Here is a 72089-nt window from a genome sequence, read left to right on the forward strand (position 1 = left end):
AAGAAATGTGTGCAGCAATATCAAATGTGTCATTATCATCATCTTTCGGTGACTACGAATTCACTGGGAAGCTTGCTCGTACATGGTTTAGGACGTTAGGGATTCACATTATGATCCACTTTTTCCATTTGGATTGTAGGACGTTAGGGATTCACATTATGATCCACTTTTTCCGTTTGGATTGGTTTGACAACAAAACCAAACAAGTACTAGAGAAGTTAACATTTTAGGATATTTTTCATCTTACATATGAGATGAGGCTGTTTACAAAGCCCTCTTAGTCTTGTTTTAGAAGCATTTTTAATACCATCTTCTTTTAATCCTCGTATTGAAAAATAATTTTAATCCAGGATGAACAGGAGTGTTAAATATCTCAATTAATAATAAAAAATGGAAAAAAAATATACGATCTCCACAATTTTTATCAAGTATAGTTGTGTGCAAGTCATCAATTATCATCCCAAAAGTCGATGTTTTGGTATTTATTTTATTTAAGATAAATGGTTACAAAATTGGAAGTAAAGAGTTAGAAAAGTACACATTTGTCATTGTTTCAAACTTTGTTACACAAAAGTAGGGAGTTTTTGGATCATAAATACTAGAGTGATTCATAAATGTACTTTGTCCATGGACAAGGAAGAAGGGAATAAGAGAGAGAAAAAAAAAACACAACAGGTAAGTTCAGAATGAACATAAATAGCTAACTAATACTCTAAAACTACCAAAGAAATAAAACTAAAAAGGCCTATTCCTATTCACCAAACTTAATGCAAATCATAAACTGCAAGAAAAGACATTAAAACACTTCCAATCCACAATTTTCCATCTTTTTCCTCAACTTCACTTGCTACTCTCACAACCTTCCCTTGGTTGTCTTCTAATATCTGTAAAAGCTTTCCCTCTGGGCTGTACTTCACAACCACTGCATGAGGCCTCCCCCCAAGCAAGATGGTCTGGAATTTTACTGATATTGGAAGCTTGAGAAGAAATTTCCTCAGTTTTGGATATTTAGCTTCCAAACTGGCTAATGTCGAACGTCGACTGTGGATTGCCACCCAGAATTCGCCCTTGTCGTTCGTTCGGATGTTGTCGGGAAATCCGGGAAGTATGGCGAAGACCTCTGTTGTTCCTGCTTTCTCACCCTTTAACCAATACTTGCATAATCTAGATCATGAAAATGTTGCTAAAGTAGTGAATGAGTTGAAATAAATAAACAGATCATTGGTGTTCTTTCCATTTTGTGAACATAAATGCATGGACTAAGAGGTGTTAATAATGAGAGTGGGACTGAAGTAATAAATGTTGATGAAAAACTTAAAAGAGGCATTTCGAGTTGTAAAGAGTTTCACCTTCCTTTGCCCCCTTCGGAGAAGACGAAGAACGAGCCGTCCTTGCTTAGAGACACGCCATTTGGAAAATAAACATCTCTCACAAGAACAGTGGTTTCTCCTGTAGCAGCATTATACTTCAAAACTCTCCCAGAGTTCTCAGCAGAAAAAACTACATGCAAGAAGTTCCTGCACAAGAAATATAGGTATAAGAACTCTCAGAAGGTTTCTACGCTTTGGCCTTAGAAATCAGACTTAAGAGACAAGCAGCAAGAAAACTGAAAAAAATCCCAAAGGCCAAAGAGTCCTTTGAATATTCTTGGAATTAGTCTAGTTAATCTAGATTTTAAACCAAATTACTGAATGTCATAACAACTTGATATTTTGGTTTATAAGAATAGAATACAATGTTGTCTTGAACAAGAACAACATCAACAAGTTTTACAGATGAACATAAAGGAGATCTTCCATTCCCTTGCTCCTTGTTGATCAACAAGTTTTACTTACGATTTTCACATAACCCTCATCTATAAAGTGGTGAGCAACAAGAAAATCACCATAATATTATTAGGAAGCATCTATTGTCTTTTGATAATTAGCAAGAGAAAATCACAATAGCTTACCTTCGGTGGTATTTTGTGCTGCTATCTGTGAAGTACACATTCCCTTCTTCATCAAGGTCTAGATCATTGGTGAACTTGAATGACACTCCTTCTGCTTCAGTTGAAAGAGATGTTGCCAGACCTCCTTCCGGTCCGACTTTCATCAGCCCGAAGTATGCATCTGCAATATATAAATCGCCTGTCTTCTTGTCAAATCGGAGACCCAAAGGGCGGCCACATATATGTTCATTCTTCAAATAACTTAAAATTGATGGCTTAGGATTACATATCTCCGACCTGAAACCATATGGAAACAAATTAGAATGTATCGGCAACATTTAAAAACAAATGCCTAGAACAAGAAAATGATAGATAAGTAATTATAAAACATCAAAATTAGACATGTTGCAAACAAATTTTGGCATATAACATAACAGATCTATTTATCACATTTCGATGATACTATTAAAGGGAAAATTGTTTGTGAAAGATGAAAATATTTGAGGGATATTTCTAACCATTTTCCCCCCTACTAAAAGTCTCCAAAAAGGATGCAGATTAACTTTTGTGTTTTGTCTCTTCTTGCACCAAATCCTCCTACAAGAGTTTGAACAAAGCAATATAAACATATGTGTGCGTGTGTACATACAATGTTCACACAAAGTTGTCCCAATTAAATATTATTAACTGAAAGATTGTTTCTATATATAATAAAGTTAATACTATCGAACTTTACAGCATGACTCCACTTGTAGGCTATATAAAATAATCAGTACATATGAAGCAACCAACTATAGTTTAATCATTTGAATTCTTACTCTAAAAAAAGAAAAAAAGAATTGGATGACAATTTAAATAATTAGAAAGAGAGGAAGATTTTCACTGAAACAGTCAGATTTTTGCCAAATTTCATAGGATTTAAAGATGAATTACACTTTTTTTATCATCCAAACACAAGATTTTAAAAATATTCATATATTTCTTGTTCTATAGATGAAAACTTCAAAATCAATTTTTGAATTTGAAGGCACAGGTTTTAATATTATTTTTTTGAACTTGGTCGGTCCCAAATTTGGAGGAGGTTAAGATATCGTCAGGCTCTTGAATTAGAATTAAAAAAAGATAAACATCCGCTTCTACACTATCAAACTTCCTCCATCCTACATCGACACGAAACCCTAGGAGAATCCACATACAAGAACGTCTAAGCAATTAACACAGACAGATTCAGCAAAAAGAAGAAGAGAAGAACATTACCTATTCGGCGAAGTATAAGCAAAATCAGTCCAGGATTCGCCATTCCAGAACAATACTCTACCATCAGCGACACCAGTGTAAGGTCCACGCCCTAGAGGATCGAAAGCCACACTCTCAGGTCCCTGAACTTGATCCTTAAACATAATCGTCGACTTCTGCAACAAGTTATCGCTATCTCTGTCCGTCGGAATTTGAGACCACGAAGGCAATTCGACATGGTAGGTCTCAAAGTCAGGGAAGTCAGCGATCACACTGTGCTTGAAGGGATCGGTTGCGCAATACAGAGCCAGTAAGAAGAAAAGGCCGGCGACGACAGCACCGAACGAGACGGAAGAGCCAGTGTTCTCATTTGGGTGCCCCATTGCCGGGGAGAGTGGCTGAAGAATGTCGTTGGAGGAGATAATGGAGATTGGAGAAGGATTGTGAAGTTGAAAAGTCGTTGGTGGATTCTGATCTGGTTGATAGTGGATTGAAGGTTTGATTATGGCAATGGAGAATCCTCCATGGAAAAGCTTGTATTTATTGCTTCAATCCCACATGAAACCAAAACAGAACAGGAATGGGACTTTTCATTTTCATTGGGATTTCAACCTCCATATTTATGTTGTATACCTATCTTTGGCATTCCTCCAATCATAATTTATCAATTTATTTTTTAAATATATTTTAATATTTTTTAGATGTGAGTGATAAAAAGAAAGGTCCAAACATGAATGATACACCAAATGCACGAAATATTATCCTTTATCTAATATCTTAATCTTAAATTTAAATCCTTTACCCTAATTTTATAGGGAAATATTATTTTAATCCTTTTGTTTAATTTCTTAATAAAACTTTTTCTTTAAAGGGTTATCCTATGGCATTTAAATTATAAATTTCTAAAATTATTATTATTATTAAATCAATTTTGATAAAAATTGAGTTTAATGGTAAGTTTAAAGGTATTATTAAATCAATCTTTTAAAACTGATTGCAAATTATTATTATTATTGAAGGATTGTCCTATAGCATTTAATAATAATAATTATTATTATTAAATCAATTTTAAATTATTATTATTATTTTATACCAAAACTGATTGCAAAAAACAAAAACAAAAAAACAAAGAAACAAGTTTAAAGGTATATATATATAAAAAAGACAATATATATATATATATATACCTATTTTTGGCCTTCATACATTTAATTTAAAAAAATGACATTTATCTAATTCACTTTTTTCAAATCTAAGTTTCCTATAAAATAGATGAATTAAGCCTTTAGTTTTTCATCCAATATCTCCTTTTTCTAATCCGCTCTTCTTAATTTTTTTATAGAATTTCTTTAGCATTCAATTATTTTTTCTAATATTTCATTCAATAAAATTGCCACATTTTTGTGTTATTTTCCTTATTATTTAAGGTTCTAAACTTTTTTCAGTATTAGAAATAAACAAAAACTTGAATACAGAATCTCCTCAGAACACATATTTAGATATGATCTTAAATCACCAATTGATTCAAAAGTTTATATTGATGAGGGAAACAAATTTAATTATATATCATTTAACAGATTTTGATGTAGCCAAGTTTATGACCTAAAAAGAAAAGTTCATTATAATTGACAAAGAACTTTTTTTTTAAAAAAAAAAATAATAATAAAACAACACCTATTTTAGGATTAATAAACTTTCAAATGCTATCAATAATTAAACTAAATTAATAATAACTAAAGTCTTGTGGAGTAATAATATGATTTTTAGTTTTTAATTTTTGAAAATTAAGTTTATTTTTTTTCTATGGGTTACAATGACATTCATTTTTCTTTAAATAAAATAGTTGAATTCTTAACTAAATTCTAAATAAAAAAACAAGTTTTTAAAAAATTATAACTCCGTTTAATAATCATTTGGTTTTTAAATTTTAGTAATATTTAAAAACGTGGCTTAAATGTGCCTAAATTATTTAGTTTGCTTCCTAAGATTATTGCAGTTAGCTCATTATGAAACCCAATCAGATGGAACCTTTTAAGGTTTTTTTTAAAAAAAAATCTTTATTGCTTATAAATGTTAAATGATATAATATTATTAAATTTATTTTCACTCATCAACCTAAATATTTAGATAAGTTAGTAATTTAAAATTGTATCGGACCGAGTGGTTTAAGATCTCGTATTCAAATTCCAACGCTATTTAAATTAAATAAAAAAAAGTAAAAAACAAATACTTTTCAAACCATTCACAAAAAACATGTTTTTTTTTGGAATGCGTCCAACTAACTGCACTCCAAAAAATTCTCAAATTCCTATTAGTATGGGCAAGGAAAAGTGAGTGAGTACTTGAAAATTTAAAAAATGTTTTATATTTATATTTGGTAAAGAAAAGTTAAAAAGAATTTATTAATATAAAATTTAAATGTAATTTGTCAATAAAAAATTAGAAGATAGAAAATTTAAATAAGTAATTTATCTCTAAATTCTAAAACCTCCAATGAATTTCTTTTACTAAAGACAACATATTTCAAATTGTATTCTACAACGAGATTATTTAAAATCGGTTAAGATTTGAAATCCTTAGAAAAAATCATAAAATTCCAAATAGAGTTTTAATAGTTTCTTTTTTCCAAATTATTGTCTCTAATTTTTTTTTCTTTTTTTTTTTGTTAATTTCTTCCAACGGTCCCCTCAACGGAATTATTTTTTTTTATATTTAATGTGTTAGGTGAAATTGAATGATCCTCTAGAATAGTGGTCTATTATTTAATTTTTTTTCCTTTCAATTTTATTCTTGTTTTAAGCTTGAAATTTAAATAAATGTTGTTTTCAAGTATAAAAAAATAATCAATTTATTTACAAATATATTAAAATATCAATTATCAGGATAGACACTAATCAATATCTATCAATCGGTGTCTTATCACTGTCTATCAATAATGACGTTTTACTTAATTATTTGAAAATATTTCGTCATAGGAGACAATTACCTAGGAACTAAAAGTTAATCTAAAACATATATTTAACACTCTATTTGTAAAATCTTCTTAAAAAACTTAATTTGTAAAATAAATAAGTTATAAGTAATACATGTTAGCCCTTTATTTCCATTACTTACTAGTTATCCTTTTTTTTTTTTTTATCTAAAATAAACATTTTAATTGATTTATTATTTCACTTAATAGATAGTTTGTAATACTTTCCATATGTTTTTTTTCCCAAAATGAATATTGTGATTTATACTAATCATAAAATATTTAAATAAAGTGAACATAACTCAATAATAATTGACATATACTTTTTTTCTTGAATTCAAAGGTTCAAATCTCACATTACACTTTATATTAAAAATTAAAAAAGGACTTAAACATAGAAAACTTATTATCTAAAATATATTAATTAGTCCTTATTCTGTTAGTTAATACTTTACTTAGTCTTTAATATTAAAAACTTCATATTGTATAGGGCATTGAGAAAAGGTTGAGGTTTGATTTATTTGGATGGCTCTACATGGTCCCTTCGAGGCTATTCATCTGTTAAATATCTAGGAGAGTAGAAAACTTGACTAGTGTAAAATTGTTAGAGATAAATACTATATTTTAAAGATCAATTATCACGTCTTGTATGAACATAATAAAAATTAATCAACTAGAAACAACAATAATAAAGTAAGGGCCCGATCAATTTGAACATGAAAAAATATTTTCAAGATAAAAAAAAAAAAAACTATCGAATGAAGTCAAAATCTCTACGATAATCATAATAGGTTATGACAAACTCTTCCTAATCACAATTAGACATACACAATAGATATCTTAAGATTAATAAATCCTGATAACAAACGACAACCATAGAAAATAATAAATTAGAAAGATCTTCATTACTCGATTGGACTATGAATAGACTTTCAATTATACGAAATAGACAATTTTGTTGCTCTCCTTTTAAATGTTCTTTGCTTCTTATATATATATAATTACACTTGAAAAAAAATCCATTATTGTATTTGAAAATCGAGATGTTGAGCCCAGTCTAGCCAGGCACATACATAAGAGGTTCAAGGCCCAACCTTAATCATGGAATCCCTTCACAGAGAAAGAAAGGAGATTATTTTGACAATAAATGTTAAAAAATAACACAATAATAAAAAATAAATTTAACAAAGAACAAATGAAAAAAATATTTTTTTTATCCTTTAAGTGTTGGGTATGGTTTCAATTTAGTCCCTGGTTTCAAAATGTTGTTACATATTTAGTCCTTAATTTTTTATCAAGTTTCAAAATGCTATAATTTTACTTTTGATATTTGAGTTTTGCTTCAGTTTGGTCCCTATGTTTCAAGATTTACACTTATAACCTTGATTTTTTTTACTAAATACTCATTTTTTGTCTTTAAAGTTAATTTATGTTAATAAATTAAAAAGTTAAAGAATTATAATTAATTAAGTTTTACTATTTTTATCACTTTTCAAAATAAATTTAAAATTTTACTTCATAATTATTTGAATTAATTAATAGAAATTGACGTGAATTATTGAAAGTGAGTATTTAATAACAAATTGAGATTAAAAATGTAAAATATTGAAACTTAGAGACCAAATTAAAACAAAATTATAATCTAAAGAATAAAATTGTAACATTTTGAAATTTATGGTCTAAATTGAAACAAAACTCAAAATTTGAGGACTAAATGTATAATATTTTAAAATTTATGGATCAAAAAGATGTTATTTCAAGAACAAATATTGATTGTTATTTAATCCATTATTAAAATCTAATATTATAATTATTAAATTTGATTGAGTAAATTATTAAATCACAATGCTGTTCAAATAAATAAATTTTAATAAACCAAATACGATGATGATGAGTATTGCGAAGTATCTTATTATTTAATTAGCGAAAATTAAATATCTTTATAGTAGTTAATTTCTTTTGTGAGTTGGTTTGAAATACTTTAAAGAAGATATTCTTTTAAAAGTAAGTTATATTCATGAGACACCTCAACCAACATAGACCAAATATTAAGAAAATTCTCAAACTTTTCAAGGAAAGTTCTCTCAATAATTACATGCATAATTCTATAAACATTTTGAAAGAATTACCAATTTTGTACTACTACTAAAAATATATAACATTTATTAGCATGAGGAAGATGGAGCTAAATACTCCGAAATGGTATTTTCAACAATTTACAACAATTCTTTTACCCTATATACTACTAAGAATACTTTTTTTTTTCTTTCTAAATGATATTGTTGCAATATAAAAATTACAGCATGAAGGTTTGAAGTTTTGACCTAAAAAATCATTTTTATGAGTTATGATCACTTTGATGCAAAAGGATCATTCTTTTACTTGCAAACATATCAATTAAAACCAATCATCATATATAAGATAATAGTAGATGTTAATATTATCTAATATTATTTGTGTAAACTTGTATTCGTGTATTCCTTATTTGGTGTATTTGGTTAGGATTTAGTGTCTGTTTTTAGGTACTGACATGTGCATAATTACTCCTATATTTTCCCATTATGAGTGTGAAATATACAAATGTAGTAAAAATTCCAAATGACATTGTGGTTCATGTGCTGTCAATAGCTTTCGAGAATCATGTCGCACTAGTTAAGAATGGAAATCGAAGTGATAGCAGCCTGTTAGTGAGGAAGACGATGAGACAGCAAAAGATGAGAGGTTTTCGACCAAAAATTGCCCTTATGATTTTTTTTAATATATTCACTAGGTGTATCCTTTATACAATTAGAATCTCTAATTTTGGGATTTTAGTGATAAATGAATGAAATAATAAATATACATGTGTTGTAACCTGATTGGTCCTTCTATAACTAAAAATATTCTTTCTGTTAATTGGTAAGGCTGTAATTATGAGGACTTTTCTTGCTGACTGGGTTGCTGAGTGGCCTTCCCTTTGGTGATGTGGCTGGTTGTGTTGGCATCCTTAACATTCCCCTTCAAACGAGAGGGTAGTTCTACTACACCGAGTTTGGATCGAAGGTTGAAAAACTGTGAGTGTGTTAGTGTCTTGGTGAGGCAGTCAACTATTTGGTCGGAAGATGGTACATATCGAACATCAAGCTGATCACGGAGAACTTGATCACAAACGAAGTGAATGTCAATTTCAATGTACTTGGTCCGTGCATGAAACATCGGATTTAGGGCTAGAGCACCCACGCTTAAATTGTCACACCATAGGATTGAAGCCAACTATTGTTTTACACCAATTTCACACAGTAATTGTACCCATATGATTTCTGCAGAGGTATAAGGTAGTGCTCTATATTCAAATTCCATGTTTGACCGGGCTACAACGGATTGTTTCTTTGGAGACCAAGAGATGATTTCCACCAAGGAAGATACAATATGCAACAATTAATTTACGATCGTTTATAGTAGCTGCCCAATCTGCATTTGAGAAGGCTGAAATGGACAGATCTGAACCCTGTTGAAGGTAGATGCCAAAGTGTCTAGTGCCACTTACATACCTTAGTATTCTCTTCACTACTTGCCAGTGGACTGTTGGTTGTTTTAAGTATTGACTTAGATAATTAACTGCATACGTAATGTCTGATCTCGTCGTGGTTAGGTACTGTAAGGCACCAATCGTGCTCCGATAGATATAGGGATTTTCAATGGGTGTGCCATCTGAGATGGAGAGTTGCTTATTCAGTACACTCGGAGAAGGTGCTAGTTTTAAAGCTCCAAGGTCAAGTCAGGTTAGCAGGTCCTCGACATACTTTTCCTGACTCAGTATAACTCCATTGGCTAGATTGTGAAGTTGGGCTCCAAGGAAGTAGCTAAGTTGGCCGAGATCCTTTAAGGCAAACTTAGAGTCCAAGGCAGTTACAATCTTGTTGATTACCTGCTGATCGGTGCATGTAATAATAATATCGTCAACATATACCAGTAATAGTATCAAGGTAGAAGTGCTTCGATATATGAATAGAGATGTATCGGATTTAGCATTCTGAAATCCCAGTTGTATAGTGCTGTCTTCAATGTGTTGTTCCAGGCCCTTGGTGCTTGTTTTAGGCCATATATGGCCTTGTGTAAGCGACATACATGATTTGGTAGTTGGGGATTGACAAATCCTTGCGGTTGGCACATGTAAACTTTTTCATCGAGGACCCTATTGAGGAATGCATTATTGAAATCTAACTGTCTCAATTGCCACCCTTTGGATACAACAAGACTAATGATGATCTGGATGGTTGATGCCTTTACCATTGGACTAAATGTCTCGAAGAAATCAATGCCTAAATTTTGATGGAAGCCTTTTGCTACGATTCATGCCTTGTAGCGTAGGAGGGAGCCGTTTGGACTTCTTTTGATTCTGAATATCCATTTATTTCCAACAATGATCATCGACGGTGATGGAGGAACTAATGTCCAGGTTTGGTTTTTCATCAGTGTTGTGAATTCTTCACTCATTGCTTTGTTCCATTGAGTAGTTTTTAGCGTATCAGTGACTCTTATAGGTTCGGTTAGGGACCAATCTTTTTGGGTGTGAGAGGACAGGATTTTGGGTTTGAATATTCCTGCTTTTCCTCGGGTAACCATGGGATGAATTGGTAATGGTAAAGGTTTTGGGATTGTATCAGGTGTAGCAGTGATGATGGGTATGATTGGTTGATGGCTAGGTGAGGTTGTTCGCGTTAGGATAGTGGATATGGATTGGGAAGTAGACGATGGTGAAGATGATGGTAGACGATCAGTGGATTGGGCAGTAGACGATGGTAAGTATGAAGGTAAACGATCAGAGGATTGGGCTGTAGACGATGGTGAGTATGAAGATAAATGATCAATGGGTTGGGCAGTAGACGATGGTGAGTATGAAGGTAAATGATCAGAGGATTGAAGTGGTAAGGCCGGGCTGTTTGTAGTGTTATCAGTTGATGATTGGGTGTAGGATGGTCTGATTATTGGTGAGTGTGAGGTTGTGGATGTGGAGGGCATAGAGTCACTATGCGGTGTGTCTTGACTGAGGGTAGCTAGTGAATCGGGTGGATTACAGCTTCTTGCTTGTCTGTCCTACAAGCTGAAAGAGACACTTGACAAGGAAAATCAGTTTCATAAAAAACAACATGTCGAGAGATGGACAACCTACCATTGGAGTTGAGGCATTTATATCCTTTTTGATTCACAGCAGTTCCTAGATAAATGCACTTTTCTATGCGATAATTCAATTTATGTGAATTGTATGGTCTTAAGCAGGGGAAGCAGGCACACCTAAATATTCGAAGGTTCTCAAACTTGAGCTTCTTTTTAAACATTACTTCCATTGAGGATTGTTCTTTTAGGACAGGGGTAGGAAGATCATTAATCAGTAGTGTTGAGTATAGGAATGCATCCCACCAGTGATGTAAGGGAAGATGTGCTTGGGCGAGTAGTAATCCTGTTTCCACTACGTGTCTATGCTTTCGCTTAGCCCTTCCATTCTGTGCTGATGTATATGGACAGGTATACCTAGAGGTAATGCCAAGTTGATGATAGACCTTGTGTATTTTGAAAAATTCTCCACCATTATCCGACTGCAGGGACTTGATTAGGGTATTGAACTGAGTTTGTATCATGGTGAGAAAATGTTGAAATGTTGCAAGTGTGTCACTTTTTAATCTTAGAGGGTAGATCCATGTGTACCTACTGTGATCATCAACAAAGATAGCATAATATTTGTAGACAAATTTGAGGTCGATAGTATGAACACTATGCCAGTTGAGCTACGCTCTTATTGGCAATAAGATCCAAATATTATAATCATATGAATTGGACTCATAAAGAGATGCATACATATAAATATGTGATATTTATATGTTAATTAACTTCATATTAAATATGATTTAATATGATTATTTAATTGATTAATTAATGGTTAATTAATTGATTAAGAAATAATGGAGATTGGAGGTTAACATAAATATATGATATTTATGATAATTAATTAAATACATATTAAATAGGTTTTAATATATGATTATTTAATTACAGTGCTAATTAATTAAATAACCATTAAATAAGGATTATTTAATTAATTAGCATTAAGGGTATAAAGGGAAATTTTTGGAGAAGGGTTAACCCTTCTTCATATAAATATATCCTTATAGCTCATTTTGGAAAAGATGTGTTTTTACACAAAATCTAGCCTCCAAGCCTCCACCTTCTCTTTAATTTCGCTCTAGAAATTCTCTACTATTTTCCTCTTCAAAGTTCTTGGAGACCACTCTTCCAAGTTCTGTGAATCCTAGAGAATAACAAGGTAACTTTATTGGCGATGTCCTTTTTCATTGGAAAAATTTGAAATCGTTGATAACGGTGGAAGAGAAAAGCTAGAAGAATGAGTTTTGATTTCTTCTCTTCTTCCTCTTTCTAGCATGCTTATAGTTATGTTTGAATGTTTATTCTACAAATGCATGTTTTATTTTATTGTTTTTGTTTCCATAAAAATCGGATTTCTAAATACAAGGCATTCACACGCTTCTGCGGGAATCTGATTCCTTCAATTAATTGATGTAGAATTAATTTCAACATAGATTCTAATTGCTCCATTATCTTAATTGTTGTTGTGGAACAATTTAAACATTTACGGCATATCTTGCATATGAAATATATTTGGCTTCTGGCCATAAGCTCATTAGTCATTGGTACATAATAATATGATCTCATATGATCTCATACAGTTATAGAAGTTTTACTATATGAACACAACACTTATCCCAATCAATTATCAAATATTTGGGATGCAAACTCACTAACATTATCAAAACAAAATAATAAGTATATATGTGACCATCAACTGGATGCTCAACAAAAATCATAAAACCGTAAATCTGTTTCAAAAGTAAAAAAATGTTCAATTTCAGTTTTAGCTAGTGAGAGTTTGATAATTAATCTCTTGAGAATACGACACCATGGAAATTTATTTAGATGGAATAATTCAAGTTCAATGGATGTCAATGTATATTTTCAATAATTATTTTCACCCAAAATGACTCATCATGTAAAAGGAAAATATATTGGATCAATGAACTTCAGGTTCATTGTTGCATATATTTCAACTACACAAATATGTGTGAATACAATTTAGAAGGAAAAAAATGACCTTTCTATATGCATTTCTCATAGAAGACAATAAATATATAGTATATAAATACCATATATTATTCTTATTATCAATCTTTCTAAATGATATCTATTACAACGAATACCTTCCAAATTTACTAAACTTCTCTTTGATTTACAAGAGAATAAAATATATCAATTATCAATTTTACTCTTCTAACAAAATATTGTTTTTTTTTTCAAAATCTTAATCAGGTCTACAAGACTTAATATCATATTTGATTTTTCACTTCAAGCATTTGAATTTTTTAAAACATATTGTCTACTTTTATGTATAATATGCATAGATGTATATTATGCAAAACATAAATATTATTTATTCTTATTTTCTTCATGAGATTTAAAAGAAATTCAAATATCTCATATACAAGTTTTCAAAAACAATAATAATTTCTTCAAGATATTCTAAGAAACTTGTAACATAATATCATATTTATGGATTAAAAAAAATAAGTTATGATCTCTTCAAGAGATTCAAATATATTCTCAAATTTTGTTTCCACACATTATTTCTTTTTTACTAAAAAGGATTTTAATTCTTTGTACGATAGATACAAGATTATTGTCTCTTTTGGATCACATTTGAAAAATGAAATTTTCCTTCAAAACATTATATATGTGTTGTTTTAATAGAATAATTATTTCTTTCTTTATTAGCATGACTCCTACTTTAATAATAAATATTGGAACATTCACTTTAGAGAATGATATTATATTATATTATTTGGTCAAATTTTATTATTTTTCATAGAAACATCTGCTAGTATGTTTTATTCAACTTTAAAAGATATTAGATAAACATTCATCGTTCCAAACTTTCTTTCTCAAACTACTAATACAAGAGCATAACACATGTTGATATATGCTTATTAGTTTATAAACATTTATTAATTTAAAATATGTGCAACTACAGGTGCAAGACAAAAACAATGAGCACTAAATTGATTTAAGCAACTTCAGGTTTATTAAACCAAAATTAACTTTAGAAAGAGTAATTAGCTATTATGCATAACTTACAAAAAAAATGAGCACTAATTGATTTAAACAACTTCAGGTGTGTTAAATCTAAATTAGCTTTAGAAAAAGTAATTAGCTATTTTGCATAACTTTCATACTTTGCCATAAAGGAATTCAGTCAAAAAAAAAAATATATATATATATATATAATCACTACATATAAATTTCAAAAGTTCACAAATTTATCCATATGAGAATAATTTAAATAATCAACAATCAAGTAAATTTCAATTCTACCATAGCAAACAAAAATTGACCAATTCAACTCCTAGGTTAGTTCTCATATTAAGGTATTCCCTTCAGCTTAAATACCTTAGCTTAGGCAGAACAATCTTTGGACAAGGTTCTCTTAGTCAATTTTTATTTCTAATTCATTGATCTTTTAATTAAGAGCTAATTAATAGATTAATGAATATAAATGCATTGTTAATCTTATTAAAACAAATTCACTTTAAGAAATAATCTTTAATATCTTGAACCTTTGCAAATAAAATTAAAGATAATTTTGAATATTATGTTCATATTTGAAAGATAAAATAATATTATTAGAAGAGAATCTTAACGAATAAAAGATAATATTATTATGAGAGAATTTTACATTTATTTAAAAGAAACTCAAATCTTATTAAGAAATATGCAATCCAATTAAGGAAAAAAAATCCTAATTTAATTTTTCATAAATAACAATTATATTCTAAGATATAGAAAATATAAACTAATTAGAAAAATATCAACTAAATCTTTCAAATATAAGAAAATTAAGATATATGAGTTGCAATCTATTATAGAATTTACATACATTACACACAAAAAATTATGCATGCATGATTTATAACATCGGTTGCAACATCTATGATATCATAAACAGGATAAGAACAAATAGAAGAGTATACTTTCTAGAAAAGGAATAAAGCTACAACAAATTACACACGTTGAATGTTACCCTAACAAAAGCATTGATAAAATATTGATATGCACGTCATCGACAAAACTATGATATCAAATGCGTAACAAAAGCGCTACAAATGCCTCTTTGAGTATTTAGTAAAAATCAAATTGAATTTGAAAGGACGGAGATTGAAAATACAATGAGAATGTCTACAATTATATGTATACAAATAATTGACAAAATAACAAATTGAATTGAGGATAGAATTCAACGTACTTCGAAAGCATTGGGTGCATGTGATATAGATTAGAGAGAGGTTTGCTCAATAACTCATAAGTTTTATTTAAATCTCTTACCCGCAGAATCACATCTCTTTTAATTTACTAACTCAATTGCATAACAAGCAACTAAAGATTACTTATAATCTAAAAGTGGGAAAAAAGGCTGAAAAACTCACAAGTACTTTAAGGCATAAGTTTAGACTCATGCCTAAGGATTTTAATTTCAATACTCACATAATACTTATATCGAGTTTACAATTTGATCTAATCAAATGTAAAATCTAATATCAAATATATCTTAACAATCAATTCACAAACACATAAATCACATATATGATTTAAATAGAGTGTTCATCTTCTTTGAACTTTAGTTTTAAATACCTCAATAATATATAGGGTCTTTATCATTCTTGGTATACCAATGAATCAACTCTAATCTCAACAAAATCTTCCAAGTGGTAGGGACTCTTGTTGATAGCGAGTGATGAAATAAGAAGAATATAAACAACAAAATAACAACGAATACAAAATAAGAGAGACAAGTAGAAGAGAAGAGGTAGAGAGCTAATATTGAACTCAATTGTACTGTCCTCTATTTATAGGGCATGGTAGAGTGTATGTTACAAGGTAAAAGTTAATGGAGGAGGTTATGGGATTGGATAACCTATGAAGGTTATGGGTTTGTTGTAACATAAATAAGTTATGGATGTCTACAATATTACATTTACAATAATATTTAATATACCTAGATTTTGACACTCTTAAATGTTTCTCTTTATTCATAGCTGTTTTGGAAATTTTTGTTTTTATGAGGTTTGTATCTAATGATATTATGGTATGAAATTCATATATACATTTAAAGACGTATCAAATGGTGAAAAATAAAGGAGACAGTACAAGAAAAAAAAACATAAATAAAGGAGACAGTACAAGAAAAAAAAAACATATCTCCCAATGCTTAAAATAGGCATAGTAAGAACAACCGTCGAGAGAAATTTCCTTTACTGGCACCTTGATGATGGCATAGGAACTTATAACTCTCTACCGACGTCGTATAACAACCATTGGAGATATAATATTTCTTCTGACGTCGTAGTGTAGATGTCAAGAGATATTGTGTCTAAAAACTTCATGGGTGATTATATCCAGATCGTTGGAGAAACATATATCTATCAACGTTATTTATTAATTTTCAAAAATTAAAAATCATATAATTATCGAACGAGAATTAAAAGTATAAATTATTTAAAACATAAAAGCACTTTAATTTATGCTATTCTATGTCATGTGTAAAGTAACTATTACATGTACAAATTTTGATTTATTTCTATATACACATAATAAAACACGTCCACTTATATAACGTAGAAAATATAACTATCATTTTTCTCGAAGTTGTAAAACCCTAACGCGATACTCCCCAAGGGCCCATATTGGAAATATGTTTCTATATGCTGAGTAACTGATCATACAACTCTTGTTGAAAACTCCCATAATTTCCTACAAAAATTGATCCAATTAATTAAACAATATGAGAAAAAATAATAATTGATGACAAAAATGGTCGCTACATTTAAATAATTACTCACACAAGAAAAGCAATCTAAATATACTATTTTTCTATTATTAAGAAACTAATTGTATCACTAATATACCACAATATTTTTACCGTTCATCAAGACTTGTGTACTATATTTAATATACTTCAATACAATGAATTTAGTTTAATTGTATCAATTTAATATACTTCAATACTTTAATATTGCACCGATTTAAATTCAAAACTTTTGTAATTGTATCAATTTACACCATCTATTATGTTCCCTATCGAAAAAATCTCATGTGAAACTTATACTTGTACTAACTAAACCCCTAAACTTTAAATGAATCAATTTAAGTTGTTAGTCAAAATTTCCTTTGAAAATCGTTCATGTATTTAGTCTAATTATCCATTTTGTAAAACCAACATTTGAGAACTAATGCATTGAGGATATTCAAAGTTAATTGTAATGAATGGTCTAAATTGATTAGTTTTAAAATTTTATCAATTTCAGTACCTCACACGATAATAGTCCAACGAAATTTGAAAAACGGTGTAAATTGATATACTTAGAAAGTTCATAGTTTAAATCAATACAAATCTAAATTTTAGTTCAAAATTTTATTCGATATAATTCTTAAAGTTTAGTGATATAAATTGATATTTAGTAATGGAAGGAAAGAGATAAGACCTGTTGTGGGAAATCTCCATCATCAAGTTGCGAATTAATCAGGACTGTTGCTGCTCGATGCAGAGGAGACGGGTCTCTTTGTGCCTAATCTCCACATAAATTTCACTTTATATTATGATTTCAAATTCATCAAATATAACTCAAACTTCATTTCATTTATTTCAATTGTTGCCATTTCAAAAGTCGATGAAATTAAGGAAACAACTAATATACCTGACCAGTTTGAATGAGAGATAATAAGGCCCAAGACGTATTGACAATATGTGATTTGCGGTCTTTGAGATCGGTGTATACCTTTTTTTTCCGTTTATGTAAGAGAAAAAAATTATACACGTTAATGTTCTAATTAAACTTGAACATAGCTTAATTAGTATCATAAAAAAAATGAAATTTTAATTAAGTACCTTGTGATGAGCTGAGAGGTAGCTCTCTCCCCAACCACCTGATTTGAGTTGTTTTGAAAGAAGGAATTCGGTTGCCTTCCTTATGCATTTACTATTATCATAAGTCCTTCCACAGGCAACCAATCCCTTGATTCCAAACCATGTCCCATATGTGTAGCAAATCCCCCATGATCCATACCTAAATATCATAAGTCAAATATAAATTTTTTAGGTTTGATTTGGTAATGATATTTCATTTTCTAAGTCTTTTGTTTTTGTAATTTATGCTTCTTTCACTTTCAATTTTTGTATTAGTTTGTTATTTGAAAACATTAATCGGTAGAAAGTGAATGATCGAACAAATAAATTTATGGGTAAAGGTAGGGTTTATTAGCTTAATTTTTCAAAAAGCGAAAACCAAAGATGTCCATGATGATCATAACTATTTGGTTTTTGAAAATCATGTTTGTTTTTCTCATATGTTCTTAATTACATTTTTCATCTTTCGTAATTAAACATTTGAATAATTTGTTTTTAAAAACTACTTTTTTTTTTTTTTCAAAACTCAACTTATAATTTAAAAACAATCCTAACATACAACAAAAAGAATAATACTTGGATGAGTTTGATCCTTTTCAAACATAAAGGGAAAAATATATATAAAAAAATCTTTTTTAAAAAAGAAAAGATTGTCACATGAAAAATTATAATTAAACATTTGAGTGGGTTTTACAAAAATGGGTATAATTCATGATATATACACCCAAGTATTTTTCCCAAAAAAAAAATACACTAAATGAATAAAAGTGGCATTTGTAGGATTAATTTCAAAAATCAAATGATTATTAAACAAGGACACTGCAACAAAAAGGTAATCTCCCAATGCCTAGCATCGTTGAAAAATAGCCAAAAACCGGCCAGGAGATGATCCCCCATGCCGTTGTCATATGTACAGCGTCAGGAGTTAGTTTAAACTCCCGATAGGGTGGCTACCGTTGTTGGAAGTTCATTATATCCAAATTGCTCATTAATCTCCCAACGAGGTGTTTAACCATCAGGAGATTCTTAATTTTTTTTTAGAATATTCATTATTTAGCATCTCCCGACGAGTTAATTTATTCGTCGAGAGTTATCAAGCATCTCCCAACGCCCTGATGTTAAGCGTCGGAAGATGGAGACTAACTCCCAACGGTCATATAAGGTGTCAGGAGTTAGTCTAACTCTCGACTATTAACTGTCGATGGTTGTTGAGTGTCTTTTTTTTTCTTGCTGTGGGACTTAGTATTTGGGATATTAGATTTTGTATTACTTGGTCAGTAAAAAACTGAAGTTATAGGGTTTGTATGAGAGAACTGTTAATAAAAATAGGTTAAAAAGATAGAAATACAAACCAAGAACCATCAGACTGCTGAATGGTTTCAATGAAATTTGCAGCTTTGGCAATGCATGTTTGAATGTCTTTCTTGCGGTAGCCGGGATGTAATTTCATGAATGCTTTAAGCCCTTGAATCGCTGCTGAACTACACTCTACATATCTTTAAACCCACAACAAAATAATAATAATAAAAAAAACCTTAAAAACATGAAATAAATATTAAAATATATATGGACAAAAATATAAATATATATAATGTCTTACTGATAGTCAATCATGACATCTCCAAATATTTCAGCAGGATTGAACATCTAAACGCCCAAAAAAAAAAAACACTTTGTATTAAATCTCCAAAGGATTAAGGTTAATTTATTCATCAATCCATAAAAGTTTAAGAGTTGATAAGTTACAGACTTACCTTAAATATATAAGGTTAAACTATCATTTTCATCTTATACTTCTAATTTTTCTTTCATTTTAATTCATATATTTTCAATAAATTTTAAATCTAATTTTAGATAGCTAGTTTTTTATATCGAAATTGGTTAAATAATAATACTATATAATAATTTTTATGCAAAAAGAAGATAATATGCGAATATATTTCTAGAATTTAAAATAGAAATACTAATAGAGACTATTTTTTATATTTACTAAATCAATAATATATTAAAATGATAAAAGGATTTTTAAGATTAATTGAAAGTGAACTAAAATTGTATAAAAACTAAAATATAATAAAATTCGATGATACCAGGAGTTTGAATACAAAACTATCTTGATTTGGCATTATGTTAACTGTATAAATCCAAAAGCTTAAGTTTGGGGTTACATTAATTATAGCTATAGGTTATCATTTTGTATTTTTTATTACTTTAATATTTACCTCCAACCATGGATAGGATCTTGTGAGTTCATATGAAGCAAATCCTCCATTGGAATTCTGCAAGTTAATGATTAATATTATAATTAGGTCTTGAAATTTAATATTATACCAAAGTGTTTATAATTCAACTGACATATTATATTTGCTATTAATTTTATTTTTGCCAAAAAAAAATTACAATATTTAATTTTATTGTCTACCTGAAGTGAAAGAATCAGATCAACGGTGTCGTATAGTTTATGAACATCTATTGGCTCACCCACCATTGTTGGTGGCATTTGTGATAGCAAAATTGCTACCTGCAACAAATTTTCTCTTATCATTATTCATCAAATTTGAAAATTGATCCTAAATAGATCTGTTTTGGAATAGTTTTGTCAATTCAAACATAATTTAATAAATAAAAATGGAAGTTTTATCATAATCAGAAGATTTAATTATCATGTACTAAAAAATGTTTTAAGACTACTGCTCTATTTCCCTTTAATAGTTAAAGTTTAGAGCTAAATGACTATGTTTGGAATGCAACTCAAAATTTAATGATTTAGGCCAAATTCAATAACCATTTGAAATTTTTGTTTTAATTTTTTAAAATTAAATCTATAAACCTTTCTATTTTCTACCAATATTTTGAAAAATCAAACAAAATTTGAAAACTAAAAAAAAACAATTTTTAAAAATTTGTTTTCATTTTTTAGAATTTGACAAAGAATTCTATCTCTTTTACTTAGAAAAATAAAAACCACGATATGAAATTGAGGGAAAAATGACTTAATTTTCAAAAACTAAATGGTCGTTACCAAATGGGGATTTGTTTAAATATATTACTAAATTACACTTTGAACTAACTTTCAAAATTGAGATTAATTTTTAAGCTATTCCGTTTGGTAAGCATTTGGTTTTTTAAAAATTAAGCTCATTTCCCTCTCAATTTTTTAGAGTGGTTTCCAACTTTTTTAAGTAAAAAAAAAAAAAGTTGAATTCTTATTTAAAGTCAAAAAAAAATTTAAAAACTACATTCTTTTAGTTTTCAAAACTTTAACTTGATTTTTAAAAATATTGATAAAAAATAGATGACAAAACAAGAAATTAAAATTAATTTTTTTTTAAAAAAACCCAAATAGTTACTGAAAAGAGCTTAAATTCTTACTGTAATACCAAACATATGGTATTACATATTTAATAACACTGAACACATAAACATAGAATACAACGCTATTTTTCATTTAATCTCTCTTGTTTTCGAATTTAAATTTTTAGATGACTAACCAAACAACTTATTCCCCTCCTGTGTTTCACAAATAACGTATTCAAATTTTCACTACAAAACTACAAATTTTGGGTAAATAGTAACCTTAAATTACAAGTCAATCAATTATCATTTGGAGATAACTATTTTTAAGAGAAAAAAAAAAAAAATCAGCCCGTCCAATAAGTTTAATAAATGTCTTTTGTTTGAAACCACTTTCTAAATATTTAAAAAGAAATTATCATTCCTTTTGGGATGAATTGCACAGATGGCCCAAAATAAGAGACGATGTAAATGAAATTTGGCCTCATTTTTTAAAACAAATGAACATCATTCATTCGTGAAATTACCATTTTAATTCCTAAAGCCTTCTTCCTTCTCCTCTTTCGTTTTTCAGATTTTTTCTTATTTCTTATTTTTTTTTTCATGTTTCTTCCACTGACTTCTTCTTCCTCTTCCTCCCCTCGTTTCTTCTTCTTTGTTCTGCCTTTCTTTTTCTTCTTCTTTATATATTTTTTTCTTAGAGGAAGAGAAAAGCGAGATCGAGAGGGAAGTGAGAATTGAGATTAAGAAGTTTAACAGAATTTGAATTTAGAAGAGAAGTGAGATCTAGAGAGAGGAGAGAGAAACGAGATCGAGATAGAAGAGAAACTATGTATTGAGGAGAGAGAAGTGAGATTTAGAATGAGAAGAGAGAAGCGAGATCGAGATGGAGAGAGAAACAAGAATGCAGGGTAATCGTAAATCAAGGAGAGAGAAGCTAGATTGAGATGAGTTCAGGTCTCTTCAGGTGTGACTTCAGGGTCAAAATAGTAAATTCACGCATTGTTGACGTAAGTAAAAGTCTATTATTTTTTAAACCTTGGATCTTTTTTCATTTGTAGGATATACGTATGAAAACCTCATTCTTTTGCCCTTTAAAATATTTTTTATAACATTATAAAGCCATTTCAATGGTAAAAGATCATTACCTTCAAAGCTTCGGAAGTACAATCAGAAACAGGCCATGCATTGTCTGGAGTTGAGAAGGGCCACCCACCCATTGACACGTGGCGGTACCATTTACTTGGATTATCATCTCTAACTCCATTGTTTCTTATCTTAAATTATTAATTAATACCAAATCCAAGGTTACTTAATCATATTTTAATTTTGAAACTGATTAAAAAGAAAAAAGAAAAAGGTAAATGAAATTAATACTATACTTGTGAGTTTTTGATAAAATTATGAGCTTTCTTAAGCACTGAACCATATTCTTCGACTAGATCAGTTGCAACTATTGCTTGAACTGCAAAAACTACGTCCCATAATTGAGACCCATTATATCCCTGTCCAAAATAACACATGTCAACGTATAATTAAAAATAGATTTAAATATTATTTTGGTCTCCATATTTTTTGTTTTGATTCATTTTGGTCTTTCAAAATATTAATTTTGGTCTTTATATTTTTAACTTTCATTCATTTTGGTCTTGTACTTTTAACATGTTCATTTTGGTCCTTGTATTTTAAAAAAGATACCATTTTGGTCCTTTCATTTTTATTTTCACTTCATGTTTAAGGGAGCAAAATGGTCACTTTTTTTAAAATTCAAAAACCAAACTGGTCACTATTTGAAAGTACATGAACCAAAAAGAACATTTTGAAAGTATAGAGACCAAAATGAGCAAAAGTCGAAAGTATAAAGACTAAAATGAACCAAAGCCAAAAGTACGTAATAGTATTTAAACCTTTAAAATATAGTAAAGACGTATTCGGGGTGATTTAGAAATAGTTAAAAAGAAAAAGCAAAAACTCATTTTTTAACTACTTAAGACCAATTTTAATAATGGTATGAAAATCACATTTTAAGATATAAAATCAAAATTTAGCCAAATTAATTTTAATTATCAAAATCACTTTTATCATTTTTTTTTTAAAATTATTTTGAAACAAGCTTTTAATAATTTAAAATCAATTTTGATGATATAAAAATATTGCATGTAAAAGTATAAAATTAAAATATTAAATTAATAATTTGGAGTCAGTAACATGAACAATTTCTTAAATCGCCCACGAACCGGAAGATATAGTGTGACTTTCCTACCATTTGAAAATCATTATTAATTTCAAACATATGCATACAAAATTTTAGGGCTCACTATCCTAACAAAAGCAAAGCATATGGTAAGCAATTAGAACCTGCATTTTCATTCCATCCTCAGCTAGCCAGAGATAATCTTTGATTTTTGAAATGTGTCTTCTAAATGCTTCTGAGTTTGAATCCTCAGCCCAACAACACACCATGTTTAGCACCTTAATAAAAAAGATATACAATTGGACCTTTTCCACACAAAAACAAAAATTCAACAACCGAAGATTCATACATGGTTCACTAACAGTACGTCAACAACATTCACGGATAAAAGGAGAGATCAATTTATTATTAAACAGAAATATCATAAAATAAAGATTATAGATTCACCAATAGAATTAAAGGGTTTATATATGATACCTCTATCAACCCTAGACGTATAATCGTAAATGACACATAAATGAATACAAATGAGTAAATTAATGAGATACGATGATGTTTGATTATTCAGAATATTACATTGTAAATATGTTATAAGTGACTTAGATGGAAGAAGAAGCTTACCTTGCTAACAGGTCCAAGGCAAAGGTAGTGAGTGTTTTCATCCTCATAGTGGATGTGTTTAATCACATGGTCAAGAGCTTTTTGTCTAAGCTTTGAGAGAGGCCATTTCTTCAACAATGGTTCACCAAACTTGTGAATTGAATTCCATAACATATCTTGTATCTTGGAATTTGGACTGTACAAATCTTCCTACGAAAATCAACCCCATGTAACTCATGAGATCATTAAGAACTCGACTTAGAAATATAACTTCTAAATTCTTTCTTCAACATTTAATTTTTATCCAATACATCGCTTAAATGTTTAGCTTTGTGTCAAACAAATCTTTGACCAATTCGTTCTTCTAATGGATGGATTAACTAAATATAAAAAAATTGGAATTTATATCTCGAGTCAACTTTTACGAATTTTGACTATATCAGTTATCTATTAATTAATACATTATTTAAGATATTTAAAGACTAAACAGATACATATCTGAAAGTTCAGAGACTAAACTTGTAATTTAACCGAATTAGAAGAAAAGGAAAGTGAGAATTGTGTATGATGTACCTTAGCACATAGGTTTCGAGAACGATTCCAATCAATTGTAGAATAAGGGCACGTGTAAAGCTCTTGCCTGAGGCTCATTATGATGGGGCTAATTTGTCCCACAAATCTCTCTCCATACAAGTATGACATTGGTAAATATATCATTCGACTATGACACCACATTCTTCCTGTATTATTCATTTATTTATTTTAATTTCTCAACAGGATTACATTGATATAATAAAATTTTCTCTCTTTTTTTATCATGCGAGAAAATTGAATTTCCAACTTTGAGATGATTAATATATTTTTTTTATATTAGTTGAACTATGCTCGTTTTAAGAGTAATAAATATTGAACTATTTTAAAAAAGTTGTTCTTTTACTCGTAAGAATATCAAAGACATACGTACGAAGTTACCCACCTAACTTTGTAAATTCCTTTTTTTCATTTTATTTTCAACATTTTTTAGAAAGTAACGTTGAATAATTTTTAATAAAAATTCAAAAAAAAATTGTAAAAGGTATATTTTTGTGTTTAGCAAAATTTTAAAATATGTATTTTAAAAAAAATCTTAGACTTATCATATAGTTTTTACTTTTGAAAATTAACTTTATGACATCCTTTGTATTATTATTTATTTTTAAGAGCGTTTTTATTTTTTATTTTTAGAATTATTATAAATTCAAATGTTTTCTTAGATTGAAAATCATAAATAAGAAATTAAGAGAAAATTATCACACTAGAACAAAAAAAAAACACTTTATATTCTTTTAAGAGAAGGGAAAAATAGAGGGGAGAAATAGAACCCGGATGAAATGGAAGAAAGTAGGGCAAGAGCCATATTTCGGGTGGAAGTGGATTGTTTCCTTCCCACTCATACACTCCAAGGACCTACATGCAAAATTAATTTAGTTCATTAAATTAATCTTTTAAATTATTGGTCAAATATGTCATATTCTCATAATATTGTCTCTATGGTTTAGCTAGTTCTCACTTAAAATTACGTGATATTAAATTATTGTTTTAGTGTTTTATTTAAATATGTGAACATATTATTCTAACAAAAAAAAAAAAATTAAAGAAGAAATTGAAAATTAGCTAAAATAATAGACTTAATTTAAGTTTCGTTTGATAATTGTTTTTAGTCTTTTATTTTTGAAAATTAATCTTCCAAACATTCTTTTCACTAAGTTTTTCTTTTTTATATTGTTTCCATTAATGTTTTTTAAAGCCAAGAGTAGTTTTCAAAAGGGAGATTTTCAAAAATAGAAAAATAAGAAAAATTTTAATTTTCTTTAATAGAAACTGATAGAAGTCTATCCATGATAGAAATTAATAGAAGTCTATCACGGATAGACACTGATAGTGATAGAAGTCTACCAATGTCTATCAATGTTTTCTTTTCTTTCTTTTTTTTTTTTGTTATTTATGTAAATAGTTTGACATTTTTTTTATCTGTGAAATTTTTTGCGTGTATCTATATTTAAAATTTAACTAAAATTTTAAATATTTCTTCAAAAAAAAAAAAAGGGAAATTGATGAGAAAAGATACATAAATTTTAAAAATACTGAAAACAAATTTGTTACTAATTCCGAGCTTAGTACTTTTAAAAGAGATTATTAAAATGGGAGAAGAGTTATAATATGCGGACGATCTTACGGAGAGCCATGTTTTTCCCCAAGAGGGGATTGAGGTGGCCCCACCTCGATCAAGAATCCATCTTCTTGCTTCGAGTAAGGCTCCATCACGACCGTCAATTTTCTCACCCAATAATCTCAAGCTCACGTAGGATAGAACTGTACAAAGCATTGTGCTGTTCCCCTCTATATGCAATCCCCACCCTCCATCTTCATTCTGAAAAGTCGAAGCTTATATTAATTTCATCAAAAGAGACAAATATAATAGTGAGGTTATTATAAATAATCTTTTCTCTAAATGTGATTTACTTAATTCAACTATATTTATGTTACATAAATAGATAATTTACAATTAAAAGTTATTGTTAGTCAAATCAACTCCTAGTACTATCAATTAAAAAAATATCTGTAAGAAAACAAAAAAAATATATATTTTTAATATATCAAATGGTCCCTAATTTTTTCAGATTATTCTCGATTTAATCTTTAATCATATAAAATTCTTAATTATACATATAGTGTATTAAAAAGTCTCTTTATATTCTTCTATTATAAAACTGTGTCATTAAGGTCCCGTATGGTATCTATGTTCCTTATTTTTGTTTTTGAAAATTAAGTCCATAGACACTACTTCCACCTCCAAAAATTTCCCTTTGTTATTTACTTTTCACCAATTGTTTAAAAATCTAAGTCAAATTTTAAGAAAAAAAAATAGTTTTCAAAAAGTTGTTTTTGTTTTTAGTTTTTGACTAAAAATTCAACCATTGTACTTGAAAGATACAAATCATGATAAGAAATAAGGAAGAAATAGGTTTATTAAAAAAAAAAAAAAGAAATGGTAACCAACAACCTATTTGAACTTATAAGCATGCCACTTAGACATGTCTCACTTGAAAAAAAAAATGTATTTTTTTATGTTTATTTCCAATTTTGTTAATAAGGAAATTAGTTTTATATGTTAATTAAACATGTCAGCGTAATCAAATATGTTGGTGTAACACTTTGTTTGTTTGACAAATTTAAAATATATATGTGTGTGTCTGTGGGTGTGGAAGGACCTAATTAAAATTTTAAAATATATTTAGATTAAAATTAATAATTTTAAAATAGCATGGACCATCTTAATTAAGAAAAATTTAAATGATTAGATGCCATTAAATCTATTTAGCCAAAATGCAACCATATGGGTAGTTTAAGGGATTTTTTTTTTTTTTTTTAATACAGGAAGTTTAAGTTATTATTATAGAAACTGAACCAAAAATAGGTTTTGTTGATTAATGTATAGAAAAAAAAATGAGGAATTAGACATAAATTTGTTTTAACAAGGAAATGGAGGAGTAAACTTTAATTTGATTGTAAATTCCAATTAGCTTAATTAGTTGATAATGCATAAATTACCATTTTAAAAATGATGGTTCGATCTCTTGCTTTAATTATTAAACTCAAAAGAGAAAATAAATATTTAAAAATGAAACAAATACTTGGTGATTGTAAAGGTAGCGGCACATCTCATGTTGATGGTGAAGCGATAGAACTACATCAAGAGCCTTTGTTACACTTAGCCCAATCACCTAACCAAGAAAACAAAAGGGTGATTATATTTCGGTTAAAATTCATTTTTAGTCCCTAAATTTTTATAAAAATAATAATTTAATCCTTAAACTTTCATTCGTAACGATTTAGTCCCTGTAATTTAATTTCAATCTTATAGCACTTTAGTATGTAATAATTTAATTCTTATACTTTAAAATTTGTAATGATTTAGTCCTTATAGTAGAAATAATTAAGTGTTAAGATTTAATCAAATAAACAAACCAATAAAGCAATTAGAGACTAAATATTCATATAATTTTGATGATTTTTTTTTATATATATTTAGGGACTAAAAAGTTACAAAATTGAATATACAAAAACTAAATTATTACATACTAAAATTTAGTGACTAAACTTTACAAAATTAAATGTATAAAAACTAAATTGTTATATATTAAAGTTTATGAACTAAATTGTTACAAAACTGAAAGTACATAGGACTAAATTATTACCACTCAAAGTTTTGGAACTAAATTGTTAATTTCATAAAAGTTTACCGACCAAAATATTTTTTAACCTTAATATTTCTCATTTTCATTATTAGCTCAATTATTTTTTTTTCTAAAAAAAAAAAACCCCTTAATTCCAAAACCCTAACACACATTATTTGGTTAAGTTTTTTCCTACCAACCATCTTTCTAACTTTATTCTCTCAACAACCTTAATTCCAAAACCCTAACACACATTATTTTGTATGCTAAACACTTATATACACCTAAAATCATTTTTTTTTTAAATAATACACCAAATATTTCTTAATTGGATGTATGTGTTTTATTGACACATTCATTCAATAACAAATATTCGATTATCAAACCAATGATCCGTACCTCGAGTGCCTAAAAATAAATGATTAAAACTAAAAGTGGGAAATTATGGGACCATTTACGAAAATGAAATAAAATTAATTAAATATAATATTTGGTTGTTATTATAAGCACAAAAATACAATTTTGTCGACACAAAATTAGCAAGTAGCGGCTATGGTGAGGAGGAAGAGAGGGGACCAATAATTTGAAATTAATATATTAATGGTCCTAAATTTGATATGCTCTTTAATATTATGAACTTAAAAAAAATACCCATATATTTTATTATAATCTTTTTTTAAAACATATATTTTATTATAATTCGATGTACTATAATGTTTGTTGTTTCTATATAATAAACCATTTGTTGAATTAACTTAATAATATTCTCACTTTAATCACGCAACTTAAATAATAATAGAAAATTTGACTGAACATAACTAAATGATAATTGACATGTACATCATCAATTTTAATTTTTATATTGGATCCGTGTGTATATTCTTCAAAGTTAAAATTCATTTTTGGTCTCTTGAAAGTAATAATTTAGTCTATGAATAACTTTGATTATAATGATTTAATCTCTATACTTTCAATTGTATAACAATTTAGTTCTTGTACTTTAGCATGTAATAATTTAGTCACTTAGTTTTAAATTTGTAACAATTTAATCCATGTTTTAAAAAATTTCATTAAAATTAGATGTCAATTTTTATTATCTAACGATTTAGAATTTATAACTTATAAACATATTGGATCCCTGATTAATTTATTGATCTATTTATGTAATAAATTTTATTAAATTTGGATAAAATCGTTATAATTAAAGTACATACTATAATTTAGAGATTAAATTGTTAATAAATTAAAAGTACAAGGAGTAAATCATTATTAATCAAATTTCATAGACTAGTTTACTTTATGAAAAAATGAACTTTAACTTTTATTTTAAAGCAACTTAGGTAAATTTTGTTAAAGTAAACTCAACGGTAATTAACATGATGTTTCTCTCTAAAGACTTAAGATTTGACTTTTCATCTCGCAGTTGTTATACTAAAAAAAAAACTTACCTAAATTCTATTTGGAATTCAAATTATATTTTCCCTATTTTTTGTTTAGTCGAAATTTTAAACATTTTTATGGAAATCGAAAAATAAACTCTGTTTTTTTTTTTTCATAAAGAAAATTAGCGACAGGCGGTGCGCCGGCATGAACGATCAATTTAATAATTGAAAATAGTTTCTGATTTATTTATGTATTTTTCAGTTTTTAGAAATTGGAAACACGCTTAAATTTTTTTAGTCAAATTTCAAACCGGACATGTTTCATGTATTTAAAATCATTTTCAAATTAGATTACATAGTACACACTTGAAAATAAAATATAAAATACAACCAAAAAAGTTTCAATTTTAAAATGTAGGGCAACATTTAAATAATTTAAATGAGAGAAGTTGGGACATTTTTTTGTCAATCAACTTTATTTAAATAATAAATCAAAAACATAATCATTCTAATGTTTTTTAATATCCTTATATATTTAAGAGTAATTTTGAAATTATTAAAATCACTTTTGTCGAGTATAAAATCATTCTACAAACCATTTTAATAGATTAAAATTAATTTAATATTTAGTTTTACACTTCTAAATCCAATTTTAATATCATCAAAATTGATTTTAAATGATTAAAAATACGTTTAAAAATTATTTTTAGAAATGACAAAGTGATTCTTTTAGAATCACTCCCACATATACTCTAAAGCACCAAATGATTTTCTATACCATTCATATAATAAAATAAATATTTCAAAAATTAAGGTATTATTTTAAAGTCAAATTACATGTTTAGTTCCAATTGTCTAATAAATCTAACTAGATTAAAAGAAAAAAAATTAAAGATCTTATACGGACATAAAATTCAACTTTATTCAGTAGATCAATTAATTTTTGAAATTTGTAAAATTTTTGTTAAAGAGCCAGAGGAAATGACCTTACAGAGATTTAAACTTATAAACTTAAACGAACTAATTATGAAAAATTTAATATTAGGACGAATTGCAAAAACTACTCATAGAGTATGATGATAGTTGCCATTATATACTCAGACTACTTTTGATTGTAAAAACTAAACACTTAAACTTATAAAAGTGTTAAAATTGGACCCCCAAACTTACATAAGTATAGAAATTGTAACAATTGTATAAGTTTAAGGGTTCAATTTTTATCATTTATAGGCCAAATTTCTACAACTATGGTAACTTTGAGGGTCTAATTATAGCATTTGTAGAAGTTTAAGCGCCCAATTTTTATATTTGAAAGTTTGAAGTTGTAATTTCAACTACCACCATACTTGAAGGGGTGATTTTTATAATTTTCCCGTTTACATCAATAATTCCCCCCTTTTTATAATTTCAATTTTCATGTTACATCAATATTCTAACCGTTTAAGAATTTATTAGACATTTTCTTAAGTTAAAAAATATTTTGGCAAATATGAATTTATACCCCTAAACTTTGAGAATTGTATCAATTTAAATTCTGAACTAAAAATTGTATCAATTTAAACCTTAAACTTTGAGGATTGTATCAATTTAAACCTTGAACTTTGAGATTTGTATCAATTTAAACTCCAAACTAATAATTATATAAATTTAAACCCTAAACATTCATAAATGTATTAATTTAAACCTTGAACTTTCATAAATATATTAGTTTAAACCCTGAACGTATCTAAATAAATCATAATGGAGAGTTTAAGTTGATACAATTATAAAGGTTTAAGGTCTAAATTGATACACTTATAAAAATTTAGGGTTTAAATTGATAAAATTATTAGTTTGGTGTTTAAATTAATATAATCTCCTAAGTTCAGGGTTTAAATTGATACAGTTATTAATAGAATTTAAATTGTATAACACCCCAAATTTAGATGTATAAATTGATATTTGTCCAAAAAAAAATTAGAAATTTACCAGGGCAGGTAGAAGAAACAAAGGGCCACCATAGTCACCAGGCCAAAAACCATCTTGTGTTTGTATAGTTGAGTAGAATCTAATTGCCCTTCTCAATGTGCTCTCAATTGCTTCTTCATTTATTTCCTCTTCACTTCTAATTTTTATTTGACTTGGTAGCTTCACCTCACCACCACTATTCTCCTTTCTCAACTATAAAATTATTCAAAATATATCCACATTAATATCAAATAATTAATTTTACCATTTTTCATAAATTTAAAATTTACATTTAATTTAGAATGTACTTGACCATAGAATTGGGTCACTAATATACTTCATGTATTAATCAAGGAAAATCAATTATGTGAGGGAAGACGAGAAGAAGAGGTCATGGCAGAAATGATGTGGGTCATACTACTTTAATATCATTTTAGATAACATGGGATTTCATATCAAAATAAATTGACAATGAGACTCTGAGAGAAGTAACTCATATATCTTATAAGGAATGTAATGTCTTTTGAACTATCGAATGTGGGATTCTCCACGAGACTTATATTAATAGAAAATTAGTTTTTAATATCCTAATAATAAGGGAAATTTTCAACAGAAAAACATATCAAACTATTTACAGAAATAGTAAAAAAAATCACTAATAGACTTCTATTAACTTCTAATAAAGAAGATTAAAATTTTGTTATTTTATATAAATAGTTTTCCTTATTTTTCTATTTTTGAAAATCATCCTTAATAATAACTTAACATAATATCAATTTAAGGTTAGTAGTATGATCACACTATTAGTTTATGATTTTAATTCTAGTGACAACTTGGATAGTATCAAATTAAAGTAGGTAGAAAGTTAGAGAGTTTGAATTGCCTTTTTCCTTCTCAACAAGACATGAAGGACCATGTTCTATGGTCTGTTATCAGTTGGGATTCAACATTTTGGTGCAGATATTGTTAATAAGAAAATGGAGGTGGGTACATGGCTGTCATATCTTGTTGATATATATATATATATATATATATACACTTTGAAATTTATCCAATTTTAACCGATTTGTGTTTTAATTCATGTATTTTAAATAAATCTAAGATTTATTAAAAGTTTATGGACTAAAATTGAACCAACTATAAAGTAACTGAACCAAAATAATATTTTAACATGTTTTTCTTATTCTCGATTTAGGATTTTTTTTCTTTCTAATTTGTCAAACATGTGAGAGTGGATATTTGAATTGTTTATCGAAAATATATAAAAAAAGTCTTATTATAACAACCAAATAACCTATGGTCCAAGCACTCGAAATTTGATTTAATTATTTTTTCCGTACTAAGAGAAAATCATTTATATATATAAAGAAAATGCCAAAATGCATTGATTTTTATCACCATATATTACTTAATTTCGGATTTTAATTATAATTACTATATCTATTGTATATGTGATGTGACAGGACATTGTATACTGATATAACCAATTAACCATAGTTTTTCCTCTCTTTTTTTAGTCAAAATATTATAACCATGGTTTTGAAATGATTGTTGGTGGGTTAATAAATTATAACCATGGTAAACAAAATTTATCACGCAAAATAAGGATTTTTTTTAAAAAATAAAATTTTCAATATTCATATCTAAATTTTGAAAATAATCTTACGTATAGAAGATGCAAAACCCTAAACTCTAAATCTTATACTTAATTCTACATTGAAAAAAGTTAAAGGTATCTCACAATCTTAATAAAATAAATAAGTTACTCCTTTCAATGTCAACTAGTATTGAAATGAAAAACCCCTCATTTAAATAGGAAATATATTTATAAAATAAAACATAAAAAAGAATTATTTAATTTGTGATTAAACAACTTGAGTCATTGACGAATGGGAAAGCACAAAATAATAAGCTTATTCACACATCACTATCGATCTATGTAAGAAGAATCATTGTTGTTTTAGTTCTTCTTCATCACTTTTCATCTAAATTAAAAAAAAAAAAAAAATTATTCTCTTGAGCTACGCTTTTACAAAAATTAAATTAGAATAATAAGTATGAAAAAAAAATAACAATATTTGAATGCATTCCAATATGAAAAAACAAAGAGATGTAGAAAGATAAGTTTATATATAGAAAACTAACCGAAAATCTCATTAAAATAAGAAAACTAAGGATTCTTTTCTTGAGCTATTTTTTTACAAACATTTAAGTAAGCTAATAAGAAAAGAGAAGAATTTTTCGCAATATTTGGATGTATTTATGAAAAAAAAAATGAGATGTAGAAAGATAATTAAGTCTATATAGAAAATTAACCTGAAGTCTCATTAAAAGATCGGAGCTATGCTTGACTTGAAAACGATTCTTGTAAAATTCATTGCAAAAACTTTGTATTTGAGATTTTTCTTCTTTCGAGGGGTTGAGATTTGTGTCATATTCCCAATATTGTCTTCCTACATGATCGTTTTCACTCGTCTCCCATCCATTCGAGAATTTGAGCTTCCACATCTCTCTCTCACCAGAAAAAAAAAAGTGTTATTGAGTTACAAAAAGGATTTCTCAATTAGATGTTATTTAAAGAACCCATACGTACGTATATATATATATATAAAAGAACAAAAAGGCATATCATGCCCTATGTGCTGTTATCAGTTGGATTTTATTATTAAGTTATCAACATTTTAAGGCTTTTTTGTGGCAGTTGGCTTCCAATTTGTCTTTCTCTGTCTTGTCCTCTTTCTCTCACCCAGCTCATACATTTCAATTTCATCAAACAAATTTAATTCAAATTAATATTACACAATATTATAATATTAATGTTTAAAATGGTAGTCTCAACGAAAATGTCAAGATTTTAATCTCATAGAATTTCGATAAAAGTATCGATAAAATTTAGATGTCGATCTAGAAAATTCATAAAAACAAAATTTTGAAAAATATGTTTAAATTAATAAATAAATATTTTAGCCCTTGTTTGGTAACCATTTTTTTTTAAAAAAAAATTAAGCTTATTTTATCCACATTTCTTACAATGATTTGCATCTTTGTTAAGTATAGTAAGTTTTTAATTAATTTTAATAGTGATTTAGAATGGTGAAAATTAACTTAATTCTTTTAAATTAATTACTAGAGACCTTAACACATGACTGAAAAAAGAGTATATAGTGAAAAAAATATCAAGTTTAAAGTACAAATTTTGAAGTTATAGGAACTACATTGAAACAAAACTCAAAATTGAAAGTAAAAATGTTTCATTTTTAAACCTACAAACCAAATAAAAATTAAGGCCACCTTTACCAATTGTCATGAAAAGAGGTATAATCATAATGAAATTCTATTGATGGATAAATTGTAATGAGTATGAATTACAAATGTAATTAGATCGCCTTTGATCGTGTTTACTTAGAATTACAAATCTATCACATTTACTATTACCGTTATTGTTACCGCTAACAATAACAGTAACGATAACAACAATAACAATAACAATAAATATGATAAATTCATAATTGTAATACTGTAATAATAACAATATATGTAACGGTAACAATATATGTAACAGTAACAGTAATGATAATGATAACGGCCAGTGGATCCCACATAAATTTCAAATACAATCAGATTGAACACCCTCAATTCTCAATCAGTTTATGTTATTTGATTACAGAATTCGAAGTGGACTCACACATAAATCATTATGATTATGAAATACAAGACCCACTTTTAAGATTATCATTGATTTATTGCGTTTACGGGTAGGTAAACGTGGCCTAAACTCAAAAATCATGGATAAAAGTATAATAGTTTGAAATTAATAGATCAAATGAAAATGTAGATCTAAAACCTAATGATCAAAAGAGTTTCTTTTTTTGCAAGAACATATATGATTGCTAACTTGAGGATAATAATAATTTATTTTGTCATTCAATACCTTAGAAAAAAAATATCTGCGAGAACATTATTCTTGTGAAAATTCATTACGAAAATTTTTCACATGAAATTCTCTCTTGAATAGGTAGCGATTTTCTACTTGTGGAATTTTTACTGTATTTGTATATTTCACAGTCAAAGTGGGAAAAATACAGGAGTAATTATACACATATGACTACCTAAAAATAGGCATTAAATCTTAACCAAATACACCGAAGAAAGAATATGCAAATACAAATTTACACAAATAATATTTATATTAACATCTCCACTCAAAATTAAGGTGGTAGAATAGAAACCAACTTGAGTTTGCCATGTAACTGGCTAAAGCGTACATGAGAGAATGCCTTGGTGAAAATGTTTGTCGGTTGCTCGGTTGTAGATATGGCTTGAAGGCGCAAAGTGGAACTTTGAAGATGGTGGAGGATAAAATGACAATCATTATCAATGTGTTTAGTCTGTTCATGGAAAACATCATTATGAGCAATCTGAATAGCACTGTGGTTGTCACAATGGAGAATAGTGGCAGAGTCTTAGGGAGCCTCCATGTTTGCTAGGAACCAGTGAAGCCATAACACCTCTGAAGTAGCATCAGCAAGTCCACGATATTCAGACTCTGTGCTGGAACGAGAAACAATAGTTTGTTTCTTACTACGCTAGGAGATGAGAGAATCACCTAATAAAAACAATAACCCTTGGTGAAGCGTCTATCCGTAGGATCGCTGACCCAATTAGCATTAGAGTATCCAGATAGAGCCAGGGAGGACAAAGAGAAGAACTGAAGACCATGCCCTAGTATGCCTTTAACATAATGCGGAATACGAAGCACAATAATGAAATGAATAGTGCGAGGAGCTGATATAAATTGATTGACAACATGGACCACATAGGCAATGTCTGAACACATCACTATTAGGTAGATAAGACTACCAACCAATTGCCTAACAGAGTTGGATCCTTGAGGGGAACATCATCAAAAGAAATTAGGCAGACATTTGAATCTAATGGTGTCAGTGAAGTGAAAGAATCGGTAAAACCAAAATGAGCCAATGGATCAGATGCATATTTTGCTTGGGATAAGTAGTAAAGACAGAATGAGACTTGAAGACCAAGAAAATAATTGAATGGTCCAAAGTCTTTTATCTCAAAATATTCTCCCAGGTAGTGTTGTAGATCTGATATGACTTGAGGATCATCACAAAAAATAATCATGTTATCCACATACAAAAAAAAAAAAAAAAGAAAAGAAAGAAAGAAAAACAATGCTACGAGGAGTCTTATGAGTAAAGAGAGCTAAGTCATGAGAGCTGGAGGTAAACCCAAGTTGGGTAACAGTAGAACTGAAGGTTACAAACCAAGTGCGGGGAGCTTGTTTTAGCCTATATAGTGCACGACGAAGAAGGCAGATTGTTTGAGGCAAAGGAGAGGTACCATGTGGTGGCTTTCATATATACCTCCTCAGATAGAGTGTCGCTGAGGAAAACATTCTTGACATCCATCTGAAGAAAAGACCACTTTTTAGCAGCTGCTACCGCTAAAAGACTCCGAACACATGTCATTTGGGCAACTGGAGCAAAGGTTTTCTCATAATCAATACTATACTCTCGTAGGATCAGTATGACAACTCTAGAAGGGGGTAAATAAGGTTTATGTAAAGCTAATTAAAACTTTTTCTGAATGTGGGCCAAATTAAATAAATTAACAAACTTATTGTTAACAAGTAATTTAAACAATAAATTCATGCAAATAAATTCAATTCAAAATAATCAAGAAGTTAATAATACTACTTTAAAGCACCCAATTTGATTCTAATAACAAGATCGGTAATGAATATATAAAGTTAAGAGCTATCAATCAAAATAAACAAATATGAGCCATTAATGTCAAGAACAAAATTTTTAATTAATTTCAAGAAATAAAACATAATAACAAATTAATTGCAAAATTAAATAAGAGAGGGATAGAGAAATTGACACCGAGAATTTTAGAGTGGTTCGGCACAACCGACCTATGTCCACTTCCCAAGCTCCTCTTGAGTACTTCACTAGAAGTCTTTGACTCTTTCCACGGCTTAGAGTTGTACCGTTACAACATTTTTTTTTCCAGGCATAAGAATAAACCCAATCCTTTTCATGGTTAAGGATCAAACTGCAACGTTTTTTTTTTTTTGGATCAAGGGCAATCCTACAAAATGTTTGTAAAAATAAAGAGCACACTTGAAAAACTCTCTACAATAGTGGATTTACAAATTTTAGCTCACAACAAATCAATCTTCATGATCCATAAGATCTCTCTCTCAAGAATTAGATGAAAAGAAGAAAATTGAAGTTTAGAGAGAGAATAATAATGGTGGTTTCGATTTATGGAGAAAGTGTAAAATTGTTGTTGGATTTAGAGAAGAAGATGAGTTTAAATAGATAGAAAACATTGTTGAAAACCACATTTAATTTGGATCATTGGATCTTGAAAAAGAAATATCAATGATGGAGATTTAAATTAAACTAGCCGTTAGACATAAATATAATATCATATTAATTTTTTTTTTTAAAATTCATTTTCTTAAAAAAAAACTCAACAAAAAGCAAAAACCCACCATGTATCCAAAACTAGCCGTTAGACACAAACATAAAATAATATTAAATTTATTTTTATTTTAAATTCATTTTCTTTTTAAAACCAATCTAAAAATCAAAAGCCCACCATGTGTCACTCCTCCATTACTCCAAGTGGCACCTTTCAATTGGTCCACTTTGATGAGAAAATTTATGCCACATCATCAACTCAGGAGTTTTCCATTAAGCTTATTTCGATTCTATCTACTTCATTTGAATTCTGATTTGAGTGATTCAAATTACGTTGGAACTATTGTTCTGAGCTCTACACAATGGATACTTCAAAATACTCAAATTGTTAATAAATAAAAGTAGATTTTTTATAATCAAAACATTAATTTTAATTAAAATTGATTAATTTGAAATTAAAGGCCGAAAAGTCAACAATTTCCCCTTTTTTTATGATGACAAACAACATAATAAAAATGAAATCTAAAGTAGTGTGTGATATGAAATATGAACTTGAATCACAAACAACACACATATATAATTTCAATCAACTGTAAACAATGAATTGTTTCAATAACAACATGTTTTCATTTTTCTTATTACCTCCCTCTTTTGGAATCAAGAGAAAAAGGAAAATAAAAATAATAGAACGACATGAAGACATTTAACACATAAATCAACTTAGGGTAGAAATATCAAATAAATTTCCATAATATAATTTTACTCAAAATATATAATCCCCATGTTACTCAAAATATAATAACTCCCCATGTTGAATGAGAAATTTTGGACCAATCATAAGTTGCCACATCATTTATTAAATTAATGATGAAATTCCAAATCATTAATTTTAGGACCAATTAGGAGTTGACACATGTCCCGAATTGAAGTTGAAGATAAATTTCGATGACGTCACGTGGTGTTATCATGACCGTTAAATCGAGTAAGATTAATTTAGCCCAATCTGATATAATTATTTGGGTTAAAGTCCGGTTGAGCTCAAAATTGGGCTTAATGAGGCCTAAATATCAAAGTAAGCCCAGATCCAAGTTATTGGGCCTAAGGGCTAGGCCCAAATCCATGGATCAGATTTCTGTCATGATGGCAGACATGATGGCTGAAGCTGCCATGGCAGATATGGAAAGAAAGATCAACTTTCTGAGGAAATTCATCGAGGAGCGAGACCATGAGATCGCTGCCCTGAGAGAATAGATGAAGTCTCGAGAGGCTGCTAAATTAAGCCAAACACCTATGGTCAAAGTGTTGGGGTTGATGCCCTAAAATCCCATTCCTGTAGTTTGTAAACAGTTTGTACGAACGCTTGTGTTGTATAATATATGATATTTACTTCACATCTTGTATTTTGCTCGATTGTATGTTTTATTTGCTTTATCACAAACCAATAAACTTAAAATTCATGGTTATCTGTATGTAGCTTAAGCATGTATGTGGTGACATACAAATAGATCATGTCTTGAGTGATAACCAAAATGGTTTGTAGCATATGAATATAGGAAGGAAACCTTATCCTGGTAACGCTACGGATGCGGCCCGCTTTGTGGAATGGTCACAAGTGTTGTGACTTGTCATAGATGGTTTGATCCTGATCATTTGTGTTGGGGACATGTGAGCGGAAGCATCCTATTCAAAGAGTTTGTATAAGACCTGACCACGAAGTGTTAATGTCTCGTTATATAACACTGTTCATGACAGAGACTTCACTTCACTAGGATGACCATAGGTAACATGACCTCAATCCTGAGTGAGTTGGGAACTCCTGCCATTGAGGTGGTCCTTTGATTTGTATGGGTGCGAGTCTCCATTTCGCCAATTCAAACCTAGCATTTTGGGGATTCGTCTGATCTAGGAGCTAGGAACTCAGCTACACAAGATGGAATTCACTCATTCCCTGAGGCAAGGACACGTAGATAGATAGCTCCCTTAAGGGCTGATTCTAGGGCTTGAACGATGTGGCGCCACACATCTTCTCTTGGCCCGAGAGGTATTCACACATAGTTGGACTATGTTGTATTGTTCATTAGATCAATCAGAGGTACTTAAGGAGTGAGATGTAACTATAGGGACAAAACAGTAAATTGCCCCAACTGTACTTACGAGCATTTGTGAAGGGTCATCGTACTCATGATTGGTTATATCCGATGGACACAAAAATATATATTGGTAAGAAGAGTTCAACTGTTGGTCTTTAATGGAATGCCTGACAGTTAACGGATGGTGGATCTCGTGGCTAAAGAGTTTAGTCAGTTATTCAGGACCATTAGAGCTTCGAGCCACAGGTCCATTAGGTACCCTGGGTAGCTTGGATAAAGTCAAAAATGAGTGTTTGGGTCAGTTTGAAATGTTCAAATTGACAAGAGGGCGTTCGATTATATATGATATAATTGAATTGGTTGATTATATATGATTTAATCAACTAAATGTACGAGATACATTATTTTGCAGGAAATTAGATATAAATATGATTTATATCAAGTGGAGGAGAAATTACTATAGTAGATATATGATATCAAACTATAGGGTAAGAATATAATATGATTATATTTATTAATTATTTAATTGGTTAATTATATGATAATTGGCCTAAAATTTCTCTCGAATGTGCGTTAGTGGGAGCAGCCGCATCGGTTATTGTAACCGAAGAATAAAATAAAATTTTGTTTCATTTTGCAAGGGTTCGAAAGGTTTGAAAAAATGGGCATCGGTGGGGAAACGTAAACGATCACATAGTCGAGAGCCTATATGATAGTCATAGCACCTAAACAATCGCACACCTCGCGCCTAAACGATCGCATGCTAGTCCCTAAACGATCGTTTAGCTTTACTAAATGATCGCATAATGTGTCGTGTTTTCTAAACGATCATCCACCTTTTTCTAAACGATTGCTTAGTAAAACCTACACGATCGTGTAGCTTCTTCTAAACGATAAACACTTAGCTATACGATAGCTTCCTTTTCTCTCCCACTTGCTTATCGTTTACACAATTAGTTCTTTCTCCAACCTCTACCAAACTCACCAAAGACCACACTTTGGATTCTCACTTCGAGAATACCAAGGGCTCCATTTTGGTGGTGTCATCTCCGCTGCGTTCACTTGTTCGTGATAGTTCGTGTTGCTGTTGTTCATGTAGACGATCGTGTTGCTGTAGATGCTTGCTGGGTGATAGAGATCGTGTAGAGGTCTTCCATTGCATCAGAGTTCATCATTTGAAGAGCGTCTTCAACTGGTATGAGAACTCTTTTCTTTCGTATTTTTATTGTTCGAAGCATGCCTTTAATTAGTATGAATTTGCATAACTGTATGTTAGAATGTATATGCTGTATTTCGGTCACAGTAAAATCGAAAAGATCCAAATGCGCTCATAGATGCTCTTCGTTAAGAGATCCTACACAACGCAATTGACAAGGGGAAGACCGTACTGCAAGAAAACCAGTTGCAACAGTCAGCTTCGGTGGCCTCTCTGTCGGTCTAACAACTACAAGACATGATCATGGCCTCCATAAGGGCTTAGTATGGAGGCCCGACTCAGACTTTCTTTATGTATTCCAAGCCATATACCCAGAGGATCGACAACCTGAGAATGCCTATAGGGTATCAACCCCCAAAGTTCTAGCAATTCAACGAAAAGAGCAATCCAAAGCAACACGTTGGCCACTTCATAGAAACATGCGAGAATGCGAGAACAAGGGGAGATCTACTAGTCAAGTAGTTCGTCAGAACCCCTCAAAGGAATCGCTTTTGACTGGTACATAGACATAGAACCTGAGGTGATCGACAACTGGGAAAAACTTGAAAGAGAATTCTTGAATCGTTTCTACAGCACTAAACGCACCGTCAGCATGATGAAGCTGAAAAATGCCAAGCAATGGAAAAGGGAGCGGTCATCGACTACATCAATCGACAGAGGGTTCTGAGTCTAGACTGCAAAGATCGATTCATCGAATTATCTGTTATGGAAATGTGCACGTAGGGTATGTACTGGGAACTCCTCTATATCCTGCAGAGAATAAAGCCCCCTACCTTAGAAGAATTGGTGACTCGCGCCCATGACATTGAGCTAAATATCGCCAACGGGGGAATGAGAGATTTTTTGATCCACGAACCAAAGAAAGATAAGAAGGAAGTGAAGGGTGCCAAGAAGATTGTGAAAGGCACCACAAAGGAATCAATGGTCGTTAATACGATTCCACTGAAGTTTTCCTCGAAAGGGAAAGAGAAGAAGATGGAAAAGAAAGACGAAAGAAGTGAAAGATGTCGCTTAACTCTACAAGAGCGCAGGAAAAAGTCTACCCGTTCCCCGATTCCGATGTTGCGAATATGCTTGACAATTGCTGGAGAACCACCTTATCCAGCTACCCGAATGTAAACGATTAGAACAAGCCAGCAATGTGGATGATCCCAATTACTGCAAGTATCATAGGGTCATTAACCACCCAGTTGAAAAATGTTTTGTATTGAAGGAGTTGATCCTCAAATTGGCCTGTGAGAGAAAAATAGAGCTGAATCTAGACGAAGTGGTCCAAAAAAAATCATATAATGGTGACAGTAACACCAAGCGTGTTGGCACTAATCATATTTTATGAAGAAAGTGAGAGTTTTTCCAGTTTTGGACCTTCGAACCTATGGTTGTGCGGTTTCAAATTATTCGTCATGCCTAAGTAAACTACCCAAACATTTAGAACACTTCAGTAGGAGATTAACAATATATTTGATATATAGTTATTAGCTTCACGTCCTCAAGAGTTTACACCGTGAGATCCTACTCGGCTTCTTGTCGATTTTACCTCGACTGCTCCATATGGAAAGTGTTTGCATGGGTCAATAACAAGGTGAATGAGGGAAGTGGTTCATAGTAAGTGGGCGAAGGAAATGTGTCAACATTGTCTCTATTAGTTTGAATGGAAAGTGTCTCCTCTATTAGTTTGAATCATGAGATTCCTATGTTGCACATGCTGTCGCTTTTATGCGGCACTAGCTAGTCGTTAACCGCGACGATCCCTACGGAGGGTTGTAACATAGGATTCGGAACAACCCAGGCTTCAGTAAAATGAATAGGTCTTATAGTTCCGTCTTGGATATTGTCTTCTCTCTCAGAGGCATATTCATACCGTCTTATAAGATCTGAAAATGGCGAGTCACACTTACAAGAATTACTAAGTGTTAGTAAAGATCTTGACCGAAAACGATAACCAAAAGAACTATTGGGATATGAGTTATTCTAGATAATAGTATTTGGTCAAGAACTGTCTTGCTTCTGTGAAGGAATTCTTGACTGCCTCACGGTAGCACTTGTTCTAAATCACTTAAGTATCGTTGCAAATAAATAAAGATTTATTGGGTACTTTATTAGTTTTGCTAAAATGGATTTAGATGCATATTTAATAGAGTTTGTTTAAAATGTTTTAGCAATGTCGAACTCGATTATACAACTGCTTGCTTCTGACAAATTTAACGGAGAGGGTTACTCAAATTGGAAATCAAATATCAATACAATATTAGTAGTAGATGACTTGAGGTTTGTGTTAACGGAGGAGCGTCCTCCAGTTCCCAGTTCAATGGCGACCAAAATGTTCGGGATGTTTATGATAGGTGGGTAAGGGCAAATGAAAAGGCTTGGGCCTATATCTTGCGAGTATATCTGATGTGCTCAACAAGAAACATGAGGTCATGCCCACAGCTCGTGAGATCATGGCATCATTACAGGAGATGTTCGGGCAACCGTCATCATCTGTTAGACATGAAGCTATCAAATATGTGTATGTGACACGTATAAAGGATGGGACCAATGTGAGAGAACATGTTCTCGACATGATGGTCCATTTTAACATCGCAGAGGCTCACGGGGCTATGATAGACGAAACAAGTCAAGTGAGCATGATACTGGAATCTCTTCCTGAGAGCTATCTGTCGTTCAGGACAAATGCTGTCATGAACAAAATCACTTATAACTTAATGACGTTGTTGAATGAATTGCAAACTTATCAATCGATGATGAAACTTAAGGAAAAAGAAATAAATGTTATTTCTAAACCGAAAAAGTTTTACAAAGGGTCTACGTCTGGTACGAAACCCGTTGATGATAAGAAAGTTGGTCCTTCTTCTTCTTCTAAAGATAAAACCGTACAGATGAAAAAGAAAGGAAAAGGGAAAAAGAAAATTGATGTGAAGAAAAACAAAAACAAAACTCCCAAGGGAAAATGTTTCCATTGTAGAGAGGTTGGGCATTGGAAGCGTAATTGCCCAAAATATCTGGCTGAAAAGAAAGCATAAAAGAATAAACAAGGTAAATATGATTTACTAGTTGTTGAAACATGTATAGTGGAAAATTCTCACCTTACCTGGATATTAGATTCAGGCGCCGCTAATCATGTTTGTACTTTTCTACAGGAAACTAGTTCTTGGAGAAGACTTTCTGAATATGAGATGACTTTCAAGGTGGGCACAGGTGAAGTCATTTCAGCTGAAGCAGTGGGAGATGTGAAGTTCTTTTTTGGAGATTCTTTTATCTTACTCAAGAATGTGTTCTTTGTACCTAAGATGAAAAGAAATATGATCTCTATTTCTTGTCTTTTAGAGAATATGTACAGTGTATCTTTTGAATATAATGAAGTGTTTGTTTATTCAAGAGGTGTTCATATTTGTTCTGCCAAAACTTGCAAATAACGTATACATATTACAACCAACGGAAGCAAAAGCTATTTTAAATATAGAGATGTTTAAAACGGCTGAAATTCATAATAAAAAGCAAAAATTTCTCCTAACGCCTATCTTTGGCACCTCAGGCTTGGTCACATTAATCTCAACAAGATTGAGAGATTGGTAAAAAAACAGTCATCTAAATCAGTTAGAAGACAGTTCCCTACCTCCATGTGAATCATGTCTTGAGGGAAAAATGACGAAAAGATCTTTTTCTGACAAAGGTCTTCGTGCCAAAGAACCTCTTGAACTTATACATTCAGACCTTTGTGGTCTGATGAATGTTAAAGCTCGAGGAGGATATCAGTACATCGTCAGTTTTATTGACGATTACTCTCGATATGGCTATATTTACTTAATCAGTCACAAGTCTGAAACTCTTGAAAAGTTAAAAAGAATTTAAGGTTGAGACTGAAAATTCAGTTAAGTAAAAGAATTAAAACACTTCGATCTGATCGAGGTGGTGAGTATATGGATTTACAATTCCAAAACTATTTAGTAGATTATGGAATTCAATCTCAACTCACAGCACCTGAAACACCACAACAAAACGGAGTTTCAAAAAGGAGAAATCGAACCTTGTTAGACATGGTTTGGTCTGTGATGAGTTATGCTTAATTACCTCAATCCTTTTGGGGATATGTAGTACAAACCGCAATTTATATTCTGAACGTTTTCCATCCAAAAGTTTTCCGTATCTAGCAAAGCAAGTTTGTCCAGTAGACATGTGTGGTACAGAATCCTAAAAAATTGGAAACACGTTCGAAATTATGCCCATTTGTAGGATATCCTAGAAACAAAAGGATGATACTTTTATGATCCCCAAGAAGATAAAGTGTTTGTATCAACAAATGCAATTTTCTTGGAAGGGGATCATATTAAAAATCATCTACCTCGCAATAAACTAATATTGCAAGAACTATCTAAAGATACTACAGAAAAATCAATAAGAGTTGTTGATCAAGTTGGTCCATCAACAACGATGTTGTCCCGTCATGTCCATCCCAAGAGTTAGGAGTGCCTCGTTGCAGTGGGAGGGTTATTCAACAATCTAAACGCTACATGGGTTTAACAGAAACTCAAAACATCATACAAGATGATGGTTTAGAGGATCCATTAACCTTTAAGAAAGCAATGGAAGATGTTGACAGGGAACAATGGATAAAAGCCATAGACGATGAAATGGAGTCTATGTACTTCAACTAAGTCTGGGAACCTGTAAATCAACCACAAGGTGTTATACCTATAGGTTTTAAGTGGATCTACAAGAGAAAACAAAACCAAACTGGCAACGTACAGACCTATAAAGCTAGGCTCGTTGCAAAGGGTTTTACCCAAAGAGAAGGAGTTGATTATGATGAAACTTTTTTTCCTATTGCCATGATTAAATCAATAAGAATACTTATTGTCATTTCCACATATTATGACTATAAAATATGGCAAATAGATGTCAAGATAGCTTTTCTGAATGGCTATCTTGATGAAAGTATTTTTATCGCTCAACCAGAGGAGTTCGTCGAAATAGGATAGGAACAGAAAGTCTGTAAGCTTAATCGATCCATTTATGGATTGAAACGAACATCCCGATTCTAGAATATAAGATTTGATACTATGATTAAATTTTATGGCTTTGAACAGAACGTTGATGGACCTTGTGTATACAAGAAGATAGTCAACAAAACTGTAGCATTCTTAGTTCTGTATGTTGATGATATCTTACTCATTGGGAATGAGACAAGCTTTCTTGCTGACGTAAGGAGATGGTTAGCATCATAGTTTCAAATGAAAGATTTGGGTGATGCTCAATATGTTCTAGGAATATAGATCTTTCAAGACCGAAAGAATAGAACATTAGCACTTTCTCAAGCATTTTATATTGACAAGATGTTGTCAAGGTATAATATGCAAAATTTCCAAGAAAGGTTTATTACCTTTCAGGCATGGAATTTATTTTTCGAAGGAAAAATGTCCTGAGACAACTCAAGAGGTTGAGAAGATGAACAGAATTCCATCTGCTTCTGTAATTGGGAGTTTGATGTACGCTATGTTGTGTACACGTCCCGACATATGTTTTCCAGTTGGAATCGTCAGCAGGTTCCAACCGAATCCTGGACACGGCCATTGGACCACTGTAAAAAATATCCTCAAGTATCTTAGGAGAACGAGAGTCTATATGCTTGTGTATGGACCTAAGAATTTGATCCTTACGGAATACATTGATTTTGATTTTCAGACTGACGTAGATTCTAGGAAATCTACTTCAGGATCAGTTTTATCTCTTGATAGAGGAGCTATAGTTTGGAGAAGCATCAAGTAAAGTTGTGTCACTGACTCCACCATGGAAGCGGAATACGTGGCTGCATGAGAAGCTGCTAAGGAAGCAGTATGGCTACGCAAATTCTTAGCTGATTTGGAAGCCGTTCCAAATATACACCTGCCTATCACACTGTATTGTGACAACAGTGGTGTAGTTGCTAACTCAAAGGAACCCAGGAGTCACAAGCGTGGAAAACACATTGAACGAAAGTAACATCTCATCTGGGAGATCGTACAAAGAGGAGATGTGCTCGTCACAAAGATAGCCTTTAAAGACAACTTTGCTGATCCATTCACCAAGGCCCCCTCGGCTAAATTTTTTGAGGGCCACCTAGTTGGACTCTGACTCCGAGTAGTGTAATCTAGGGTAAGTGGGAGAATATCTATGGTATTGTAGATGCCCTAGTTTATTGTATTTTTCCCATTATGTATCTCAACATTATATTGTATATATTTGTTCTCACTAGAGTTTTAGTCCAAGTGGGAGATTGTTGGGAATGTACTAGAACTCGCAATTCATGTTACACATTCTATTTTATCAATAACAATGACTTGTTGATTTTGCATCTTATTATGAAAATCTAATAAACGCATCCTTGGCTATAGTCTGAATGCTGTAACTTTATGTAGTGACATAAACAGGATCAAGTTGACAGTATATAGCCTAAATGGTCTAATAAGTATATGGATGAAATTGGGTATCTCATCCTGGTAAGACTATTGGATGCGGCCCACTCTTTAGCTATTACAAGAAGTTGTAAGGTGTTATAAACGATGTGATCCACAAATCGTTCATGTTGAGACATGAGAGTGGAGGCATCTTATGCAATGAGTTTTCATATAGACTGGACCACAGAAATAGTCACTTTTCTTTATAATGACCATTTATTGTTAAAACTGACTATTACATTTATAAATAACCTAGATAACTCGATCTTAATCTTGAGCTAGCTATGAACTCCTGTTTGTTTGGGATTATCCTTTGATCTTCAAATGGTGAGAGTAGTCTAACAGCACTGCTCAATAAGCTTACCATTTTGGGGATAAGACCAGATGAATAGCTAGGGACATAGCCTTGCAAGATGGAATTCACTCCGACCCTATTTAGGGTTAGCAGATAGGTTGTTCTCTTAACCACTGATTCCAAGTCTTGAACAAATGGGGCCTCGCCTTCTCATGATAGAGAGAGGATTTGATTCATAGAGATTATGAATCAAAATTATTCATTAGAGGATCAGTAGATACTTAAGGAACAAGATGTAGTCACAAAGGTAAAACAATATTTTTGACCTAACTGTGATTACGAACAACCTGTGAAGGATTGACTTACTGATATGGTTATTAAGTGGACATAATATATCTACAGTGAGGGAAGTTCAATTATGGGCTATAGTGGAGTGTCCCATTAGTTAACGAATGGGGGTTAGATCGGACTAATGAGTTTAGCCGATTAATCTCGAATTGTTGGTGCCCATGATCTATAGGTCCACAAGGTCCCCCTACTAGCTCATAAATGGATAATCTTTAGGGTAGCTTGAGAAATTAATTTGAAATGTTCATATTAAATGGAACAAGAGAAATTATATTTAAATATACGAAGATGATTATTGTGTAAAAATTAATTTAAGAAAATTATTTTTGAATTAAAATGGTTTAAAATCATTTTATGTTTTAAAAAGAAACAATGGAAAATCGTTTTGCATGGTTGTACAAAATGGAAAATGAATTTTCTCCATTACCTTCATCTTTATACTCACACAAAAGCCATTATCCTCTCTACTTTGATTCTTCAAACATGAGCTGCAAGCCATGCACTCCATCTCTTTGCATGTTTATCTACTATATATAAAGAAGATTGGAGTTGTTGGAGTAGAATGAATGCAAAATTTTGATAGAAAAATTTCTGTGAAGAATAAACTATCTTCTTCAATCGGCTGCTGTGAGCTTCTCTTGTTCCTTTATATCTTTAAGCTATTCTTGAGTCCCACAACTCTGCCTAAAGCTCCAAGAGCATAGTAGGGAATGCTTTGAGGTGGTTCACGTGGTATCAAGTAAAGACAACAATTGTACAAATATTTTCTTGGTGAGTTCATCAAAGGTATGTTCTGAAAACCCACTTTTTAAGAAGTGCATGCTTTAGTTTTTGCCAAAATTAGTGAATTAGAATGCTTATGGATTCTTGATACTCCCACTGCATGTTGTTTAACTCTTTCACATACGATTCTCGTAGCTACTCGTCGCTCAATCTTTTGAAGGTTGACTCAGACGAATGAAGGAAAGGTGGAAATCATCTGTCAACCGCCAGTGGTGGCACGATCGTCAGCCTTCGAAAGATAGGTGCAGTTCTAAAGGAAAGCGAAGGAAAACACTACACTTCGGTTTTTGATCGCCTAAAGCACAAGAGGGTTGAAGATCCCCTTGACGAATATGTCTCTAGTGAGACAAAACGGAAGGGATAATCCTGCAGTGATGCCCCCGAAACAACTATATGAAAGTGGGGGTTGATATCCCGAGCGTGAATTTGGCGATGCCTAGACCTTAAAGACGCTAAAAGGCCATCGAACAAGAAGCCATCAGGAGAGGCAAGAAGTGATGGAGAAATCCATAGTACCGTCCTCTCACGCATGAAAAGAAATACCTTTATCACTTTAAACACAAGTGAAGGCTCGCTTAAAGTAAAGAGGCGCAACGTTGTTTTTACCAATCCTCAAAATGGAAATTTAGAGCAGGAGGAAGGCGAAACTTCGTGCCACCACATCATCATCATTAAAGAATCTGACGAATGTACAACCAAGGAGGAAGTGGAGGACACTCCACAAGGTTTAGAGGAGGTTTGTCAACCATGGTGGACGAGGTAAAAGCGGTGAATTTGGGCACAGTAGAAGAGTTGCGTCCGACTTTCATCAGTGCATCCTTCTTGGAAGGGGAAGAGGGCGAATATATGAGTCTGCTCACCGAATACAGGGATGTTTTCACTTGGTCATACAAAGAGATGCCGGGACTAGATCCAAGGTAGCAGTCCACCATCTCGCGATCAAACAAGGAGATGTTGACCCATTAAGCAGGCTCAACGACACTTTCGATTGGAACTTATCCCCCAGATTGAGGCTAAAGTTAATAAGCTGATTTAAGTCAGGTTCATCCGCGAAGTCAAATACCGAACGTGGATGGCCAACATTGTCCCAGTTAGAAAAAAAGAATGGATAGCTTCGTGTCTGTATGGACTTCCATGACCTGAACAACGCATGCCCAAAAGAAGATTTTCCATTGCCCATCACAGAAATCATGGTGGATGCGACGACGAAAAATGTATGCACCAGTATCTGTATCTGTATCTGTATATCTTTCAGTGAATTTGAAGAAGTTATTTATGGGCAAGGCCTTGGCTATTTGAATTTGTGGTCCCCATTGTATAGTTATGGTAGTTCCTGAAATGGCGAATGGAAAATTCCTTCTGTTACGTAATCAATCTTTCAAAAATGCACAACTGAAAGCTGTACACTTTTCAGAATCTTCCGCAATTGCGTTACTCTTCACATCTTCGATCTATCGCCGCATGCGTTATTGTTTTGATTACCGCATGCGGTTGAAATTGTGTTGATCGCTAGAGCTCTTGATCGATTGTCGCATGCACCGTCATTGCGTTGATCATCTCTTCGTTCTTGATTGATGGGCGCAATGCGACGTAGATGCGTTGTTTATCTTGTCTTTGAGCCATAAACACGTGCGGTGACTAATTTCCTGCAAAACAGAAACTGAAACATTCTATTCTACCATCGCAATAGTGTTAGTGGGTGTATTTACAACATTTTATAAGTTTCTTATTTCTTAGCCAATTTGTATACTATCGATGCAACTTTCCTTTCTTTTTGCCGCAATATCTAAATAAAACAGTATAAATAACTTGTATTTCTACAAGTTATGACACCCCCAAATTTAGATATATCATTGTCCTCAAGCATATCTTCAACTAAGGCAATATTATTCAATTCTTATCCTAACTTTGCATCGATTGGTTGCCTCCTCCACCGAACGTGCTTTAATAATTCATAAACATGCTCCACTTTATTCTTTTATACAACAAACCTCTGCTAAAAAATTCACTTCTTGTTTTTAAAAGAATGTTTACCTCTTCTTGCAAAAAAAAACTTGGTACGTCTGTATGCAGTGGTCTAGTTTGCGTCGTTTTATTAGAGACTATTGATCATGGTTACACTCTTCGTTTTGGCTTGTTCCCACGGATGTCATGCGAACATCCAACTACGGTTGTGTGCCAATCTCAACTTCTACTCTTGATTTTACTTTTGCTGGTCAGAGGAGTTGTCTCTTATATTCTTATTTTTCTTATTTTTTTCATTTTTCTTTCTTTTCATATTGCATCATTCGTGGAAGCCCACCTTCGTTTTTGCTTGCTCCCACGGGTGTCATGCGAACATCCAACTACGAGCAGGTTCGTTTCACAACTTAACTCTTATCAGGTTGGGATTCTTTTTAAATTTCCCTTGTGCTGACATTGGTGTTTGTAATTTTTTTAAAAAATAATAATGATGAACACATTATCTAATGATAACCGCATTCGTTAGATCGCATCTACTCAGACCTTCCCCACCCCCAAATTTAGAGATGCGCAAGGTTCTCATTGCGTTGTTTTTGACAGAATAGACAAACACTTAGTCAAAATTTTGAAAAGAAGGTTTGAGTAGAGTCTTAAAGGATAAAAGGCAAAGCAGTGCTATTGCTATGAATTATCTAAGTGTTAGTCAGAAAGTACAAAGTGTGAGAAATGTTGCTAAGGGTATGCATATTACTCATCATGGTAGCGCAATAGTAACGCAAAATATAAGATAAAAAACATCGCTATAATTGACAAAGGATGATATTTAAGAGGCAACCGCATATGGAAAGAATAGTTACTCAGTTGTATTAAAATTAACCAAGTATACAAAGAATTATAAATATCACAATACAAAATTTTAGCGTGTACAAAGAATCAAGTAATAGCTTTTACACATAGAAATAATGAATTTATCCTTTCTATTTGGTTCAGACGAGTACATGGTGAACGATTAATGCCATGCATCCATTAACGCAAATGCATATTTGCAGAGGACGGGCAACAATGCATGTATCAGCGCAACACACCCCTCAACTCAACGCATTTCTGGAGGACGAGCGCACTGTATTTCTACTGGCACAACACTACCTCGACATAGTGCATTTTCGCCAAGGACGGGCACAAAATACATACGCGCGCAACACACCCCTCAGCGTAATGCATATGTGTAAGATGGACACAAAGTGTATCTTGTCAGCAGAAGATGCACCCATCATCGCAATGCATATCGATTTTTCTTTTTAATTCATCAACACGTAAGTCGATAAGACTTTACGGTGTTCATTTTCTTTTTATTCAGTCATTCAAAAAGCTTTAAAAACCACGCAACTAATGCAGAAAAGTAAGGAACTTAAACAAAGCATGGAAATAACGCAATTAATACTGAAGTTAAACTCATAAAGTAGTAAAGGCTATTCTAGTAAACTGTAAATAATGCAAGGCGGAAAACAATAAAGGAAAGCTGGAAAGAAAGCAATTAAACATAGATATAGGGATGCTGATTGAAGAAAGTTTTTTTAGAGTTACTGCAATAGCATCCCCCCAAGCGGTTAATCCTGCTTGCCTAAGTCGATGGTCTCCATGCGTCGTTCCACAGTGCCCCCATAGTAGGGCTTAATTTGTTGACCATTGACTTTGAATGTGTTGCTCCTATCTTCAGTTGTTACCTCCACTGCGCAATGGGGAAAGATAGTCTTGATGCAGAATGGCCCAGACCAGTGGGACTTCAACTTCCCTGGAAACAATCACAAACATGCATTAAACAGAAGTACCTGTTGACCCTCGAAGAATGTTTGGTTGCTTATGCAGTCATCATGCCACTTCTTGGTCTCTCCTTATAGAGCTTGGCCTTTTCGTAAGCATTCATTCGCCATTCGACCAACTCGTTCAACTGTAACTTTCGGACTTTCCCCGTGCTTGCTAGATAAAAGTTCAGCTTTTTGCTTGCCCATATTGCCTTATATCCCAACTCGAGAGGCAGATGACAAGCTTTTCCAAAGACCAGAGCATATGGGGACATGTCAATTGGAGTTTTGAAGGCAGTTCTATATGCCCATAGTGCTTCATAGAGCTTGGGTGACCAATAATTTCTGGAGGTACTGACTACCTTCTCCAAGATGGCTTTGATCTATCTGTTAGAAATTTCTGCCTGTCCATTAGTTTATGGGTGATATGCGGTTGCAACTCTGTGGCTGACGTTAAACTTGGTCAATAGGTTGGTGATGATGTGGTTGATGAAGTGTGAACCTTCATCGCTAATTAAGGTACGAGGCGTTCCTTATCGGGTGAAGATATTTTTCTTGAGAAATTTCTCCACCGTGGCTGGATCGTTCTTAGTACATGCAATGGCCTTAACCCACTTCAATACATAGTCAACCGTGACCAAAATGTATTAATGACCTTCTAAAGGCGAAAATGAGCCCATAAAGTCGATTCCCCATACATCAAATAATTCAATCTCCAAGATTGAAGTCAAAGGCATTTCATTTGTTCTAGACATGTTCCCCATTCTCTGGCATCTATCACACTGCACAACATGGGCATGGGCATCCTTAAATAGTGTTGGCCAAAAATAGCCACTCTGTAGGACTTTGCGGTGGTCTGCTGCCCCCCAAAATGTCCTTCATAAGAGGACTCATGACAAAGCTCCAAAATGTGCTTGGCCTCATGCTCAGGAACGCATCAATGCAAAATATGATCAGGTCCAAGTCGATATAAGAATGGGTCATCCCAGAAATAAAATTTGACTTTATGTCTCAGCTTCTTCTTCTGCTGGTATGTGTAGTCGTCTGGTACTTGGCCGCAAACTATGAAGTTTACAATATCCGCATACCATAGTACATTAATGCATACCGACATCAGCAGCTCATCAGGGAATCTTTCTTCAATGTCTTTTTCTTTCTTCTGAACCTCGCAATTTTCTAACCTTGACAGATGATCCGTGTCTTGGTTCTCAGTGCCCTTCTGATTCTTAATCTCTAGGTCAAATTCTTGCAGGAGTAATACCCACCTTATCAGTCTTGGTTTCACATCCTTCTTCATCATAAGGTTTTTGATCGCAGAATGATCGGTATACACCACAACATTTGTTCCAATTAAGTACTGTCGAAACTTCTCCAGTGCAAATACCACTACGAGCATTTCTTTTTCCGTGGTTGTATAATTTTCCTGCGCGTCATTCAACGTCTTACTAGCATAATAGATAGGATGCAAAACCTTATCTTTGCATTGACTCAAGACCGTGCCCACTGCATATCCACTAGTGTCACACATCAACGCAAACAGTTGTGTCCAATCTGGTGCAATCATAATAGGTACGGTGATGAGCGCATTTTTCAACGTGTGGAATGCTTCGGCGCATGCATCATCAAAATCATATTTGTGGTCAATCTCCAGGAGCGCACTTAGGGGCTTGCGATCTGAGAAAAGTTGCGGATAAATCTTTGATAAAACCCCACATGTCCCAGAAAACTCTTGAGTGTTTTCACATTAACTCGCAATGGTAACTTAGAAATTACGTCGATTTTTGCTTGATCAACTTCCAATCCTACCTTTGATATCTTGTGACCTAGCACAATTCCTTCTTCAACCATGAAATGGAATTTCTCCTAGTTCAGAACAAGATTCATTTCAACGCAATTCTTCAAGACTCTTTCAAGATTTGATAAACATGAGTCATAAGTGTTGCCAAAAATTTAAAAATCATCCATAAATACCTCGACTGACGCTTCCAAGAAATCTGAAAATATAATATCATACACCTTTGGAAGGTACTTGGTGCATTACAGAGTCCAAACCGCATGCGACGGAATTAAAATGTGTCGAATGGGCACGTGAAAGTTGTCTTATCTTGATCTTTCGACGCAATCGCAATTTGGTTATACCCTGAGTAGTCGTCAAGAAAATAAAAGAATTCATTCCCTGAAATTCGATCTAACATTTGGTCAATAAACGGGAGTGGAAAGTAGTCCTTCTTTGTGGCTAGATTTAATTTTTTGTAATCCATACAGATTCTCCACCCCGTAGTTGTCCTTGTAGGCATTAACTCATTCTTGTTGTTGGTGACGACTGCTATTCCCTCTTTCTTTGGAACGCATTGCATTGGGCTCACCTAACTACTATCAGATATAGGGTAAATGACGCTTGCATCAAGCCACTTCACTATTTCTTTCTTCACAACCTCCCTCATGGCAGGGTTCAAGCAGCGTTGCCTCTCTATAGATCCCAAGACGAATCTTATGCATGCAAGACGACGAACTGATCCCTCAAATATCCGCTAAGGTCCATCCCAAGGCTTTTGCGTTGTTTTTCAGGATTTGGATAAGTGCTTCCTCCTTCTCTTTGCTCAGTGAGGCAGATATAATAACCGGTAAAGTGTTATTGTCTCCTAAATAAACATATTTTAGGTGCACTGGCAATGGCTTCAACTCTAACATGGGTGGTTCTTCTAAAGATAGAGTACGGTTTGTTGTACGTTCAGATAGCTTGATTGTTTCAAATCCCGACTCAGTTTGTATTGCTGCGCAATTTTCCTCCCACATTGCGCCGGTCCCAAAGTCTTCTTCCTACGATTCTTCTTGAGGCTCATGCCAATGTTCTTCCTGCAATTCTTCAACATATTGATGATTTTCGATATCACCTGGGTATTTCAACGCATTGAGAATGTTGGACTTAACTTCCTGATCATCGACCCTTATGATAAGTTCTCCTTTCATTACATCGATCAGTGCTCGCCCTGTTGCAAGAAATGGGCGACAAAAGATGATAGGCACCTCAATATCAGCTTCCTAGTCTAATATGATAAAGTCAGCAGGGAAGATGAACTTATCTACTTGCAGAAGTACATCCTCTATTTTTCCCTCAGGATGCGTTATTGATCTATCGGCCAACTGCAATGTAACTGTGGTAGGTTTTGCGTTGCCAATATTTAACTTTTTGAAGATTGCCAAGGGCATTAGGTTTATACTTGCTCCTAGATCACATAGCGCATTTCCGATTTCTTTTCCTCCTATTGAGCATGGTAATGTGAAACTTCTGGGATCTTTCATTTTAGTGGGGATGTTGTTTTGAAACAACGCACTACATTCATATGCTAAAGCGACCGTTTCATTCTCCCTGATCTTCCTCTTGTTGGCAAGTATATCCTTGAGAAATTTCACATAGTTCGACATCTGTTCGAACGCTTCTATTAAGGGGATGTTGATATGTAAATGTCGGAGAACATCCAGGAACCTCTGGAATTGTTTGCTGTCATCTTTCTTCCTCAGTCTAGACGGAAAAGGTGGAGGATCTCGCCGTATTTCCTATTCAATTGGTTGTTCATTGAGGTCCTGTGCTTTCTATGTTTTTAAGAGCTGGAGTCTAGCTAAAATTCATTCTTTGTAGATGTACTTTCTTCTGAACTAGTAATTCTTTTATTTGTGGTTGAATGGTCATCATTGATGGTTAAGTCTACTAGTCTTGTTACTGAATCCGGTACTGGTGGCACGGGAACCGTTGTCTTGCCACTTCTCAATGTCACTGGTTGACATTGCTCTTTACCACGTGGCCCTGATGCTTCTAAGCTGCTAGGCAGCGTACCAGGCACTTTATTCTTAAGTTCAATCACAAGCTATTCAATCTGATCCTCCAAATTTCTAAGGGAGGAAGCTTGCGATTGCTTGATTGCCTCGTTCTTCCTAATATACTGTTTCAATAATGTTTCCAAAGACGAGGTACTACAAGAGGTGTTAGAAAAGGACGGTTGGTCGTAGGGTGGTATACTCTGAAGATTACCTGGGATGACTGCTTTGATGATCACTTTGGCCCCCCTGGTTGTGATTCTCGCCCTAACTCAAAGTTGGGTGATTCCACCAACCAGAGTTGTCAGAGCCTTGCGGATTGTTGATTCAACGGGCAGACTTCCACTGAGTATCCCTCTCCGCATTACACGCAATTTATTATGGCCACTTGTGTTAACGCATTGGCTTGCGCTGAACTTTGAGAGAGATGTCCTCGTTGAATAGCCATATTCTGAAGAAGCGAGGTCATTGTGGTCATCTGGTCTATCAGGGTGTTCATTGTATCAGCTGGTACAATGGCACCTTCTGCTATTCTTTGTTTCAAACCTCTTTCCTTATGCCCGTTATCTAACCACTCATCTGTATTTCGCGAAATGAGATCTAAGATGATCTTTTCTTTCGTATACTTCTCGTCCATTAATCCTCCTACCGCGGAGGCATCCATAACTGCTTGCGTTGATCGATCTAAGCCATTATAAAAAGTCTCCATCAGAATGCAACAGGAATCCCAATGTGCGGATAGTTCTTCACTAATTTTCTGAATCGCACCGAGGCGGTGCTCAAAGTTTCAAACCCTTATGTTCGAAATTCAACACATCCCTCCGTCTCCTTTCGTTTACAGCTGGAGGGAAGAATCTATTCATAAACCTTTCGACCAACTGATCCCATGCGTTAATTTCATTTGGCTCTAGTGACTGAGCCCACCTCCTTGCCTCATCCCGTAATGTATCCCGTCGGGAGTCACACCAGGTATAGATGCGTTGCACATTTCTACGAAGCTGGTCAAATGAGCATGCGGGTCTTCTCCTTGTAGACCTTCGAATTGTCCTGCATTTTGGATCATTTGAAGCGTGACCAGCCTTATCTCAAACCTTGCATTCTCCTTAACCGTGGATCTTGAAATTTCGGGCGAGAAGTTATAAAAATTCGGCATTGCATAGTTCCTCATAGTGATGTTGCGGTCGACAACAAGAAATACAGGGTCTTGCGCTGGCCAATTTACCCCTTGATTCCCATCGAGCCTCTCATTATTATTTGCCATGTTTCTTCTTCGCCTAATTTGGTTCTGATGTGCTCTTGCGCGAAAAATACACTTGATCTTTGGGTCAGCTTAGAATTTTTGGATCAATTCCAGTACTCATAAATCGTCAGCTTGCTCTTCGCGTTAACTAGACAGTACAAAGAGATCTGTGCTGCAAAATACCACAAAAGTATTCAACACCAACCGTTACCAAACCCCGGCAATGGCTCCATGAACTTGTAACGATAAAAATGGATGTTGTGCTGTGATGTGTATGTTATGTATCACTTATACACACTAATGATGATGAAAATGATTCAAGTACATGTTGCCATAAACCTTATGACATAAATTTAATCTCTTTTTCTTTATCTAACTCTAACGCATGGTTTATGAATGAAATGAATTATGTGCTGTATATGCGCTCAAGTGATTTGCGATAAAGAAAATTTTATGCGATACTACGTCTAAGTATATGCATTGATAATGCTATGCTCATAGTATGCGGTGAAGTAGTGCGTGTCACAAGTTTCCTTACGCTGAAACCAAGTATAATTCCAATGCAAGTTTCTCATAATGATCCGAGGTCGAATACAGGGATTGTTTTCGTTAATGCGTTACATATGTGATAAATGTGATCGGTTTTTAACAATGAATAAAGAATGGTGGTTTATACAGGAATATAAATTGCGATAAAATAAAAATTGCATTGATAAGTAAAATCCTAAACTAATATGATACAAGATAGAAGATACATGAAACATGATACTGAGGTTTAGAACTGACTGTGAAGTTGTACAAAAAATCAATGTATGCGATGGCAAGTCTTTATGAATGAAGCAGAAAGAGAAAGAGTAAATAGTAAAAACATCGCAAGTTTGTTAATGTCGTTAAAGACGCAACTAAGGTTTCGTTTTCCCTTGGCGTACACCTCTCGGCGATCGGCTGCGTCCCCATATCTCTATGGTGAAACAGGGATGAACGTGATGAACGCAAGATTGTTTCCATCACTGGAAATACTTCTTGCTTTAGTTAATGTATTCTTCCAACCTTCTCTCGATAGGCGGAATAACATCTTCACTTCTGCTCTCACAGGTGAAGATGCCATCGAGCATGCTTTAGCTAAACTTAATTATTTTCTTAGCACAAATTAACTAACTCGCTTAATTCTTGCTAATTACTCAGGGGATTAAGAACACATCATGGAGAAAATTGATTATGGATGTACGAAAAGAGACAGAGAGATGACAATGGTGGCTAACATAACATTTAATTCTAAAATTAAACATTTGATACATGTTGTAAATGAAAGATTAGAGAAGATGAATACAGATGATGAAATAGACATTAGAAACAAATACAGAAGGAGTTTCAATGTCTTGACACAAATCCCGAATGGAGATTGTGCTTGTCGGCATGTGGAAGTGGTGGAGAGAAAAGCTTCCCTCCCTGGCTTTCTTTCCCGGTAGAATTGACCTTCACACAGAGCTTCAACTACGGGAATTGGAAGGATTCTCTGCTCGGAGACTCACCTCTCGGCCTTGTCTCGTGGTTTTCCCGGATCTACTCTGGACAGTCGCTTCAGACTAGCCTCTCTCTCAAAATCAGTATATGCACGTCTCTATGTATAAATATATGTACCAGTATCTGTATCTATATCTGTATATCTTTCAGCGAATTTGAAGAAGCTATTTATAGGCGAGGCCTTGGTTCTTTGAATTTTTGGTCCCCACTGTATAGTTATGGTAGATCCTAAAAATGGCGGAATGAAAAATTCCTTCTGTTACGCATTCAAACCGTCTGAAATGCACAACTGAAAGCTGTACACTTGTCAGAATCTTCTGCAAATGTGTTACTCTTCACATCTTCGATCTATCGCCGCATACGATGTTGTTTTGATTACCGCAGGCGATTGAAATTGCTTGATTGCTAAAGCTCTTGATCAATTGTCGCATGCGCCGTCATTGCGTTAATCATCTTTTTGTTCTTGATTGATGGGCGTAATGCGATCTAGATGCATTGTTTATCTTGTCTTCGAGCCATGAACGCATGCGGTGACTAATTTCTTGCAAAACAGAAACTAAAACATTCAATTGTACCATCGCAATGGTGTTAGTGGGTGTATTTACAATATTTTATAATTTTCCCATTTCTTAGCCAATTTGTATACTATCCACGCTACTGTTTTTTCTTTTAGCCGTAATATCTAAATAAAACAGTATAAATAACTTGTATTTCTACAAGTTATTAGAGGCCTGCCAAAATGCATTCGATAGAATAAAGAGGTACCTGATCAGTCCTCATGCATTAGGAGCCTCAGTGGCGGGCAAGCCATTAATACTGTACATCACAATGCAAGAGAGATCGCTGGGGGCACTGTTGGCAGAAGAAGGAGAGAAGGGAATAGAACGTGCGCTCTACTACTTAAGTAGGACCCTAAACGGAGCGAAGATCAACTAATCTCCTATTGAGAAGACGTGCCTTGCACTCTTCTTCGCCATAGATAAGTTGAGGCTCACATGCAAGCCTTCACAGTCTACTTAATTGCAAAATCCGATCCCATCAAGTATATTCTGTCCAGGCCAATCATCTCGGGGCATTTAGCCAAGTGGGCAATCATGCTTCAACTGTACGACATCGTTTATGTACCGTAAAAGGAAGTCAAAGGGTAGGCATTAACCGAATTCTTGGAAAATCACTCGGTTTCATCAGACTAGGAAGTTGTGTGAAGATTTGCCAGAAGATGAAGTTCTCTTTATAGAAACCTCAAGGCTATTGGTCATGTTCTTTGATGGTGCGGCACGGAGAAGTGGTGCAGGGCTAGGCATCATCCTCATTTCGCCATAAAAGCATATCTGCCCTATAGCTTCGCACTTGTTGAGTTATGCTCAAACAATGTCGCTGAATACTAAGCCTTGATAATTGGTCTCCAAGTGGCCTTGGAGATTAGGTGGCTTTCATAGAGATTTCGGTGACTCAAAGTTGATAATCAATCAACTCTTATGCCAGTTTGATGTAAAGCATGAAGACTTGAAACCTTACTTCATTTACACTCGCCAGTTGGAGGAAAGATTAAAAAGCATGACATTGGAGCACGTTCCGAGGACGAAAAATAAAAAAGTGGACGCCTTGGCAAACCTAGCTACTGCCTTAACGGTCATGAATAATATGCCCTTTAATATATCGCTTTGTCGGAGATGGGTCATACCCCTGGTCTTGAGTGCATGTGAGGAAGTGAATGCAATATTAGTCTCCCTAACCGATGAGGTAGACTGGTGGCAGCTCATCATAGATTACCTTGAGCATGGAAGGCTCCCAGGCGACCCTCGCCATAAAATCGAGGTTCGAAGGAGGGCCACGCATTTCATTTACTACAAAGGGGTCTTATGTCACCAATCCCTTGAAGAACTCTTCCTTCAATGCCTCGGTAAAGAGGAGTCAGCAAAGGCTTTGGATGAAACATACTCAGGCATATGTGGTGCGCATCAAGCTGGACCAAAGCTACAATTCCAACTAAAAAGAATGGGTTACCATTGGCCAGGGATGATCCAGGACTCGATGGCATACGCAAAGAAGTGTAAAGCCTGTCAATATCACGCGAATTCCATTCATCAACTGCCCGAGCCTCTGCATCCGACTATAGCCTCGTGGCCTTTTGAAGCATGGGGACTTAATCTGGTCGGCCCTATAACACCTAAGTCATCAGTAGGGCACTCTTACATCCTCGCAGCCACTGATTACTTTTCAAGATGGGTTGAGGTTGTCGCTATAAGGGAAGCTAAGAAAGAAAATGTGGCAGATTTTATCCGCACTCTTGTTATTTATCGGTATGGTATTTCCCATCGAATCATGATGGATAAGTTGTGTGAAAAATTCAAATTCAAGCAGTACAAGTTGTCCATGTATAACATCGCCGCAAATGGGTTGGTAGAGGCATTTAACAAGACATTGTGCAACCTGCTGAAGAAAATTGTCTCCAAATCGAAGAGAGTTTGGTAGGAGAAGATCGGTGAAGCGTTGTAGGCTTTTCGCACCACTCACCGTACCTCTACAGGAGTCACCTCGTACTTTCTAGTTTATGGGTAGAAGTTGTCATTTCTTTGGAAAGAGAAATTCCATCGCTAAGAATGGCGGTGCAAGAAGGGCTAACTATAGAGGACAATGTAAAACTGCGGCTCCAAGAGTTAGAAGCATTAGATGAAAAAAGATTAGAAGCTTAACAAATGTTGGAATGTTACCAAGCGCGAATGTCTAAAGCCTTTGATAAGCATGTAAAACCTTGATCTTTTCAAGTTGGTGATCTGGTGCTCGCCGTAAAAAGACCAATTATCACGACAAGACATATGGAGAATAAGTTTACACTTAAATGGGATGGGCCTTACGTCATTAAAGAATTTTTTACGTTTAACAAATGTAAATAAAAAGAAAAAAAGAAAAAAAATCTTTGTACGAACTACATTACAACTTGATCTCTGTCACTATTAGGGGTACGTAGGCAACTTGAAGAAATTTAAGTTCAGCCGCACATGTAAAAGAAAAAGAATATATTTGTACGAACTACGTTATTGCTTGATCCCCGTCATTATAAGAGGTACATAGGCAGTTTAAAAAGATTTAAGTTCAGTCACGTGATAAAAAATATATATGTGTATGTACATGAGTCTAGTGTAAAAAAATAATTAAATAGATAAATAAATAAATAAAAGAAGCATCACTGCCTACTGAGGAAATAAAAAAAAAAATCCACATAAGAGATTTCAACACTACAATAGTTGAATCTAGTAGCTAAAAGAAAGATACAAGAAAAAAAAAATCTTACATCACTGCCTACTGGGGTACTTCTAATCCAATAAGACAAGTGACATCAAGTCAAAGTAGCCAGTGGTAGTTCCCCAGCTTCTGCTGTATGGCTTCTAACACCTGACATAGGACATCCAAAGTTTTGACATCTTTATCAGAAAGGATTGGGGTGGTGTCGATCGTTTATCGCCCCTCAAATCTCTAATGCCTAAAGCTTATTCGGAGTCAAAAGGCCTTCGATCTAAAAAATCAGTCAGGATATTTCGGCCCGTTCGACCCTGATGGCCTCCAACCTGGCTAACAGTTCCTCTTCTTCTTGTAAGGTTCGAGAGTCGCGTTCAAGTAACGCTTTTTATTTAGCAAAAGAACTACTCTCATCGTAAAGTATTTTCTCCATATCAAACTTAGCCTCCTCCAGACGTTGCTTCTTACTTTTCTGAGTTAATTGAGAGGAAAAGTATAGCTGAAACTAATTATACTACTCCACGTTTCAAAAGTACTCATCTACAAGTTTTCTGAGAGGAGGGAGGTTGGCACCACAAATGTTGGAAATGGCTCAGAATATCTCATGAGTTTCTTTCTCTAGACAGAGGACATTCTCAAAAGGAGTACGCATGATCTTCTTGTGCATAGTCTCCCACATGGCTAAGGTCGCGTGGCGTCGAATGTCGAACACCACATTGGCAGCACAAAACTCGAAAACCTCAGGAATGGCCAAGGGTGTTGCTTTATTTACGATCATTTGGACTTTCCAAGACCCTCGATGCTTCTTCGGGTTGGAGAACCCTTCCTACTGCAGGCACCAAGGGGCAATTAGTTTCCTTGGTTACGGGATCTAGAGCCTCGATGTTCCCAATGACCATCGTCTCTTTGATATGAGGGATGTCACCGGGGATAGCATGCATTTGATAGGACCTTGGCACAGGATCCATTGGCAGTGCATCGAAAGTACTAACTCCCTTAACAGCTGAGTCAATGACAAAAGGGCCCACCAAAGATTCTTCACTTTACGATGCCTCAAGTCTTTGAAGAGTGAGGTTCAAGGGTGACTACATAAAAAGAAGACTAAACGTAAACCATATAATAAAAAAGATGAGACGAGAGGACTTTAAAAAAGAAAAGAAAAGAAAAGAAAAGAGATGACGTATTAGTAGGTTGAGAGCGTTAGGAGCCACCGAATGATTCTAAACCTTTTCAAGAAAATCGGTATTCGATGCCCTGTGCTTTTTGGAGCGTCGCTTCCAATGATGGTCGCAGATACTACTATGACTATCCTCTTCAATCGGTTTGGAAGCGTCTTTTTATGTGATTGATGTTGGCTCTTCAGTTAGGCAAAACTGCTTAACCCCATGGTTGATCCCTCTACCTTTGGCTAGTTTGGGCGGCGCTAGGGGAGGAATAACACTGGTCACTAATAGATGATGATTCTCTTCGAAGTAGTTCTCATGCTTTGTTAACCACCAATCCTTGAACCGTGGAGTAACATGGATGTGTAGATCCAATGTACGAGCCGACAGGTATACCTAAGAAAAGGGCTTGTGTCTTGTGCATACTCTTCAGTAATGTAAAACGTTCTTCAGTGTAGGGGCGGGTGGTATTCCCCGTATATCATTGAGAATGTCCTGATGGAAGCTAAACTATTGGCCGAAGTGAAAGGGATTATACGACTCTATAGTTGAGACATTCGCACACTAAGAGGATAAATAGTCTGATCACATGCTGGAGAAATAACTGGCTTTTAGAAAAGATAGACCTCTACCATCAGTTAGGCACTCATGCCTGCTCCTGTTTTGAATGCTTGCGTGCCACTGAATACTGGCGCTGCTATGGATAGCTCTCGTGGCGCTGCTATGGATCAGCTCTCGTCCCTCGTACTTGTCGAAGTAAATCAAGCCACGTTCGCCAGAAAAGCTGGCCATCTTGGGACCACGAACAGCTGTAGGAACGGGGTTATGCATGTTGGAGTAATGGGCCAATCAACCATGGACATAATGCATGGGGAAGTGAAAGTCCATATGCCGATTGGGTTTGAAGCCTTTGTTATCAACCCTAGACCATGGTAGATGTTGGCCAAGACTAGAACGGCAAGACTATAAATAATCCCGTTAGCCATTCTAAAGACCCTGGGGCAAAGGTAACCTCCATTTTGAGAAAATACAAAAAGAAATAACCAGCAAGATAGAAAGGCGGTCAGATAGGTTTTATCCTTCAACTCGTCTCCTACCTCTAGCTCCGCGAATAACATGTTTTCCCTACTCGACTAATCTCGAAACGCAATCTATGTACCGTCAGGATTTTGCGTGGACCATGAACGAGAGGCTTTCTTTTGCTTCTGTGAATTATGCTTGTCGTATTTGCGAGCCCCCAGGAACCAAAAAGAGATCCAAGAGGTGATAGACACTAAGGAGTCATGCTTCGAGGGAGTCATGCGATTTTCTCTCTGTAAGCACACTATCGAAAAATACACCTAAAAAAGGTATTCACATGTTTTCAGCAAGTACTTCTCTTTGTCGTGGTGACCAGTTAGCTCTTTGAGGGAAGGAACCACTTCCTAGTAAAATCTTCCTTTTACTGGAAGGATCCCAAACAAATAGAGATCCCATAAAGAAATTGATGCTTCGCCTGCCGCGGTATGAAGAGTGTTGGTTGAAAGGCACCAGGCTTCATAGAAAGCTCGAACTATGTCACCATTGCGATCATATGTGTAAAGGGAGGGCGACACTGCGCCAAACAAAATAATTTCACGAAGGAATCGCTCGTTTCGACCTACTAAACCTTCAAGCCACTTTGAATAACAGTCAACGAAGCTATATTCTCCAGGGACTTTTGTCATTGTGGTCCAGTGGACCTCGCCCTCAATTATACGATGTCCGAGAGTTAGCACTCGATATGGATTAGGGGTCTCCTCATGAATAGAAGATTGCAGGATCCATGCATGCTCCCCCCAGGTCAAGGGCACTTCCATTGATAATTTAGAAAGGATCATGTTGTCATCTAGACTTAGCCAGCGATCAGCGATAGAACTGGCTAATGACTTTGCCACAAGAAGACTAAGTCCTTCCTTTATGGGAAACCTTTAGTCTTTAAGAATCACGAGGTGCCTTTCATCAGAAGAAACGTGCTCGATGAAGTGTGCTGGGGTTGATGCCCTAAAGTATCGTGTTCTATAGTTTGTAAATAGTTTGTACAAATGCTTGTGTTGTATAATATATGATATTTTACTTCACATCTTGTATTTTGCTCAGTTGTATGTTTTATTTACTTTACCACAAACCAATAAACATAAAATCTCTGGTTATTTGTATGTGACTCAAGTATGTATATGGTGACATACAACTGGATCATATCTTGAGTGATAACCAAAATGGTGTACAGTGTATGGATATAGGAGGGAAACCTTATCCTGGTAACGCTAAGGATGCGGCCCGCTTTGTGGAATGGTCACAAGTGTTGTAACTTGTCATAGATGGTCTGATCGTGATCATTCATGTTGGGGACATGCGAGCGGGGTCGTCCTATACAAAGAATTTGTATAAGACCTGACAACGAAGTGTTAACATGTCGTTATATCACACCGTTTATGACAGAGATTTCACTTCACTAGGATGACAATAGGTAACATGACCTCAATCCTGAGTGAGCTGGGAACTCTTGCCATTGAGGGCAGTTCTTTAATCTGTATGGGTGCATGTGCCAAGTCGTCGATTCAAACCTACCTTTTTAGGGATCCGTCTGATTTGGGAGCTAGGAACTCAGCTACATAAGATGGAATTCACTCCTTCCACGAGGCAGGGGTAAGTAGCTAGATAGCTCTCTTAAGGGCTAATTTCGGGGCTTGAACAATGTGAGGTGTTCACATATAGTTGGACTATGTTTTATTGTTCATTAGAGGAATCAGTAGTACTTAAGGAGTGAGATGTAACTATAGGGGAAAAACGGTAATTTGGCCCACCTTAAGCTATGCAATGGTCATCGTACTCAGGATTGGTTATATCCGATGGACACAGAAATATATCTGTGGTAAGAAGAGTTCAACTATTGGTCTTTAATGGAATGTCTGACAGTTAACAGATGGTGGATCTCGTGCATAAAGAGTTCAGTCAGCTATTCACAGACCGTTGGAGCTTCGAGTCATAGGTCCATTAGGTCCCTTGGACAGCTTGGATAAAGTCGAGAATCAGTGTTTGGGTTAATTTGAAATGTTCAAATTGACAAGAAGAAGTTCAATTATATATGATATAATTGGGCTAGTTAATTATATATGATATAATTGGCTAAATGTATGAGATACATTGTTTTGGAGAAAATTAGATATAAATATGATTTATATCAAGTAGAGGAGAAATTACTGTAGTAGATATGTGATATCAAACTATAGGGTAAGAATATAATATGACTATATTTATTAATATTTTAATTGGTTAATTATATGATAATTAACTTAAAATCACGTTCGGACATGCGTTAGTGGGAACTGCGTCAGTTAATGTAACCGATTAATTAAAATGAAATTTGCTTCATTTTGAATGGTTCGTCTGGAAAAAGATCGAGGAGCGCGTTGCTGAAAAGTAATCGATTGCTTAAAATTGAGAGTCTATACAATAGTTGCTCTACGCCTAAATGATCGTTTATCTAGCGCCTAATGATCGCACACTAAGTCTTAAACGATCAGTTAGCTTACCTAAACAATCATATAGTGTGTCGTATTTACTAAACAATCGCCTTCTATTTTCTAAACGATCGTTCAGTAAATTCTACACGATCGTGTATTTTCTCCTAAACGAAAGCATCTTGCTATATGATAGCGTCATTTTCCCTCCCACTTACTTATTACTTACATGATCTGTTCTTCCTTCTTCCTCTACCAAACTCACCAAACACCACGCTTTGGGTTCTCACTCCGAGAATACATGAGGCTCTTTTCTGGTGGTATAGTCCTCGTTGCGTTCATGGTTGTGCGGTTGTTTGTGCTACTGTAGTGACGAATCTGCTGGGCGTTAGTTGATCGGGTGGAGGTCATCCGCTGGGTTGAGTTCTAAAGTTTGAAGACCGCCTTCAAGTGGTATGTGAACTCTCTGCCTTGTAATTTTTGTTCAAATCATTCCATTAATTGACTGGTTGTTTGCATAACTGTTCGTTTGAATGTATATTGAGTATTTCGGTCATGGTGAAATTGGAGCGATCCGAACACGCTCATGGAACTCTTGGTAAGAGTTCCTTCAATTGGTATCAGAGCCAAGTTCTGATACTCCGATTTCATATGTTGCAACGAAATGACATTTACGTTCTTGGTGCATGCATTTCTACACTGTTTAATGGTTAAATTGTTGTGGATGTATGGATTAATGGATGTTTTCGTGGATGGTAGCCTCAGTTTGATTTAATTCTTTTACATCTGCATTTGTTTGTAAAGGCCCTTACATTTTTTTGGGCATTAATAATCGTTATCGAGTCTGTATTCAAAGTCTGTTTGAAGTTTTGAGTCGTTCGAAGAAGAAGATTGGAGCAAGCGTTATGGTTTTTCGAGGAAGTAGGCGATCAAGGGTTGATCGCATCGTGCAAACGATGGAGTACGCGATTGCTGTTAATCGCATTGTGCAGACAATGGGGTACGTGATCACTGTTGATCGCATCGATTAAACGATGGGTATGCGATCAAGGGTTGATCGCATCGTATTGACGATCAGGTACGCTATTGAAGAGTATCGGGTCGTGTAGACGATGAGATGCTCGTGTGTCATTTAACACGTGCACGCGTTGGACGATCGTTTAGGTCAGCAAGGTTCATCGCTTAGTAACTGACTAAACGATTGCTTTGTAATGCAAGGTAAATCGTTTACCTGTCGCCGCGTTAAGCGATCGCATAGACGATCAGGCTTTGCAACATCGATGTCGTCTACACGATTGTTTATTTTTGCTTCTATCGTCTAGTGCGCGTTGGACGATCGTCTACCTACGAAGTTTACTACACGATGGAGACCTCCTGGCGGTTCAAGACTCGGTTCGCCTGTGAACCAGTTTGCTCGATGAAAAATGTAATAGATAGGGTTATTTCATTCCGATTTTTTGTAAAGGCTCATCCCGGTCCATTAGTCCTTTAATTTGTTACATGCGATGTATGCTTTTTATATGTCATATGGTATGCACATATAGTAAATCCCACCTTAGACTATGCAATGGTCATGCATCATCTCTTTATTGTAATTGTTATAATTTAGAGAAGCATGATTTAAATTATGTAAGAGCATGCTCATGCTTCATATAATAAAAGAGTTATATTTATGCATGCATAAAAAGCATTGACATACATCATCTTTATATTATAATTGTAATAGTATAAGGGTGGATGATAGCATGTTTGCTTCGTTGTTACGCGTTATATAAAAGCTATATATAGTAATGACCGAAAATTGCATGAAGCATGACACATAGGTTACTTTATCATTGTTATAAACACCTTATTGTGCGCAATGGTTTTAGTTGTTTCTTTTTAAAAGTTTAAGAGAAATTAGAATTAAAAGAAATAAGAAAGACATGCATGCTCACTTAGGTTTAATTCATGGTTTTAAAGTATTTAAAACTTGTATAACATAGACCTAAGATCACGGTTCTAATAATATTAGCAACTCTAAGGCTTTAATCTTTTAATCAGTTTAATAGGATTAAATTGGCTAAAAAAAGGTTAAAGTGTAGCAAATCTATCTATCAGAGACCTTTTCTCCAAGGCTGGTTCTGTCTAGGCTGGGGTATTTAAGTTGACGAAAACGTAACACCCCTACTTGGGAACTTATCTGGAAAGGTGAATTAGATAGATTTGATGTATGCATGCAAGTTAAAGACAGTCCATTAAAGTGTTTAAATATGACTACTTGAAATTGTTCATATTTCATAGACAAATGTTGTTTATGAGCAGAGTTTAAAAAGACGACTTAGACTAAAATCAGTAGCTGGATTGTCTAGGTTAATGAACCCTAAATAGAACATTCAGTGGGAGGTACTTGGGGCATAAGATGCTTCACTTAACCTTTCACATTTCTCCTAAATAGTCCACATCGTGAGATCTACCCTCGGCCTCACGGCACCTTTGGTGTGTCCCTTTAATGGATGCTGTTTAGGTAGGTCAATATCAAGGTGGAAGGAAAGAGTGTTCATAGTAAGTGGGAGCGGAAAGTGCGACAGTATATCCCTCGGTCTCCCTCGTTAGGTTGAATAAAGTTACTGCGCATTACCTTGAGGCACCTTGAGAGTGTCCCCCTAAAGGATGGCAGTTTTGCGTATTTCTTTATTTGATCTTCTATAAGAGGATGAGGTAACTTAGTCTCTTGTCCTAATATGCTTCTTCCCTATGGTGGGCTCATTAGGGTGGGACTCTGGCATCGAAAGTGAGAGGTCACATTTACACGGAATTGTGAAAGGTTAATAGTTCTGAACAGAAAAATAGTGGTTGTTAGGTTCAGTTCCAAGAGGTTGTTCTACCTAATGGTTAAGAATGTCTCATCCTAGCGAACGGGCAACAGATAACGCCATCGGTAACGTTTATCCTACCTCACTGGGACATCATTGCAAAATAGAAGTTTATAACTTAGGGTACTTGAAACTATTTTGCAAAACTGATTGGTTTTAAAGTGGTTTAACAAAATCTAATAAAATGTTGTTCGTATTTCTAGCAACCTTTTCAAAATGACAACAGCCACATTGGCATTGTTAAGTGCCGAAAAACTTACTGGCAATAATGTCGCAACATGGAAACACATGATCACGATGATCCTGATCATCGAGGATCTCATGTTCGCTCTCATGGAGGTGTGTCCTCCTATTCTAGCTTCTAATGTCGCTCGAAATGTGATCATGAAACATGAACCTGTGGTCTCAGCAGGTGAGATCATGGAGTCCCTACAGGGAATGTTTGGACAACCGTCTAAACAGCTTATGAATGAGGCTCCTAAATACATATTCTGTTAGGGTTTGTGCCCTAAAGTCTTGTGTCTAGTAGTTTGTAAACGACTTTGTATGAACACTTGTGATGTATAATATAAATGATATTTACTTCACTACTTGACTTTGCACATTTAGGTTTTACCACAAACCAATAAACATAAAATCCCTAGTTATCTGTATGTGACTCAAGCATGTATGGGGTGACATACAAGTGGATCATGTCTTGAGTGATAACAAAAATGGTCTGTAGTATATGGATATAGGAGGGAAACCTTATCCTGGTAATGCTACGGATGCGGCCCGCTTTGTAAAATGGTCACAAGTGTTGTGACTTGCCACAGATGGTCTGATCCTGATCATTCTTGTATGGGACATGCGAGCGGGGGCGTCTTATATAAAGAGTTTGTATAAGACCTCACAATGAAGTGTTAACGTCTCGTTATATAACACCATTGATAACTGAGATTTCACTTCACTAGGATGACCATACATCTCGTTATATGACCATTGAGGGCGGTCCTTTGATTTGCATGGGTGAGTGGCCAGAATGCCGACTCAAACCTACCATTTTGGGGATTCTTTTGATCTGAGAGCTAGGAACTCAGCTACACAAGATGAAATTCACTTCTTCCCCGAGGCAAGGGTAAGTAGATAGATAGCTCTCTTAAAGGCTGATTCCAGGGCTTGAACACTATGGCACCATGCACCTTCTCATAGCCTGAGAGGTGTTCACACATAGTATGACTATGTTGTATTGTTCATTAGAGGGATAAATGGTACTTAAGAAGGAAGACATAGAAATATATCTATGGCAAGAAGAGTTTAACTGTCGGTCTTTAGTGGAATGCCTGGCAGTTAACGCATGGTGGATATAGTGACTACAGAGTTTAGTCAGCTATTCACATACCGTTGTAGGTTTGAGCTATAGTTCCATAAGGTCCCCTTGGTAGCTTGGATACAAATTAAGAGTCAATTTTTGGGTCAATTTGAAATGTTCAAATTGACAAGAGGGAGTTAGATTGTATATGATATAATTGAACGAGTTAATTAAATATGATATAATTAACTTTAGGTATGAGATACATTAATTTGGAGGAAATTGGATATAAATATGATTTATATCTAGTAGAGGAAAAAT

General features: G+C 33.4%; 3 protein-coding genes across 3 annotated transcripts; all 3 read right to left on the minus strand.

Moving 5' to 3' along the window:
• Positions 1-526: 526 nt before the first annotated feature.
• On the minus strand, positions 527-3801 carry LOC120070584 (protein STRICTOSIDINE SYNTHASE-LIKE 3-like). Its single transcript, XM_039022389.2, has 4 exons — positions 3188-3801; positions 1952-2227; positions 1350-1517; positions 527-1164 (listed from the first exon to the last, which is right to left on the minus strand). Exons 1-4 carry the CDS (start codon positions 3547-3549, stop codon positions 765-767), a joined length of 1206 nt encoding a protein of 401 aa, XP_038878317.2. The 5' UTR covers positions 3550-3801; the 3' UTR covers positions 527-764.
• A 13067-nt stretch (positions 3802-16868) lies between these two features.
• Positions 16869-34283, minus strand: LOC120071814 (putative oxidosqualene cyclase). The gene is made up of 18 exons (XM_039024201.1): positions 34092-34283; positions 31797-31988; positions 27904-27993; positions 26445-26639; positions 25591-25675; positions 24803-24969; positions 24251-24439; positions 23794-23907; positions 22818-22940; positions 22584-22712; positions 20564-20662; positions 20364-20420; positions 19742-19788; positions 19494-19637; positions 18124-18301; positions 17933-18013; positions 17720-17803; positions 16869-16988 (listed from the first exon to the last, which is right to left on the minus strand). Exons 1-18 carry the CDS (start codon positions 34281-34283, stop codon positions 16869-16871), a joined length of 2286 nt encoding a protein of 761 aa, XP_038880129.1.
• An 18679-nt stretch (positions 34284-52962) lies between these two features.
• Positions 52963-53432, minus strand: LOC150037599 (uncharacterized). The gene is made up of 2 exons (XM_090310778.1): positions 53231-53432; positions 52963-53147 (listed from the first exon to the last, which is right to left on the minus strand). The coding sequence occupies exons 1-2, from the start codon at positions 53430-53432 to the stop codon at positions 52963-52965; spliced, it is 387 nt and encodes a 128-aa protein (XP_090166904.1).
• Positions 53433-72089: the final 18657 nt, after the last annotated feature.

The sequence above is a fragment of the Benincasa hispida genome, chromosome 2, assembly GCF_027475165.1.
Source record: "Benincasa hispida cultivar pf3 chromosome 2, pf3_genome.v1.1, whole genome shotgun sequence".
In the NCBI taxonomy this organism is placed as follows: domain Eukaryota; kingdom Viridiplantae; phylum Streptophyta; class Magnoliopsida; order Cucurbitales; family Cucurbitaceae; genus Benincasa; species Benincasa hispida.

Coding starts and splice junctions, on each gene's coding strand:
- LOC120070584 (XM_039022389.2), bottom strand. CDS start 3,549: ATGGGGCACCCAAATGAGAACACTGGCTCTTCCGTCTCGTTCGGTGCT. Junction 2,228..3,187: donor GCTTATACTTCGCCGAATAG/GTAATGTTCTTC, acceptor ATATGGTTTCAG/GTCGGAGATATGTAATCCTA. Junction 1,518..1,951: donor AGCACAAAATACCACCGAAG/GTAAGCTATTGT, acceptor TTTCTTGTGCAG/GAACTTCTTGCATGTAGTTT.
- LOC120071814 (XM_039024201.1), bottom strand. CDS start 34,283: ATGTGGAAGCTCAAATTCTCGAATGGATGGGAGACGAGTGAAAACGAT. Junction 18,302..19,493: donor CAGCAGTCTGATGGTTCTTG/GTTTGTATTTCT, acceptor TATGATATTTAG/GTATGGATCATGGGGGATTT. Junction 17,804..17,932: donor CTCTCATTCAAACTGGTCAG/GTATATTAGTTG, acceptor TGTGGAGATTAG/GCACAAAGAGACCCGTCTCC.
- LOC150037599 (XM_090310778.1), bottom strand. CDS start 53,432: ATGTCCCCATATGCTCTGGTCTTTGGAAAAGCTTGTCATCTGCCTCTC. Junction 53,148..53,230: donor TAAGGAGAGACCAAGAAGTG/GCATGATGACTG, acceptor GATTGTTTCCAG/GGAAGTTGAAGTCCCACTGG.